Below are 72,089 nucleotides of genomic sequence, written 5' to 3'. Positions count from 1 at the left end.
ACCGCATCAGTTTCCGCAAGCTCATTGCATACTCTCGTACGGGTTTCGAGTCCCGCTGCCGCAGCTGTGTGATCTGCATTTCCACCTGTTCCTCATATCTCGGTGGTAGGAAGTACTCCATGAGTTTCATCGTCAGCTCTCTCCAGCTGTTTATCCTGGTCGGTGTGGTATTCCACCAATCGCTTGCGGCTCCTTCCAATATAAAGGGCATCGTCTGGACGAGCTGGTCCGTGTGAATTCCATACCCGGTCGCCCACTGCTCCATCTTACTGATAAATTCCAACGGGTTGCTTGATCCTTGGAACCTGATACCCCAGCTTCGTACTCGATCCACAATTTCTGTTTCTACCCTCCGCTCCACCTTCTTGTCGTTTTCCTCCTCCATTTCCTCCGTTACTACTAGTAGTGTTGCACTGCGCGCCGGACTCCTGTCCTTCGTGTATCTCCGTTTTAATTTGCGAGTCTCTCTTTCACTGCTCCGCCTCAATTCCTCGCTCTTTCCTGACGTTTCCAATCCGAACTCGGCTGCGTATCTCGTTAGAACCCCTACACCTGCGGGCGCCATGTGACGATTGTCAGTGCTCGGATGGCTCAAGGATGGCCAGGAGTCGTCTCAGATATTTATTTGATTCAGGTGGGTTGGAGAGTCCGACCCGGGTCCAGAGAGGAAGACGAGAGAAGATCAATAATGGGTCTTTATTTGTAAATAAAACAGAGTGTTCCAGTCCTTCAGAAAGGCGCAGTCCTCGTGGCGAGATCGGCGGATGTTGGCTCGGGCGCGTCTGTCTCGTCCGGAAGGGGTTGTACCGCTCTGCGATGGATACGGGTGGTGCGACTCAAATGGCCGCTACTCGGTGTCGAGCACTCGCCGTTGTTTCCCCACTGCTGTGAACGAGAGATAGTTGGAAGAGACCGCGCCGGTCTGCCAATAACAGTTTGAGGCCGATAGGTCTGCCACGGTGAGAACAGTTTTACGAACAGTTCAGAGGCCGATTAGTCTGCTATTTGAGAGAAGAGTTGTAGAGGCCGATGAGTCTGCTATGTATGAGAAGATATAGAGGCCTTGAGGTCTGCTATTATGAGAAGAGTTTGAGGCCGTTAAGGTCTGCTATGTATGAGAAGAGTTCAGAGCCGTGAGTCTGTATGTATGATAGGTTTAGAGGCCGTTGGGCTGCAGGCACACGCAGATCGGTGACCAAGCGGAGAATGAACGTAATATGCAAAGACTCTATGGTTAGTTGTTATCTTGGCTCTGTTCTGTCGATTCTTAGCTGATCCTCCTGTAGTCCTGAGTTTGTTGCCGATCGCGGGAACTGAATGCCTCTAGAGGCTGGTGCCCGATATCAACGATTTAATCTGATATCGTGACCGATCTATGTGGCCAGTGTACCCTTTGCACGTGATTGGCGCGGCGCACGTGTTTAATTGAATGCTTGTTTTTTACTTATTTATTTGTTTTTTATCGTTTCAACTAAACTTATTTACTCATGTTTTTTTACTTCATGTTTTTCTAACTAAATATTTACTTCATGTTTTGTCCTTATATTACTACGTGCGCGTCTCGGCGCGTCACAACGTATTGCACGTTTTTTCTGTTAGTCCGTTCTGTTGCGTTCTCCTGAGCTGTGTATGGCGCCGTGAATTGTTGTTGGATGCCCCATTTTCCCATGGCCGTTCTGGTTTTCCGCCCCGTGAACTGTACCCCGTTGTCCGAAATCAGAATCTTTGGTGCTCAATCCTCGATATTATCCGTTCCCGAAAGATGCGCAGGAATGATTCCGCTGTTGCTTGCCGAATTGCCGCCATCTCTACCCATTTCGAAAACTTTTCTACCATAACCAGTAGAATAGTGTTTCCGTGCTTGTGCGTGGTAGCGGACCCACAAGTCTACGCAAATGGTTTCAAACGGCGCTTCCGCAATCTTCGTCAGCATTTTCCCTGCTCCTTTCTGTTGCGAAACTTTGTATCTTTGGCAGCACAGGACCCTTTTATGAATTTCTTGACGTCTCTCGCGAGCCGTGGCCAGAAGTATCGGTCTCTCACCCTATTCAACGTCTTAAAGGTTCCCAGGTGTCCTGCTTCCGCCGTGTTATGATTCTCTGCGACACCTGTTGTACCTCTTCTCCTTCACGCACAGCTTCCAAGGCTGCTGGTCTCCTCGGTCCGCGTTTAGTTTATATAGCCTCCCCTCTTCTATCCGGAACTCCTCGTTGTCCTGGTAGTTGTCCACTTCCCTGAATTTTAGTTCCCACCAGCTCTTCGTCCCGATTGTCTTTAACTGGGGATTGGGGATCCTGGACAGCGCATCCGCTACTGCGTTTAACTTTCCTTTTCTATACTGCACCTCAAATTGGAATGGTTGCAGTCCGAGTGCCCATCGTGCCACTCTTCCTGAGGGACTTTCTATCGAGTTTAACCACTTTACAGCCATGTGGTCTGTCACTACTATGAAACGATAGCCTTCCAAATACATCTTGTACTTGTTTATCCCCCAATATATCGTCAGACACTCCTTTTCTGTTGCGCTGTAGTTTCGTTCCACCGCGCTCAGCTTTCTGCTTGCGTTCCCCGTCTGACCCGTCCTGTGTCAACACGGCTCCTATTCCCAGGTCGCTGGTATCTGTCTGGAGCTTAAACTGTCGTGAAGAGTCTGGACATGCCAGCACCGGTGCGCTCTGCTTTAGAATGGTGAAGGATGCTTGGTGTTCCGAATTCCATTCGAACTTTTGCCCTTTCCTAGTCAGGTTCTGGAGTGCCACGGCTTCTCCGTAAAGTTGGTATGACTCTATACACGACGCATCCCAGAAAGCTATGCACCTCCTTTGTCGTAGTCGGAATCGGTATATCCTGGATCGCTGTACCTTCTGGTCTGTTCAATTCCCCGGTCGCTCACCACGTGCCCAAGGTAATTAAGTTCCTTTTGGAAGAAGTGGCATTTATCCGGGTTGATCCGTAAGTTGGCTCGTTGCAACCTTCTGAACACTTCCCGCAGTTTTTCCAAGTGCTCCTTCTTACTCCGTCCGATCACAACGATATCGTCCAAGTATGCGAACGCGAACGGTTCCATTTCGGGTCCGATGATGGTATCCAGCGCCCTTTGGAATGTGACCGGTGCTGTGGCTAGCCCAAATGGCATCACCTTCCACTGAAAGAGACCCCGTCCGGGTACCGTGAAGGCTGTGTATTGCCGACTGTCTTCTTCCAAGGGGATCTGCCAATATCCTGACTTCAGGTCGATCGTGCTTATGAATTTCGCCTCTCTTAACTGGTCCAGGATATAGTTCATTCTGGGCACTGGATAGGCGTCCTTTTACGTTTTATCGTTCAACAATCGGTAGTCTATGCAAATTCTCCACTCGTTGTTCTTCTTCCTAACCAGCACCACCGGTGCACTATACGGACTTCGGGACGGTTCTATAAGCCCTAACGCTATTAGCTCATCAACCTGGTCGTTGATGATCGCCTGTTGCTTTGGGTTCCTTGGGTAATACCTTTGCTTTATCGGTTTCTCGTCTTTTAAGTATATCTTATGTTTCGTAATGTTACTCACACCCTTCATTTCTACGAATACTTGCCTGTGTGTCTCCAGAAACGTTTGTACTGCTCCATCCGTAGGTTCCTCCACTTCCTCGTCGGTCGGACTGCTCTCCGGGCTTCCCTCGCTTTCCTTGTCGCCCGGTGCCGTTATATCTAGGTCCAGTTCGCCACATCGTAACACACTACCGGCTCCGGCCAGAAAGTCCATCCCGAGAAATACCCCTCCTGATACGTGTGCCAGTACCATGATTGATATTTGGAAAGATCTCCCTCCGAAATTGATTCCGGCTGTAAACTTTCCCACCGTGTTCTGCTTTCCTCCATTGGCCAGCGTTATCTCAGACCGTTCCCCGCTCCACTTGGCTTGTTTCCTCAGGTCTCTGTACCTGCCCATACTTATCGCACTCCGTGACGCTCCCGTGTCCACGACTCCCTTCGTCATCTTGCTCCCTATCCTTATCTTGGCCACTATCTGGAATCCGTCGCAGCTTAACTGGTCTCTCGCTGCTGGCTCTTGTGTCGCCGCCTGTGCTGCCAGCTTCACCTGCTCAGGCATTCGGCGTTTCCCGGCCCGGTCTGCAGCACTCCGTCGTCCTGATCCCGTTTTTTCCGCAGACCCAGCCGCCTTCTTGCCGCGTGTCCAGTTCCGCCACACCGCATGCAGATTTCTGACTGTACTCGCTGCTGCCTAGGTGGCTCGGCCCATGTTTGGCCTTCGGAGGCTTCTATCTCCTCCACTTCTTCTGCCAACTGGAGGAACTGTGTTAGCGTCTCGAATCCTGTTCTGCGCGTGTATAGCTTTATCTTGCTTTTACAGTTCTGGTATCGAGATCGAGTTTCTATTCTTCCGATAGCCCTATGAACCGCATCAGTTTCCGCAAGCTCATTGCATACTCTCGTACGGGTTTCGACTCCCGCTGCCGCAGCTGTGTGATCTGCATTTCCACCTGTTCCTCATATCTCGGTGGTAGGAAGTACTCCAGGAGTTTCGTCGTCAGCTCTCTCCAGCTGTTTATCCTGGTCGGTGTGGTATTCCACCAATCGCTTGCGGCTCCTTCCAATATAAAGGGCATCGTCTGGACGAGCTGGTCCGTGTGAATTCCATACCCGGTCGCCCACTGCTCCATCTTACTGATAAATTCCCAACGGGTTGCTTGATCCTTGGAACCTGATACCCCAGCTTCGTACTCGATCCACAATTTCTGTTTCTACCCTCCGCTCCACCTTCTTGTCGTTTTCCTCCTCCATTTCCTCCGTTACTACTAGTAGTGTTGCACTGCGCGCCGGACTCCTGTCCTTCGTGTATCTCCGTTTTAATTTTGCGAGTCTCTCTTTCACTGCTCCGCCTCAATTCCTCGTTCTTTCCTGACGTTTCCAATCCGAACTCGGCTGCGTATCTCGTTAGTTCGACTTTCGTTGCCAGGTACACCCACCACGACATTCTTCTCTCGGTGTCAGATCTCTCTTGTAACCCCTACACCTGTTCGGTCGCCACTGTGACGATCTGTCAGTGCTCGGATGGCTCAAGGATGGCCAGGAGTCGTCTCAGATATTTATTTGATTCAGGTGGGGTTGCTGGAAGAGAGTCCGACCCGGGTCCCAGAGAGGAAGACGAGAGAATGATACAATAATTGGGTCTTTATTTGTAAATAAAACAGAGTGTTCCCAGTCGCTTCAGAAAGGCTGCAGTCCTCGTGGCGAGATCGGCGGATGGTTGGCTCGGGCGCGTCTGGTCTCGTCCCGGAAGGGGTTGTACCGCTCTGCGATGGATACGGGTGGGTGCCGGACTCCCAAGATGGCCGCCTACTCGGTCGTCGAGTCACGTCGCCGTTAGTTTCCCCACTGCCTGTGAACGAGAGATAGTTGGAAGAGACCGCGCCGGTCTGCCAATTAACAGTTTAGAGGCCGGATAGGTCTGCCAACGGTGAGAACAGTTTTAAGAACAGTTCAGAGGCCGATTAGCTCTGCTATTTGAGAGAAGAGTTGTAGAGGCCGATGAGGTCTGCTAGTATGAGAAGAGTTTAGAGGCCGTTGAGGTCTGCTATGTATGAGAAGAGTTTGAGGCCGTTAAGGTCTGCTATGTATGAGAAGAGTTCAGAGGCCGTTGAGGTCTGCTATGTATGAGAAGAGTTTAGAGGCCGTTGGGGTCTGCTATGGCACACGCAGATCGGTGAACCAAGCCGGAGAATGAGACGTAATATGCAAAGACTTCTATGGTTAGTTAGTTACCACCTCCTTGCCCGCCTCCTGTGGCTCTGTCGATTCCTTACCGCTGATCCTGCTCCTGGTAGCTCCTCCTGGAGGTCTTGTTGCCGATCGCCGGCCGAACTGAATGCCTTCTAGAGGGCTGGTGCCCGCATATCCAACTGATTTAATGCTGATTATCGTGGCCGATCTATGTTGGGCCAGTGTGACCCTTTGCAGTGATCTTGGCGCGCGCGCGCACTGTGTTTGAATTGAATGCGGGTTGTATGTTTTACTTCATTTATTTTGAATCCATTTTTATACGTTTCAACTAAATCTTTATTTACTTCATGTTTTTTCTAACTAAATATTTACTTCATGTTTTGTCCTTATATTACTACGTGCGCGTCTCGGCGCGTCACAACGTATTGCACGTTTTTTCTGTTAGTCCGTTCTGTTGCGTTCTCCTGAGCTGTGTATGGCGCCGTGAATTGTTGTTGGATGCCCCATTTTCCCATGGCCGTTCGGTTTTCCGCCCCGTGAACTGTACCCCGTTGTCCGAAATCAGAATCTTTGGTGCTCCAATCCTCGATATTATCCGTTCCCGAAAGATGCGCAGGAATGATTCCGCTGTTGCTTGCCGAATTGCCGCCATCTCTACCCATTTCGAAAACTTTTCTACCATAACCAGTAGAATAGTGTTTCCGTGCTTAGTGCGTGGTAGCGGACCCACGAAGTCTACGCAAATGGTTTCGAACGGCGCTTCCGCAATCTTCGTCAGCATTTTCCCTGCTCCTTTCTGTTGCGAAACTTTGTATCTTTGGCAGCACAGGTACCCTTTTATGAATTTCTTGACGTCTCTCGCGAGCCGTGGCCAGAAGTATCGGTCTCTCACCCTATTCAACGTCTTAAAGGTTCCCAGGTGTCCTGCTTCCGCCGTGTTATGATTCTCTGCGAGCACCTGTTGTACCTCATTCTCCTTCACGCACAGCTTCCAAGGCTGCTGGTCTCCTCGGTCCGCGTTTAGTTTATATAGCCTCCCCTCTTCTATCCGGAACTCCTCGTTGTCCTGGTTGTTGTCCACTTCCCTGAATTTTAGTTCCCACCAGCTCTTCGTCCCGATTGTCTTTAACTGGGGATTGGGGATCCTGGACAGCGCATCCGCTACTGCGTTTAACTTTCCTTTTCTATACTGCACCTCAAATTGGAATGGTTGCAGTCCGAGTGCCCATCGTGTCACTCTTCCTGAGGGACTTTCTATCGAGTTTAACCACTTTAGAGCCATGTGGTCTGTCACTACTATGAAACGATAGCCTTCCAAATACATCTTGTACTTGTTTATCCCCCAATATATCGTCAGACACTCCTTTTCTGTTGCGCTGTAGTTTCGTTCCACCGCGCTCAGCTTTCTGCTTGCGTTCCCCGTCTGACCCGTCCTGTGTCAACACGGCTCCTATTCCCAGGTCGCTGGTATCTGTCTGGAGCTTAAACTGTCGTGAAAGTCTGGACATGCCAGCACCGGTGCGCTCTGCTTTAGAATGGTGAAGGATGCTTGGTGTTCCGATTCCATTCGAACTTTTGCCCTTTCCTAGTCAGGTTCTGGAGTGCCACGGCATCCCCAGAAAGCTATGCACCTCCTTTGTCGTAGTCGGAATCGGTATATCCTGGATCGCTTCTGGACCTTCTGGTCTGTTCAATTCCCGGTCGCTCACCACGTGCCCAAGGTAATTAAGTTCCTTTGAAGAAGTGGCATTTATCCGGGTTGATCCGTAAGTTGGCTCGTTGCAACCTTCTGAACACTTCCGCAGTTTTTCCAAGTGCTCCTTCTTACTCCGTCCGATCACAACGATATCGTCCAGTATGCGAACGCGAACGGTTCCATTTCGGGTCCGATGATGGTATCCAGCGCCCTTTGGAATGTGACCGGTGCTGTGGCTAGCCCAAATGGCATCACCTTCCACTGAAAGAGACCCCGTCCGGGTACCGTGAAGGCTGTGTATTGCCGACTGTCTTCTTCCAAGGGGATCTGCCAATATCCTGACTTCAGGTCGATCGTGCTTATGAATTTCGCCTCTCTTAACTGGTCCAGGATATAGTTCATTCTGGGCACTGGATAGGCATCCTTTTCCGTTTTATCGTTCAACAATCGGTAGTCTATGCAAATTCTCCACTCGTTGTTCTTCTTCCTAACCAGCACCACCGGTGCACTATACGGACTTCGGGACGGTTCTATAAGCCCTAACGCTATTAGCTCATCAACCTGGTCGTTGATGATCGCCTGTTGCTTTGGGTTCCTCGGGTAATACCTTTGCTTTATCGGTTTCTCGTCTTTTAAGTATATCTTATGTTTCGTAATGTTACTCACACCCTTCATTTCTACGAATACTTGCCTGTGTGTCTCCAGAAACGTTTGTACTGCTCCATCCGTAGGTTCCTCCATTTCCTCGTCGGTCGGACTGCTCTCCGGGCTTCCCTCGCTTTCCTTGTCGCCCGGTGCCGTTATATCTAGGTCCAGTTCGCCACATCGTAACACACTACCGGCTCCGGCCAGAAAGTCCATCCCGAGAAATACCCCTCCTGATACGTGTGCCAGTACCATGATTGATATTTGGAAAGATCTCCCTCCGAAATTGATTCCGGCTGTAAACTTTCCCACCGTGTTCTGCTTTCCTCCATTGGCCAGTGTTATCTCAGACCGTTCCCCGCTCCACTTGGCTTGTTTCCTCAGGTCTCTGTACCTGCCCATACTTATCGCACTCCGTGACGCTCCCGTGTCCACGACTCCCTTCGTCATCTTGCTCCCTATCCTTATCTTGGCCACTATCTGGAATCCGTCTCAGCTTAACTGGTCTCTCGCTGCTGGCTCTTGTGTCGCCGCCTGTGCTGCCAGCTTCACCTGCTCAGGCATTCGGCGTTTCCCGGCCCGGTCTGCAGCACTCCGTCGTCCTTATCCCGTTTTTCCGCAGACCCAGCCGCGTTCTTGCCGCGTGTCCAGTTCCGCCACACCGCATGCAGATTTCTGACTGTACTCGCTGCTGCCTAGGTGGCTCGGCCCATGTTTGGCCTTCGGAGGCTTCTTTCTCCTCCACTTCTTCTGCCAACTGGAGGAACTGTGTTAGCGTCTCGAATCCTGTTCTGCGCGTGTATAGCTTTATCTTGCTTCTACAGTTCTGGTAGATCCGATCGAGTTTCTGTTCTTCCGATAGCCTTGTGAACCGCATCAGTTTCCGCAAGCTCATTGCATACTCTCGTACCGGTTTCGACTCCCGCTGCCGCAGCTGTGTGATCTGCATTTCCACCTGTTCCTCATATCTCGGTAGTAGGTAGTACTCCAGGAGTTCCGTCGTCAGCTCTGCCCAGCTGCTTATCCTGGTCGGTGTGGTATTCCACCAATCGCTTGCGGCTCCTTCCAATATAAAGGGCATCGTCTGGACGAGCTGGTCCGTGTGAATTCCATACCCGGTCGCCCACTGCTCCATCTTACTGATAAATTCAACGGGTTGCTTGATCCTTGGAACCTGATACCCCAGCTTCGTACTCGATCCACAATTTCTGTTTCTACCCTCCGCTCCACCTTCTTGTCGTTTTCCTCCTCCATTTCCTCCGTTACTACTAGTAGTGTTGCACTGCGCGCCGGACTCCTGTCCTTCGTGTATCTCCGTTTTAATTTTGCGAGTCTCTCTTTCACTGCTCCGCCTCAATTCCTCGTTCTTTCCTGACGTTTCCAATCCGAACTCGGCTGCGTATCTCGTTAGTTCGACTTTCGTTGCCAGGTACACCCACCCCGACATTCTTCTCTCGGTGTCAGTTCTCTCTCTGTCAGTGCTCGGATGGCTCAAGGATGGCCAGGAGTCGTCTCAGATATTTATTTGATTCAGGTGGGGTTGCTGGAAGAGAGTCCGACCCGGGTCCCAGAGAGGAAGACGAGAGAGTGATACAATAATTGGGTCTTTATTTGTAAATAAAACAGAGTGTTCCCAGTCGCTTCAGAAAGGCTGCAGTCCTCGTGGCGAGATCGGCGGATGGTTGGCTCGGGCGCGTCTGGTCTCGTCCCGGAAGGGGTTGTACCGCTCTGCGATGGATATGGGTGGGTGCCGGACTCCCAAGATGGCCGCCTACTCGGTCGTCGAGTCACGTCGCCGTTAGTTTCCCCACTGCCTGTGAACGAGAGATAGTTGGAAGAGACCGCGCCGGTCTGCCAATTAACAGTTTAGAGGCCGGATAGGTCTGCCAACGGTGAGAACAGTTTTAAGAACAGTTCAGAGGCCGATTAGGTCTGCTATTTGAGAGAAGAGTTGTAGAGGCCGATGAGGTCTGCTAGGTATGAGAAGAGTTTTAGAGGCCGTTGAGGTCTGCTATGTATGAGAAGAGTTTAGAGACCGTTAAGGTCTGCTATGTATGAGAAGAGTTCAGAGGCCGTTGAGGTCTGCTATGTATGAGAAGAGTTTAGAGGCCGTTGGGGTCTGCTATGGCACACGCGGATCGGTGAACCAAGCCGGAGAATGAGACGTAATATGCAAAGACTACTATGGTTAGTTAGTTACCACCTCCTTGCCCGCCTCCTGTGGCTCTGTCGATTCCTTACCGCTGATCTTGCTCCTGGTAGCTCCTCCTGGAGGTCTTGTTGCCGATCGCCGGCCGAACTGAATGCCTTCTAGAGGGCTGGTGCCCGTATATACCAACTGATTTAATGCTGAATTAGCATGGCCGATCTATGTTGGGCCAGTGTGACCCTTTGCAGGTGATCTTGGCGCGCGCGCGCACTGTGTTTGAATTTGAATGCGGGTTGTATGTTTTACTTCATTTATTTTGAATCCATTTTTATACGTTTCAACTAAATCTTTATTTACTTCATGTTTTTCTAACTAAATATTAACTTCATGTTTTGTCCTTATATTACTACGTGCGCGTCTCGGCGCGTCACAACGTATTGCACGTTTTTTCTGTTAGTCCGTTCTTTTGCGTTCTCCTGAGCTGTGTATGGCGCCGTGAATTGTTGTTGGATGCCCCACTTTCCCATGGCCGTTCAGGTTTTCCGCCCCGTGAACTGTACCCCGTTGTCCGAAATCAGAATCTTTGGTGCTCTAATCCTCGATATTATCCGTTCCCGAAAGATGCGCAGGAATGATTCCGCTGTTGCTTGCCGAATTACCGCCATCTCTACCCATTTCGAAAACTTCTCTACCATAACCAGTAGAATAGTGTTTCCGTGCTTTGTGCGTGGTAGCGGACCCACGAAGTCTACGCAAATGGTTTCGAACGGCGCTTCCGCAATCTTCGTCAGCATTTTCCCTGCTTCTTTCTGTTGTGAAACTTTGTATCTTTGGCAGCACAGGCACCCTTTTATGAATTTCTTGACGTCTCTCGCGAGCCGTGGCCAGAAGTATCGGTCTCTCACCCTATTCAACGTCTTAAAGGTTCCCAGGTGTCCTGCTTCCGCCGTGTTATGATTCTCTGCGAGCACCTGTTGTACCTCGTTCTCCTTCACGCACAGCTTCCAAGGCTGCTGGTCTCCTCGGTCCGCGTTTAGTTTATATAGCCTCCCCTCTTCTATCCGGAACTCCTCGTTGTCCTGGTGTTGTCCACTTCCCTGAATTTTGTTCCCACCAGCTCTTCGCCCGATTGTCTTTAACTGGGGATTGGGGATCCTGGACAGCGCATCCGCTACTGCGTTTAACTTTCCTTTTCTATACTGCACCTCAAATTGGAATGGTTGCAGTCCGAGTGCCCATCGTGCCACTCTTCCTGAGGGACTTTCTATCGAGTTTAACCACTTTACAGCCATGTGGTCTGTCACTACTATGAAACGATAGCCTTCCAAATACATCTTGTACTTGTTTATCCCCCAATATATCGTCAGACACTCCTTTTCTGTTGCGCTGTAGTTTCGTTCCACCGGGCTCAGCTTTCTGCTTGCGTTCCCCGTCTGACCCGTCCTGTGTCAACACGGCTCCTATTCCCAGGTCGCTGGCATCTGTCTGGAGCTTAAACTGTCGTGAAAAGTCTGGACATGCCAGCACCGGTGCGCTCGTCAGACTCTGCTTTAGAATGGTGAAGGATGCTTGGTGTTCCGGATTCCATTCGAACTTTTGCCCTTTCCTAGTCAGGTTCTGGAGTGCCACGGCTTTCTCCGTAAAGTTGGGTATGATCCGTCTATACCACGACGCCATCCCCAGAAAGCTATGCACCTCCTTTGTCGTAGCCGTAATCGGTATATCCTGGATAGCTGATACCTTCTCTGGGTCTGTTCTAATTCCCCGGTCGCTCACCACGTGCCCAAGGTAATTAAGTTCCTTTTGGAAGAAGTGGCATTTATCCGGGTTGATCCGTAAGTTGGCTCGTTGCAACCTTCTGAACACTTCCCGCAGTTTTTCCAAGTGCTCCTTCTTACTCCGTCCGATCACAACGATATCGTCCAAGTATGCGACCGCGAACGGTTCCATTTCGGGTCCGATGATGGTATCCAGCGCTCTTTGGAATGTGGCCGGTGCTGTGGCTAGCCCAAATGGCATCACCTTCCACTGAAAGAGACCCCGTCCGGGTACCGTGAAGGCTGTGTATTGCCGACTGTCTTCTTCCAAGGGGATCTGCCAATATCCTGACTTCAGGTCGATCGTGCTTATAAATTTCGCCTCTCTTAACTGGTCCAGGATATAGTTCATTCTGGGCACTGGATAGGCGTCCTTTTCCGTTTTATCGTTCAACAATCGGTAGTCTATGCAAATTCTCCACTCGTTGTTCTTCTTCCTAACCAGCACCACCGGTGTACTATACGGACTTCGGGACGGTTCTATAAGCCCTAACGCTATTAGCTCATCCACCTGGTCGTTGATGATCGCCTGTTGCTTTGGGTTCCTCGGGTAATACCTTTGCTTGATCGGTTTCTCGTCTTTTAAGTATATCTTATGTTTCGTAATGTTACTCACACCCTTCATTTTTTCGAATACTTGCCTGTGTGTCTCCAGAAACGTTTGTCCTGCTCCATCCGTAGGTTCCTCCATTTCCTCGTCGGTCGGACTGCTCTCCGGGCTTCCCTCGCTTTCCTTGTCGCCCAGTGCCGTTATATCTAGCTCCAGTTCGCCACATCGTAACACACTACCGGCTCCGGCCAGAAAGTCCATCCCGAGAAGTACCCCTCCTGATACGTGTGCCAGTACCATAAATGATATTTGGAAAGACCTCCCTCCGAAATTGATTCCGGCTGTAAACTTTCCCACCGTGTTCTACTTCACTCCATTGGCCAGCGTTATCTCGGACCGTTCCCCGCTCCACTTGCCTTGTTTCCTCAGGTCTCGGTACCTGCCCATACTTATCGCACTCCGTGACGCTCCCGTGTCCACGAGTCCCTTCGTCATCTTGCTCCCTATCCTTATCTTGGCCACTATCTGGAATCCGTCTCAGCTTAACTGGTCTCTCGCTGCTGGCTCTTGTGTCGCCGCCTGTGCTGCCAGCTTCACCTGCTCAGGCTTCCGGCGTTTCCCGGCCCCGCTCTGCAGCACTCCGTCGTCCTTATCCCGTTCCTTCCGCAGACCCAGCACAACAGCCTCAGAGGATTGTTGCAGGTTCTTGCCACGTGTCCAGTTCCGCCACACCGCATGCAGATTTCTGACTGTACTCGCTGCTGCCTAGGTGGCTCGGCCCATGTTTGGCCTTTGGAGGCTTTTATCTCCTCCACTTCTTCTGCCAACTGCAGGAACTGTGTTAGCGTCTCGAATCCTGTTCTGCGCGTGTATAGCTTTATCTTGCTTTTACAGTTCTGGTATCGAGATCGAGTTTCTATTCTTCCGGTAGCCCTATGAACCGCATCAGTTTCCGCAAGCTCATTGCATACTCTCGTACGGGTTTCGACTCCCGCTGCCGCAGCTGTGTGATCTGCATTTCCACCTGTTCCTCATATCTCGGTGGTAGGAAGTACTCCAGGAGTTTCGTCGTCAGCTCTCTCCAGCTGTTCATCCTGGTCAGTGTGGTATTCCACCAATCGCTTGCGGCTCTTCCAATATAAAGGGCATCGTCTGGACGAGCTGGTCCGTGTGAATTCTATACCCGGTCGCCCACTGCTTCATCTTACTGATAAATTCCAACGGGTTGCTTGATCCTTGGAACCTGATACCCCAGCTTCGTACTCGATCCGAGATTTCTATTTCTACCCTCCGCTCCACCTTCTTGTCGTTTTCCTCCTCCATTTCCTCCGTTACTACTAGTGGTGTTGCACTGCGCGCCGGACTCCTGTCCTTCTTGTATCTTCGTTTTAATTTTGCGAGTCTCTCTTTCACTGCTCCGCCTCAATTCCTCGCTCTTTCCTGACGTTTCCAATCCGAACTCGGCTGCGTATCTCGTTAGTTCGACTTTCGTTGCCAGGTACACCCACCCCGACATTCTTCTCTCGGTGTCAGTTCTCTCTTGTAACCCCTACACCTGTTCGGGCGCCACTGTGACGATCTGTCAGTGCTCGGATGGCTCAAGGATGGCCAGGAGTCGTCTCAGATATTTATTTGATTCAGGTGAGGTTGCTGGAAGAGAGTCCGACCCGGGTCCCAGAGAGGAACACGAGAGAATGATACAATACAATGTTTTTCTAACTAAATATTTACTTCATGTTTTGTCCTTATATTACTACGTGCGCGTCTCGGCGCGTCACAACGTATTGCACGTTTTTTTTGTTAGTCCGTTCTGTTGCGTTCTCCTGAGCTGTGTATGGCGCCGTGAATTGTTGTTGGATGCCCCATTTTCCCATGGCCGTTCAGGTTTTCCGCCCCGTGAACTGTACCCCGTTGTCCGAAATCAGAATCTTTGGTGCTCCAATCCTCGATATTATCCGTTCCAAAAAGATGCGCAGGAATGATTCCGCTGTTGCTTGCCGAATTACCGCCATCTCTACCCATTTCGAAAACTTCTCTACCATAACCAGTAGAATAGTGTTTCCGTGCTTTGTGCGTGGTAGCGGACCCACGAAGTCTACGCAAATGGTTTCGAACGGCGCTTCCGCAATCTTCGTCAGCATTTTCCCTGCTCCTTTCTGTTGTGAAACTTTGTATCTTTGGCAGCACAGGCACCCTTTTATGAATTTCTTGACGTCTCTCGCGAGCCGTGGCCAGAAGTATCGGTCTCTCACCCTATTCAACGTCTTAAAGGTTCCCAGGTGTCCTGCTTCCGCCGTGTTATGATTCTCTGCGAGCACCTGTTGTACCTCGTTCTCCTTCACGCACAGCTTCCAAGGCTGCTGGTCTCCTCGGTCCGCGTTTAGTTTATATAGCCTCCCCTCTTCTATCCGGAACTCCTCGTTGTCCTGGTTGTTGTCCACTTCCCTGAATTTTTGTTCCCACCAGCTCTTCGTCCCGATTGTCTTTAACTGGGGATTGGGGATCCTGGACAGCACATCCGCTACTGCGTTTAACTTTCCTTTTCTATACTGCACCTCAAATTGGAATGGTTGCAGTCCGAGTGCCCATCGTGCCACTCTTCCTGAGGGACTTTCTATCGAGTTTAACCACTTTAGAGCCATGTGGTCCGTCACTACTATGAAACGATAGCCTTCCAAATACATCTTGTACTTGTTTATCCCCCAATATATCGTCAGACACTCCTTTTCTGTTGCGCTGTACTTTCGTTCCACCGGGCTCAGCTGTCTGCTTGCGTTCCCCGTCTGACCCGTCCTGTGTCAACACGGCTCCTATTTCCAGGTCGCTGGCATCTGTCTGGAGCTTAAACTGTCGTGAAGAGTCTGGACATGCCAGCACCGGTGCGCTCGTCAGTCTCTGCTTTAGAATGGTGAAGGATGCTTGGTGTTCCGGATTCCATTCGAACTTTTGCCCTTTTCTAGTCAGGTTCTGGAGTGCCACGGCTTTCTCCGTAAAGTTGGGTATGATCCGTCTATACCACGACGCCATCCCCAGAAAGCTATGCACCTCCTTTGTCGTAGCCGGAATCGGTATATCCTGGATAGCTGATACCTTCTCTGGGTCTGTTCTAATTCCCCGGTCGCTCACCACGTGCCCAAGGTAATTAAGTTCCTTTTGGAAGAAGTGGCATTTATCCGGGTTGATCCGTAAGTTGGCTCGTTGCAACCTTCTGAACACTTCCCGCAGTTTTTCCAAGTGCTCCTTCTTACTCCGTCCGATCACAACGATATCGTCCAAGTATGCGACCGCGAACGGTTCCATTTCGGGTCCGATGATGGTATCCAGCGCTCTTTGGAATGTGGCCGGTGCTGTGGCTAGCCCAAATGGCATCACCTTCCACTGAAAGAGACCCCGTCCGGGTACCGTGAAGGCTGTGTATTGCCGACTGTCTTCTTCCAAGGGGATCTGCCAATATCCTGACTTCAGGTCGATCGTGCTTATAAATTTCGCCTCTCTTAACTGGTCCAGGATATAGTTCATTCTGGGCACTGGATAGGCGTCCTTTTCCGTTTTATCGTTCAACAATCGGTAGTCTATGCAAATTCTCCACTCGTTGTTCTTCTTCCTAACCAGCACCACCGGTGTACTATACGGACTTCGGGACGGTTCTATAAGCCCTAACGCTATTAGCTCATCCACCTGGTCGTTGATGATCGCCTGTTGCTTTGGGTTCCTCGGGTAATACCTTGCTTGATCGGTTTCTCGTCTTTTAAGTATATCTTATGTTTCTTAATATTACTCACACCCTTCATTTTTTCGAATACTTGCCTGTGTGTCTCCAGAAACGTTTGTCCTGCTCCATCCGTAGGTTCCTCCATTTCCTCGTCGGTCGGACTGCTCTCCGGGCTTCCCTCGCTTTCCTTGTCGCCCAGTGCCGTTATATCTAGCTCCAGTTCGCCACATCGTAACACACTACCGGCTCCGGCCAGAAAGTCCATCCCGAGAAGTACCCCTCCTGATACGTGTGCCAGTACCTAAATGATATTTGGAAAGATCTCCCTCCGAAATTGATTCCGGCTGTAAACTTTCCCACCGTGTTCTACTTTACTCCATTGGCCAGCGTTATCTCGGACCGTTCCCCGCTCCACTTGCCTTGTTTCCTCAGGTCTCTGTACCTGCCCATACTTATCGGACTCCGAGACGCTCCCGTGTCCACGACTCCCTTCGTCATCTTGCTCCCTATCCTTATCTTGGCCACTATCTGGAATCCGTCTCAGCTTAACTCGTCTCTCGCTGCTGGCTCTTGTGTCGCCGCCTGAGCTTTTAAGTATATCTTATGTTTCGTAATGTTACTCACACCATTCATTTCTTCGAATACTTGCCTGTGTGTCTCCAGAAACGTTTGTACTGCTCCATCCGTAGGTTCCTCCATTTCCTCGTCGGTCGGACTGCTCTCCGGGCTTCCCTCGCTTTCCTTGTCGCCCGGTGCCGTTATATCTAGCTCCAGTTCGCCACATCGTAACACACTACCGGCTCCGGCCAGAAAGTCCATCCCGAGAAGTACCCCTCCTGATACGTGTGCCAGTACCATGATTGATATTTGGAAAGATCTCCCTCCGAAATTGATTCCGGCTGTAAACTTTCCCACCGTGTTCTACTTTCCTCCATTGGCCAGCGTTATCTCGGACCGTTCCCCGCTCCACTTGCCTTGTTTCCTCAGGTCTCGGTACCTCGGTACTTATCGCACTCCGTGACGCTCCCGTGTCCACGAGTCCCTTCGTCATCTTGCTCCCTATCCTTATCTTGGCCACTATCTGGAATCCGTCTCAGCTTAACTGGTCTCTCGCTGCTGGCTCTTGTGTCGCCGCCTGAGCTGCCAGCTTCACCTGCTCAGGCTTCCGGCGTTTCCCGGCCCCGCTCTGCAGCACTCCGTCGTCCTTATCCCGTTCCTTCCGCAGACCCAGCACAACAGCCTCAGAGGATTGTTGCAGGTTCTTGCCACGTGTCCAGTTCCGCCACACCGCATGCAGATTTCTGACTGTACTCGCTGCTGCCTAGGTGGCTCGGCCCATGTTTGGCCTTTGGAGGCTTTTATCTCCTCCACTTCTTCTGCCAACTGCAGGAACTGTGTTAGCGTCTCGAATCCTGTTCTGCGCGTGTATAGCTTTATCTTGCTTTTACAGTTCTGGTATCGAGATCGAGTTTCTATTCTTCCGATAGCCCTATGAACCGCATCAGTTTCCGCAAGCTCATTGCATACTCTCGTACGGGTTTCGACTCCCGCTGCCGCAGCTGTGTGATCTGCATTTCCACCTGTTCCTCATATCTCGGTGGTAGGAAGTACTCCAGGAGTTTCGTCGTCAGCTCTCTCCAGCTGTTCATCCTGGTCAGTGTGGTATTCCACCAATCGCTTGCGGCTCCTTCCAATATAAAGGGCATCGTCTGGACGAGCTGGTCCGTGTGAATTCTATACCCGGTCGCCCACTGCTTCATCTTACTGATAAATTCCAACGGGTTGCTTGATCCTTGGAACCTGATACCCCAGCTTCGTACTCGATCCGAGATTTCTATTTCTACCCTCCGCTCCACCTTCTTGTCGTTTTCCTCCTCCATTTCCTCCGTTACTACTAGTGGTGTTGCACTGCGCGCCGGACTCCTGTCCTTCTTGTATCTTCGTTTTAATTTTGCGAGTCTCTCTTTCACTGCTCCGCCTCAATTCCTCGCTCTTTCCTGACGTTTCCAATCCGAACTCGGCTGCGTATCTCGTTAGTTCGACTTTCGTTGCCAGGTACACCCACCCCGACATTCTTCTCTCGGTGTCAGTTCTCTCTTGTAACCCCTACACCTGTTCGGGCGCCACTGTGACGATCTGTCAGTGCTCGGATGGCTCAAGGATAGCCAGGAGTCGTCTCAGATATTTATTTGATTCAGGTGAGGTTGCTGGAAGAGAGTCCGACCCGGGTCCCAGAGAGGAACACGAGAGAATGATACAATACAATGTTTTTCTAACTAAATATTTACTTCATGTTTTGTCCTTATATTACTACGTGCGCGTCTCGGCGCGTCACAACTTATTGCACGTTTTTTCTGTTAGTCCGTTCTGTTGCGTTCTCCTGAGCTGTGTATGGCGCCGTGAATTGTTGTTGGATGCCCCATTTTCCCATGGCCGTTCAGGTTTTCCGCCCCGTGAACTGTACCCCGTTGTCCGAAATCAGAATCTTTGGTGCTCCAATCCTCGATATTATCCGTTCCCGAAAGATGCGCAGGAATGATTCCGCTGTTGCTTGCCGAATTACCGCCATCTCTACCCATTTCGAAAACTTCTCTACCATAACCAGTAGAATAGTGTTTCCGTGCTTTGTGCGTGGTAGCGGACCCACGAAGTCTACGCAAATGGTTTCGAACGGCGCTTCCGCAATCTTCGTCAGCATTTTCCCTGCTCCTTTCTGTTGTGAAACTTTGTATCTTTGGCAGCACAGGCACCCTTTTATGAATTTCTTGACGTCTCTCGCGAGCCGTGGCCAGAAGTATCGGTCTCTCACCCTATTCAACGTCTTAAAGGTTCCCAGGCAGGACGCTTCCGCCGTGTTATGATTCTCTGCGAGCACCTGTTGTACCTCGTTCTCCTTCACGCACAGCTTCCAAGGCTGCTGGTCTCCTCGGTCCGCGTTTAGTTTATATAGCCTCCCCTCTTCTATCCGGAACTCCTCGTTGTCCTGGTTGTTGTCCACTTCCCTGAATTTTTGTTCCCACCAGCTCTTCGTCCCGATTGTCTTTAACTGGGGATTGGGGATCCTGGACAGCACATCCGCTACTGCGTTTAACTTTCCTTTTCTATACTGCACCTCAAATTGGAATGGTTGCAGTCCGAGTGCCCATCGTGCCACTCTTCCTGAGGGACTTTCTATCGAGTTTAACCACTTTAGAGCCATGTGGTCCGTCACTACTATGAACGATAGCCTTCCAAATACATCTTGTACTTGTTTATCCCCCAATATATCGTCAGACACTCCTTTTCTGTTGCGCTGTACTTTCGTTCCACCGGGCTCAGCTGTCTGCTTGCGTTCCCCGTCTGACCCGTCCTGTGTCAACACGGCTCCTATTTCCAGGTCGCTGGCATCTGTCTGGAGCTTAAACTGTCGTGAAGAGTCTGGACATGCCAGCACCGGTGCGCTCGTCAGTCTCTGCTTTAGAATGGTGAAGGATGCTTGGTGTTCCGGATTCCATTCGAACTTTTGCCCTTTCCTAGTCAGGTTCTGGAGTGCCACGGCTTTCTCCGTAAAGTTGGGTATGATCCGTCTATACCACGACGCCATCCCCAGAAAGCTATGCACCTCCTTTGTCGTAGCCGGAATCGGTATATCCTGGATAGCTGATACCTTCTCTGGGTCTGTTCTAATTCCACGGTCGCTCACCACGTGCCCAAGGTAATTAAGTTCCTTTTGGAAGAAGTGGCATTTATCCGGGTTGATCCGTAAGTTGGCTCGTTGCAACCTTCTGAACACTTCCCGCAGTTTTTCCAAGTGCTCCTTCTTACTCCGTCCGATCACAACGATATCGTCCAAGTATGCGAACGGGAACGTGAACGGTTCCATTTCGGGTCCGATGATGGTATCCAGCGCTCTTTGGAATGTGGCCGGTGCTGTGGCTAGCCCAAATGGCATCACCTTCCACTGAAAGAGACCCCGTCCGGGTACCGTGAAGGCTGTGTATTGCCGACTGTCTTCTTCCAAGGGGATCTGCCAATATCCTGATTTCAGGTCGATCGTGCTTATAAATTTCGCCTCTCTTAACTGGTCCAGGATATAGTTCATTCTGGGCACTGGATAGGCGTCCTTTTCCGTTTTATCGTTCAACAATCGGTAGTCTATGCAAATTCTCCACTCGTTGTTCTTCTTCCTAACCAGCACCACCGGTGTACTATACGGACTTCGGGACGGTTCTATAAGCCCTAACGCTATTAGCTCATCCACCTGGTCGTTGATGATCGCCTGTTGCTTTGGGTTCCTCGGGTAATACCTTTGCTTGATCGGTTTCTCGTCTTTTAAGTATATCTTATGTTTCGTAATGTTACTCACACCCTTCATTTTTTCGAATACTTGCCTGTGTGTCTCCAGAAACGTTTGTCCTGCTCCATCCGTAGGTTCCTCCATTTCCTCGTCGGTCGGACTGCTCTCCGGGCTTCCCTCGCTTTCCTTGTCGCCCAGTGCCGTTATATCTAGCTCCAGTTCGCCACATCGTAACACACTACCGGCTCCGGCCAGAAAGTCCATCCCGAGAAGTACCCCTCCTGATACGTGTGCCAGTACCATAAATGATATTTGGAAAGACCTCCCTCCGAAATTGATTCCATTGGCCAGCGTTATCTCGGACCGTTCCCCGCTCCACTTGCCTTGTTTCCTCAGGTCTCTGTACCTGCCCATACTTATCGGACTCCGTGACGCTCCCGTGTCCACGACTCCCTTCGTCATCTTGCTCCCTATCCTTATCTTGGCCACTATCTGGAATCCGTCTCAGCTTAACTCGTCTCTCGGTGCTGGCTCTTGTGTCGCCGCCTGAGCTGCCAGCTTCACCTGCTCAGGCATCCGGCGTTTCCCGGCCCGTTCTGCAGCACTCCGTCGTCCTGATCCCGTTCCTTCCGCAGACCCAGCAGAACAGCCTCGGAGGATTGTTGCAGGTACTTGCCGCGTGTCCAGTTCCGCCACACCGCATGCAGATTTCTGACTGTACTCGCTGCTGCCTAGGTGGCTCGGCCTATGTTTGGCCTTCGGAGGCTTCTTTCTCCTCCACTTCTTCTGCCAACTGGAGGAACTGTGTTAGCGTCTCGAATCCTGTTCTCCGCGTGTATAGCTTTATCTTGCTTCTACAGTTCTGGTAGATCCGATCGAGTTTCAGTTCTTCCGATAGCCTTGTGAACCGCATCAGTTTCCGCAAGCTCTCGTAGCGGTTTCGACTCCCGCTGGCGCAGCTGTGTGATCTGCATTTCCACCTGTTCCTCATATCTCGGTGGTAGGAAGTACTCCAGGAGTTCTGTCGTCAGCTCTGCCCAGCTGTTTATCCTGGTCGGTGTGGTATTCCACCAATCGCTTGCGGCTCCTTCCAATATAAAGGGCATCGTCTGGACGAGCTGGTCCGTGTGAGTTCCATACCCGGTCGCCCACTGCTCCATCTTACTGATAAATTCCAACGGGTTGCTTGATCCTTGGAACCTGATACCCCAGCTTCGTACTCGATCCACGATTTCTGTTTCTACCCTCCGCTCCACCTTCTTCTCGTTTTCCTCCTCCATTTCCTCCGTTACTACTAGTGGTGTTGCACTGCGCGCCGGACTCCTGTCCTTCGTGTATCTCCGTTTTAATTCTGCGAGTCTCTCTTTCACTGCTCCGCTGTGATCCGTTCCTTTCGCGAATGTGGCTAATGTCCGCCTCAATTCCTCGCTCTTTCCTGACGTTTCCAATCCGAACTCGGCTGCGTATCTCGTTAGTTCGACTTTCGTTGCCAGGTACACCCACCCCGACATTCTTTTCTCGGTGTCAGTTCTCTCTTGTAACCCCTACACCTGTTCGGGCGCCACTGTGACGATCTGTCAGTGCTCGGATGGCTCAAGGATGGCCAGGAGTCGTCTCAGATATTTATTTGATTCAGGTGGGGTTGCTGGAAGAGAGTCCGACCCGGGTCCCAGAGAGGAAGACGAGAGAATGATACAATAATTGGGTCTTTATTTGTAAATAAAACAGAGTGTTCCCAGTCGCTTCAGAAAGGCTGCAGTCCTCGTGGCGAGATCGGCGGATGGTTGGCTCGGGCGCGTCTGGTCTCGTCCCGGAAGGGGTTGTACCGCTCTGCGATGGATATGGGTGGGTGCCGGACTCCCAAGATGGCCGCCTACTCGGTCGTCGAGTCACGTCGCCGTTAGTTTCCCCACTGCCTGTGAACGAGAGATAGTTGGAAGAGACCGCGCCGGTCTGCCAATTAACAGTTTAGAGGCCGGTTAGGTCTGCCAACGGTGAGAACAGTTTTAAGAACAGTTCAGAGGCCGATTAGGTCTGCTATGTATGATAAGAGTTTAGAGGCCGTTGAGGTCTGCTATGTATGAGAAGAGTTTGGAGGCCGTTGAGGTGCTGGGGGAGGGGCGTGAGGTCTGCATGTATGAGAAGAGTTTAGAGGCCGTTGAGGTCTGCTATGTATGAGAAGAGTTTAGAGGCCGTTGAGGTCTGCTAAGGATGAGAAGAGTTTAGAGGCCGTTAAGGTCTGCTATGTATGAGAAGAGTTTAGGGTGAGGTCTGCCATGTATGAGAAGAGTTAGAGGCGTGAGGTCTGCTATGTATGAGAAGAGTTTAGAGGCCGTTGAGGTCTGCTATGTATGAGAAGAGTTTAGAGGCCGTTGAGGTCTGCATGTATGGAGAGAGGCGGAGGTGTGGAGAGAGGAGGCGTTAGGTCTGCTATGGCACACGCGGATCGGTGAACCGAGCCGGAGAATGAGACGTAATATGCAAAGACTACTATGGTTAGTTAGTTACCACCTCCTTGCCCGCCTCCTGTGGCTCTGTCGATTCCTTACCGCTGATCTTGCTCCTGGTAGCTCCTCCTGGAGGTCTTGTTGCCGATCGCCGGCCGAACTGAATGCCTTCTAGAGGGGTGGTGCCCGCATATCCCAACTGATTTAATGCTGAATTATCGTGGCCGATCTATGTTGGTCCAGTGTGACCCGTTGCGCGTGATCTTGGCGCGCGCGCGCACTGTGTTTGAATTTGAATGCGGGTTGTATGTTTTGCTTCATTTATTTTGAATCCATTTTTATACGTTTCAACTAAATCTTTATTTACTTCATGTTTTTTAAACTTCATGTTTTTCTAACTATATATTTACTTCATGTTTTGCCTTTATATTACTACGTGCGCGTCTCGGCGCGTCACAACGTATTGCACGTTTTTTTTGTGCTAGCTCTAAATCTCGCTTCAGGCTTTCTCTAATTTTTGTTCACTCCGTTATTGAGTTAATAATTTAGTTCAGAATTAGTGGTCAAATATCCCATAGTGCAACATATAAACGCACACGTGTGCTCATGTATTGTAAATTTATGGACTTTGAATCTATATTATTTTCGTTAAATTGGCAACATATAAAAACTCTAATTTTGCATTGCCTTAACATGATAATTGTGCCAATACAGCATAGATAGTATTAGCTGAATATTACATAATAAAACATAACAAATTTCATACATTACATTATACTAGAATTATTATCGTTAGAGTGGTTTGTGACGTGGAAAAATAGTCGTAGGCAGCGATTCTTAGGTGCAAGTGTCCGCAAACTTCCCTCAAGAAACAGGTTTTTTATATTATAATTATTAATTTTTATCTATAAATTATTTCTATAAAAGAAATCCTATTTTGTTGAAAAATTTATGTATTAAATTATCATTATTATAATAATTTGTTTTGTATAAGAAGGTTTTTAATTATTTAGTATATTTATTAGAACAAATTATTAGTTTTCAAGTAAAATCAAGTGAGAACGCTATAGTCGAGTTTCCCGACTATCTGATACCCGTTACTAAGCTAGTGGAAGTGCGAAGAAGAAATTTTAACACTGACAGTCTTTGGCGGTTTGTGGGCGTTAGAGTGGACGTGCCAAATGTTTTTTAGCAATTCGAGAGCAATTTAGAAGACTAACAAAAATGTGAAAAAATATGAAAACATTTTTCAAAAGTGTAGGCTTGGCAGTATTCAACGATTTTAGTGCGTTAGGGTGGGAGTGACAAAAAGTTTTTTGGTAAATCGATTAAAATTTACAAGACTAATCAAAAATTACAAAATATGAACGCACTTTTCAAAAGTGTAGGCGTTTGGGCGGTTTGTGGACGTTAGAGTGGGCGTGGCAACATGGGTCATGCTGTATCTCAACATTCTACCTTTTAGAGTTCCTGAGATCTAGACGTTCATACGGACGGACAGACAGACGGACGGACCGACGAACAGACGGACGGACAGTCGGACGGACATGGCCAGATCGACTCGGCTGATCAAGAATATATATACTTTATGTGGTCGGAACCGCTTGCTTCTGCATATTACATAACAAGAGAGAACGAGTTCCCCGACTATCAGATACCCGTTACTAAGCTAGTGGAAGTGGAAGGAGAAATTTTAACACTGACAGTCTTTGGAGGTTTGTGGACGTTAGAGTGGGCGTGGAACTTTTGGGCGGCTTGTGGGCCAACAAACTTGCCGTGCCGAATCTAGAATCTATTATTTTAATCTCAATTTTCAGCTTTTATAGTTCCTGAGATCTCGGCGTTCACACGGACGAACAGGGCCAGATCGGCTCCGCTATTGATCCTGATCAAGAATATATATTTTGTCTGAATAGAGAGCTTTTCATGCATAATAGAGGTCTGCATAAATACAGTCAAAGCAGCATTTGGTACCTCTACTCAAAGTTGTGACTGACTGAGTGAGACATTGAGTAAAACGGATTTGTCAAATGTTGGCGGCCTTCACCACATTAAAAAATTTACCATCCCAACGGCGAAACAGTGCACGAATGAGTACTCGCGACCGAGTGCTCGGAATAACCGAGTCGGTTAATTGTGCGCCGCATTGGCGACCTCAAATTTTTGCTTTTTAATACAAGACATAGAAAATAGAATATTTTATTTTTTAATTACTGAATGCAGAAACATCATTTTGTTTATAATAATAATATTCGCCCCTCGATCGGTTGAGCACGAAGTAAGCAAACTGATATAATCTTACTTAGGTACCTACCACATTGAGAAGCATGCAGCTCAGGCTCAAATGATTGCGTCAGGCGTTGTTTGGCCTTCTAAAAGAAGAACATTCGCGGAAAGGACGAAGAAAGCTTTCGGGGCTTTTCATATTTGCAAAAGATTCTTGCAAATGGTTGCTTGCAAGAAGTGTATTCTGATTATCGAAGGGATTAAAACGAAGAGTTTTATATAAGTCATATGAATACCATGTACTAGATCCCGAAAATGATGACTTTTAGGTAATTAGTCTGAAGTCTCACAAAAAGCCCGACCATCTGCTTTAACTTTTGCGCCGATAACCAAGAAGATTTGTATCTAGACCCAGCATAACAAATTTGTGACATTTATTTAAAGCCATAAAAACAGAAATAAAACAACCACAATAGTTTAATATACTGCTAATACAAGCTGAAAGTAAATGCGTTTTTATTATATTGTGATTACCCGTAGAAGACAACTTTTCTTACCAATGGGAGTGCACCTACCGCCACAATTTTTTCTTTTAAGAAATACATATGACGCCGTTTGTAGAACTTAAGTTAATAACAAACCATAAGTAAATATGTGCATTACACAAGGGAAAAGTCAATCTGGACTGATTAGGGTGAGCCTGAAAAGCTACAAAGGAAAGCCGCCAGATTGTTCTCATTAGCAAGAGAAGAAACGGTTCAGAATCTTATCACTGAGCCGCTAAGCTCATAGGCAATATACAAATACAAGCGCCCATTAGGGAAAATAGCTTTATAAAACTAGGTGGGCTTATGCATAGCTTTATTGCAACATTTACATATACACTTCTATAACAAACATATACATTTCTATACTCTTTCCAAACAGCAGCTAATTCCGTTTTATAGTGTGATGTATTATAATGCGCATCACATTACCGCCCTGCAAAGCGACGTAAAATGGTAAAATATATTTTAGCATTAGGAAAAGTAACACTGAAGTAACAGGATTTTAGTAAAACCTTGGATCTCACGTGACCAGACGGGAGCATGTCATAAAGGCTCGTATTATTGAATGGGCGAACGGTCAAATTCCACGACTATAACCATAATTCGAAAAGACAAAGGACGTCTGTTCGCGAATCTAAAGAAGCTTTTAAAAGTTTAAGAACTTATTAATAGGGGATTAAAGTTTAACAATCTACACACATCACAATTACCTTAGATCTCAGTTTATAGATATCAATATCAATGCTAAGGTCAGTTTTTTTATATTACATTACATTTCTAATTTCTTTTTTTATTGGTAATTCGAAGCAAACATAAGTACAACTTATTCGTAAAATCCTGGTGAGGATCCGAAGGGAAATTGTTTGTCCAATTCTTGACTTTTAGACAGTTCGAAATTCTTTTGGCGTTTGTCCGCTATTAGGAATTCGTCTTCTTCTAGCATTTCCGAGTCACCACGTTTTCTAGAATGGTCGTATTTAATAGACCCATATACCCACTCATCCGTGTCATTACTCTGGTAAACCATATAATTGGCCTCAATATACTTTTTTGATCTTGAAATGCATAAAGCGTATTATTTATATCCAGAGAATTGTATAGGGTATACTCACAACTTAAGTACATAAGGATCAAAGGGGAAGAACGATTCCAACGTCTCATCGGGCATGCATTTTTCATGCCCGTAAACTGTAGCAAGCTTACGGCGAGCGTTGCGCTCCAAAACAGTATGACAATAGGCCAATTGGTAAGTTCTTGTAACACCAGCGAAAGCTGTGGCCACTGGGGCTAAACAATAACGCAGGGGATTTAAATGGCACATGGCAAGGCGCGATAGTTGAAGGGATTGGAGGAAGAGCAAATCTGTAACAGAAATAAACAATAGTTACATTTATTGTATTAGAGAATTCATATCACTATGTAACTAAAAAACACTATATTGAATTGGTTTATTGCGATGCACAGTTTCCGAATTTTATTTCAAAATTGTACTCAGGAACAAGGATTATGAAAAAACGGAACTGAAAGTTGGTAAAACTTGGTTTTGGTTTTCATTCTTAAAGGCCAATAATAAAGCAATAAAAAGGCAAAAGTTTTTTAAGCCAGTGCGAACTGTGACCATGAGTAAAATTTAATATTTAAATGTGAATTTCCAATTCATTTAATGAATTTTTTTAATGAATATATATTAGAATATGTATGTAACCCCAGGGTTTTTTAACTTTTATGAGTTTACAAAAGTGTGTGGTTAAATGTGTTACGCTTGAGATTTCGGAACCTACTGCCCTTGTTAATTACATTGATCTCTATCTCTCTATTTTCTTTATGCTTTCTATGCGTCTCTCGTCCCACTGGCTCTTCTGACTTTATTTTTAATTCCTACATGTATATGACTTGGGTTGTTGGCCAATACGATTTTCAAAACCGTTCAATTGATTGAACCATATCCAGTTGGTTGAAGGATTTTACTACTGAGTTGAATTCCTAACTGCACTAACAGTTGGGAGTACAGCTACTGATCGCCAAACTATTATTTCGTTGAGTGATCCTTGAAGCTGGACAAGGAGTGTCGGCCTCTAGTTGTTGTAGATTTTCAGAAAACGGCCACAAGTAATCCCCTGATGGATGCTCCGAGGATTCGGAGAGCGGGATGATTCCAGAGACTCGCAGCGGGTGCCCAACTTTAAGGATCTAATTCGTTCCTGATCACCGGTATTCGGCGTCCCCTCCATAACCTTTAGCATTAAGCCCAGAAAATCCAGGCTCCTTGCAATTCTTTGGTGGACACAACGATTTCAGTGTGTTTAGTGGTAACCACTTTGAAATTGATTTTTCATTTGCCTTCCCATATATATATAATTAGTATATCTTAACTAAACTACAAAATCTTGCCATTGGCAATGGACTTAATACGTATTAAAAGGAAGTTCGTTAAATGGATAAACAATATTTTAATATTAAAATGAAAATTTAAGATGTCCTTGTTGACCACCCTCAACTCAATAAGAATCGTGGTTGTGAGCTTATTGCCGCGCCTTCCAATGGATTTTCCTAAAACTCACCAACCACGCTCACCCCAAGGATTTTGTTTACCGAGATGTATTCTATCATGCATTGTCGTCATCATGTGCGATGATGGCTAATTGTAGCAGTAAATCACCTTGACCTTTCGAAAGAAATTCATGACCTGTAGGTCAGAACCCAGGAATACTGATAATATTCGTTTGATAAATAAATCCTGTCTTTATGCACTATTTAAAAACAAGAGAGAACGCTATAGTCGAGTTCCCCGACTATCTGATACCCGTTACTCAGCTAGTGGAAGTGTTCAAGACTAACAAAAATGTGAATAAATATAAAAAGATTTTTCAAAAGTGTGGGCGTGGGAGTTTAGGGCGGTTTGTGGGCGTTGGGGCAGGTGTGGCTAAAAGTTTTTTTTGCAGATCGATAGAAATTTACAATACCAATAAAAAAAAATTTCAAAACATTTTTTAAAAGTGTGGGCGTGTCAGTTTAGGTCTTTTTGTGGGCGTTAGAGTGGGCGTGGCAACATGAATCGACAAACTTGCGCTGCATCTATATCTCTGGAAACTGTACGCTTAGTCTCAACATTCTAGCTTTTGTAGTTCTTGAGATCTCGACGTTCATACGAACGAACAGACGGACGGACAGACGGACATGCCCAAATCGACTCGGCTATTGATCCTTATAATGAATATATACAGTTGCGAAAAAAATAATAGCACCACCATAACGTATTTTGTTCTCGATCAAATAAATTAAGGTTGAGGTACCGATAGTACCAAATACTGATTATTTGCATAATGCTAGATATTTTTCCCATCCAAAAAGTAAAAAAAAAAAGTTTGAATTGTCCATTTATTTATTTTCTATAATTTTTTTTGGGTGGCAAGGTCTAAAATGAGGCGAAAACAATAATAGCACCACTATCGATATTCAATACTAGTCGGAGGTTTGTTTTGGTGAAAAGCACATGGTTATAAAACTTGACATTTGTATTTCTATTTCCAACATTATTTTTTAAACATACCCTAAAAAAAATAATTAAAATGGGACGAGGAAAGCATTGCACTTCAGACAAACGTGACCTGATCAAAAAACCAATTTCTGAAGGAAAATCACAAAGAAATATTGGTCTAATCCTTCAATGCTAAAACAAAATGATAGAAAATACAATCACCTACAACGAGAATCCCGAAAAACGTGGGAGAAAACCATCATTGGGCACCCATCTCTTCAAAAGGCTAGTGCCAGAGAGCAAGAAGGATCCATTTAAAGCTGCTACCGAACTGAAAAAGGATCTCAACATATCCGCAACAGTGCAAACAGTTCACACATATCTAAGGGAACATGGTTTAAAAGGCTGTAGTCAAAGGAAAGTCCCTCTTTTAAATGGGAGACATATACCCAAGCGCCTTAAGTTCGTCAAGGAACATTTAAATTGGCCATGCGAAAAATGGACGAACTTTTTATGGTCAGATGAGAGCAAGGTGGTTTTTTTGGTGGCAATGGACCTTAATCGTATGTAAGGCTACCTAAGAACCCCGAATATAATCCCAATTACACATTAAAAACAATTAAACAGGGAGGATCCAGTGTAATGGTATGGGCATGTTTTTTGTACTATGGAGTTGGACCAATACATAGTATAAAAACCATAATGGATCAACAAGTGTATGTGAATATTTTGGAGACGGTGATGCTACCCTTTTCTGAATACGATATGCCGCTAAAATGGGTATTCCAACAAATCAATGACCCCAAGCATACCAGCAGGAAAGCCAAGGAATGGATCCAAAATAAATCAGTTCATGTTCTGGAGTGGCCTGCGCAGTCGCCAGACCTAAATCCCATCGAAAGCCTTTGGTTGGATATTAAAAAGGCAGTATCAGCTTTTAAGCCAACTAATAACGAAATTCTATGGACCGTGATTGAGTAGTCCTGGAGCAATATAATCCCAAAACGCTGCCAGGACCTGGTTGACTCCATGCCAAAACGTTGCGCAGCTGTTATTGCTAGTAAAGAATACACTACCAAATATTAAATAAATGGGATGGGCGTAGTTATACCCGTTACTCGTAGAGTAAAAGGGTATACTAGATTCGTTGAAAAGTATGTAACAGGCAGAAGGAAGCATTTCCGACCATATAAAGTATATATATTCTTGATCAGGATCAGTAGCCGAGTCGATCTGGCCATGTCCGTCTGTCCGTCCGTCTGTCCGTCCGTATGAACGTCGAGATCTCAGGAACTACAAAAGCTAGAGATGAGAAGTTGAGATTAAGCATACAGACTCCAGGGGCATAGACGCAGCGCAAGTTTGTCGATTCATGTTGCCACGCCCATTCTAACGCCCACAAACCGGCAAAAACTGCCACGCCCACACTTTTGAAAAGGGTTTTGATATTTTTTCATTTTTGTATTAGTCTTGTAAATTTCTATCGATTTGTCAAAAAACTTTTTGCCACGCCCACTCTAACGCCCACAAACCGCCCAAAACTGCCACCCCCACACTTTTGAAAAATGTTTTGATATTTTTTCATTTTTGTATTAGTCTTGTAAATTTCTATCGATTTGCCAAAGAACTTTTTGCCACGCCCACTTTAACGCCTACAAGCCTCCAAAAACTGTCAGTGTTAAAGACTCTCCTTCGCACTTCCACTAGCTGAGTAACGGGTATCAGATAGTCGGGGAACTCGACTATAGCGTTCTCTCTTGTTTTAATATACAATCACTTGTTATTAATGAATTTGCTACTGTTAAGTTTATATTTTAATCTTAAAGCATTGTTTATAAAGTGGTGCTATTATTTTTGTATTTTGTCATTTTTAATAAAGTTCCTTAAATAAGTTAAGAATTTATAGAACAATTGTGATTATTTTTATTTCCTAAAATGTGAATTGTTTAACCTTTCTAATAAGGTATTTCAGCTCCTTTTAAACCCTAAATTGTAGGTAGGAGACTTATTCAAAGTTTTACTGGGCAAGTGGTTACTTTGTGGTTACCTTTTCTGTTACTTTGTACTTGCTTATTTCGTTTTGCATATTCCTTAAATACGCATTCTCTACCTCTTGAAAGCGTGGCAAATCACTGTAAAAAGTTTATTTCGAACGTAGTCTGGTCGCGGTCGGGAGCGAGAGAGAGATAGTTATATTCCCGTTAAAAATGGGACTAACCAGGATTTGGGAAAAATGTCATTTTGTGTGTTGGTATTGATGTGTGCGGAGTGAAATAAGTCACCAAAGTGCGTTGGTATTGCGGGTAGACTTAGGTTCTACGCATTATTGCAACTCTGGAACTGGGCACTGAGTTTTTAATCGCAAAGGAAGATATACATGCCTCGCTCCGATTCCGACATCAGAAGTGGGATCGCCTACTCCTACTTTCAATAATGAAAATAATTTGCTGACAATTTTGGAGTCGCAAAATCACCATTTTTCTGAACTGCTAAAACAAGTGCCAACTCACAAAGAGATCCAAGAAACCCAAATGCTGTCGTATTGCCAAAGTTTAATCCTGAACGCACAGGTTCAGACGTTCAATCCTGGTGCTCAACGATGGATTACATATTGTCCGAAAACCAACTGGACGGCAGCGCTCTTGTGATGACCCTCAGCAAGTCACTGGAAGGGAGCGCGTCTCATTGGCTGTCTCAGACGTGCTTTCCTGGCATAACATGGACTCAGTTCCGAGAATTGTTTCTGCCACATTTTGCTGGAACAGAGACATTAGCTGCAGCAGTTCTGAATCTGCTGAATGGATACCCTGCAGAAGGAGAGAGCTTGTCATAATATGGAAGCCGAATGGTTACTTCGCTTATGGCCAGGTGGAAGTCGCTAACTGTAGAACAAATTGCAGTCTCTGTTGCGCTGGCGCATGCAGCTCGAATTGACAGGCGTTTGAGGCGTTTAGTTTTTACCACAAATATCAACACTCGGAACGAGTTGCACCAAGAACTAAAAGCTTATTCGTTTGACGCTAGACCGGACCAGCATCCCAATGACAATACATCAGCGCCGCCAGGAAAACGAGTTAAGCTCTATTCTCATTTCAAGTGTCATAATTGCGGAAAAACTGGATACTATAAGGCGGAATGTCGCTCAAAAACAGTGACAGCTCATACCCAGCAACCCGGAAAACAACACTCTGGTTACATGGAAGGAAAAGACCGGGTTACTGTGACCTACAACAAGTGCGGAAAAGATTGACATGTTTCTACAGTATGTCCTGAGCGTTCGTCATCTACCAAACCAACATTATTGCAATCTGGTGAACAGCAAAGAGACGAAAAAACTGTTCTATTGTTTCTAAATTACGTAATGACGAATAGCCCGGAGATTTGGCTCAAAGCTTCGAACTTCTGTCTGTATAGGAAAATCCAAAGAAACGGAAAGTCTCGTTGTCTGCCTATAATACCAAAGCCATTTAGGTGGTCCGCTGTCAACAATGTCCACGAGTCAATCATGCACCTTGCATGGGAGAAAACTCTTGAGAAGATGTACGAGCTTTGTTGGTTTGATAAAATGACCAAATATGTTCGCAAATTCGTGGACAATTGCATTACTTTCAGGTTGTCAAAGCCTCTGTCTGGCAAAATACAAGCCGAACCCCATTCCTAAGATTGACATCCCGTGGCTTACAGTTCATGCCGACATAACGGGAAAGCTTAGCGGCAAAAATGATCAGAAGGAATCCGGTTTGATAAACTGAGCGCAAGTGGAAAAAATGAATGTATTGGATTAAGAATGTAAACGCTTCCATAAAAAGCAATATGATTATGGTATGTCCTGAATAAAACTTGGTGGTAATCCGGATCTCATGGCTTAAAAATTCAATGATAAACTAAGAAACGAAACTTTAAAGAAATGTGTCAATTTGCTTTTATAATAAATGGATAAAATAATACTAATAATAATGTTAATGAATTGAGAAAAGAAAACGTGTTATAAATTGTAAACACACGAGGACGTGCGCAAGATTGTGACGCGGGCCGCGTACAAGGAATAGTTAATAAACAATAAAATAATAAAAGGAATATATAATAATCAATAAAATAATAAAAGGAATAAATAATAAACAATAAACAAGAGAGAACGCTATAGTCAAGTATCCTGACTATCTGATACCCGTTACTCAGATATTCGAAGTGCGAAGGAGAGTCTTCAGCACATACAGTTTTTGGCGGTTTTGTGGGCGTTAGAGTGGGCGTGGCAAAAAGTTTTTTGGCAAATCGATAGAAATTTACAAGACTAATACAAAAATGAAAAAATATCAAAACATTTTTCAAAAGTGTGGGCGTGGCAGCTTTGGGCGGTTTGTGTGCGTTAGAGAGGTTTTCATTCTTAAAGGCCAATAATAAAGCAATAAAAAGGCAAAAGTTTTTTAAGCCAGTGCGAACTGTGACCATGAGTAAAATTTAATATTTAAATGTGAATTTCCAATTCATTTAATGAATTTTTTTAATGAATATATATTAGAATATGTATGTAACCCCAGGGTTTTTTAACTTTTATGAGTTTACAAAAGTGTGTGGTTAAATGTGTTACGCTTGAGATTTCGGAACCTACTGCCCTTGTTAATTACATTGATCTCTATCTCTCTATTTTCTTTATGCTTTCTATGCGTCTCTCGTCCCACTGGCTCTTCTGACTTTATTTTTAATTCCTACATGTATATGACTTGGGTTGTTGGCCAATACGATTTTCAAAACCGTTCAATTGATTGAACCATATCCAGTTGGTTGAAGGATTTTACTACTGAGTTGAATTCCTAACTGCACTAACAGTTGGGAGTACAGCTACTGATCGCCAAACTATTATTTCGTTGAGTGATCCTTGAAGCTGGACAAGGAGTGTCGGCCTCTAGTTGTTGTAGATTTTCAGAAAACGGCCACAAGTAATCCCCTGATGGATGCTCCGAGGATTCGGAGAGCGGGATGATTCCAGAGACTCGCAGCGGGTGCCCAACTTTAAGGATCTAATTCGTTCCTGATCACCGGTATTCGGCGTCCCCTCCATAACCTTTAGCATTAAGCCCAGAAAATCCAGGCTCCTTGCAATTCTTTGGTGGACACAACGATTTCAGTGTGTTTAGTGGTAACCACTTTGAAATTGATTTTTCATTTGCCTTCCCATATATATATAATTAGTATATCTTAACTAAACTACAAAATCTTGCCATTGGCAATGGACTTAATACGTATTAAAAGGAAGTTCGTTAAATGGATAAACAATATTTTAATATTAAAATGAAAATTTAAGATGTCCTTGTTGACCACCCTCAACTCAATAAGAATCGTGGTTGTGAGCTTATTGCCGCGCCTTCCAATGGATTTTCCTAAAACTCACCAACCACGCTCACCCCAAGGATTTTGTTTGCCGAGATGTATTCTATCATGCATTGTCGTCATCATGTGCGATGATGGCTAATTGTAGCAGTAAATCACCTTGACCTTTCGAAAGAAATTCATGACCTGTAGGTCAGAACCCAGGAATACTGATAATATTCGTTTGATAAATAAATCCTGTCTTTATGCACTATTTAAAAACAAGAGAGAACGCTATAGTCGAGTTCCCCGACTATCTGATACCCGTTATTCAGCTAGTGGAAGTGTTCAAGACTAACAAAAATGTGAATAAATATAAAAAGATTTTTCAAAAGTGTGGGCGTGGGAGTTTAGGGCGGTTTGTGGGCGTTGGGGCAGGTGTGGCTAAAAGTTTTTTTTGCAGATCGATAGAAATTTACAATACCAATAAAAAAAATTTCAAAACATTTTTTAAAAGTGTGGGCGTGTCAGTTTAGGTCTTTTTGTGGGCGTTAGAGTGGGCGTGGCAACATGAATCGACAAACTTGCGCTGCATCTATATCTCTGGAAACTGTACGCTTAGTCTCAACATTCTAGCTTTTGTAGTTCTTGAGATCTCGACGTTCATACGAACGAACAGACGGACGGACAGACGGACATGCCCAGATCGACTCGGCTATTGATCCTTATAATGAATATATACAGTTGCGAAAAAAATAATAGCACCACCATAACGTATTTTGTTCTCGATCAAATAAATTAAGGTTGAGGTACCGATAGTACCAAATACTGATTATTTGCATAATGCTAGATATTTTTCCCATCCAAAAAGTAAAAAAAAAAAGTTTGAATTGTCCATTTATTTATTTTCTATAATTTTTTTTGGGTGGCAAGGTCTAAAATGAGGCGAAAACAATAATAGCACCACTATCGATATTCAATACTAGTCGGAGGTTTGTTTTGGTGAAAAGCACATGGTTATAAAACTTGACATTTGTATTTCTATTTCCAACATTATTTTTTAAACATACCCTAAAAAAAAGAATTAAAATGGGACGAGGAAAGCATTGCACTTCAGATAAACGTGACCTGATCAAAAAACCAATTTCTGAAGGAAAATCACAGAGAAATATTGGTCTAATCCTTCAATGCTAAAACAAAATGATAGAAAATACAATCACCTACAACGAGAATCCCGAAAAACGTGGGAGAAAACCATCATTGGGCACCCATCTCTTCAAAAGGCTAGTGCCAGAGAGCAAGAAGGATCCATTTAAAGCTGCTACCGAACTGAAAAAGGATCTCAACATATCCGCAACAGTGCAAACAGTTCACACATATCTAAGGGAACATGGTTTAAAAGGCTGTAGTCAAAGGAAAGTCCCTCTTTTAAATGGGAGACATATACCCAAGCGCCTTAAGTTCGTCAAGGAACATTTAAATTGGCCATGCGAAAAATGGACGAACTTTTTATGGTCAGATGAGAGCAAGGTGGTTTTTTTGGTGGCAATGGACCTTAATCGTATGTAAGGCTACCTAAGAACCCCGAATATAATCCCAATTACACATTAAAAACAATTAAACAGGGAGGATCCAGTGTAATGGTATGGGCATGTTTTTTGTACTATGGAGTTGGACCAATACATAGTATAAAAACCATAATGGATCAACAAGTGTATGTGAATATTTTGGAGACGGTGATGCTACCCTTTTCTGAATACGATATGCCGCTAAAATGGGTATTCCAACAAATCAATGACCCCAAGCATACCAGCAGGAAAGCCAAGGAATGGATCCAAAATAAATCAGTTCATGTTCTGGAGTGGCCTGCGCAGTCGCCAGACCTAAATCCCATCGAAAGCCTTTGGTTGGATATTAAAAAGGCAGTATCAGCTTTTAAGCCAACTAATAACGAAATTCTATGGACCGTGATTGAGTAGTCCTGGAGCAATATAATCCCAAAACGCTGCCAGGACCTGGTTGACTCCATGCCAAAACGTTGCGCAGCTGTTATTGCTAGTAAAGAATACACTACCAAATATTAAATAAATGGGATGGGCGTAGTTATACCCGTTACTCGTAGAGTAAAAGGGTATACTAGATTCGTTGAAAAGTATGTAACAGGCAGAAGGAAGCATTTCCGACCATATAAAGTATATATATTCTTGATCAGGATCAGTAGCCGAGTCGATCTGGCCATGTCCGTCTGTCCGTCCGTCTGTCCGTCCGTATGAACGTCGAGATCTCAGGAACTACAAAAGCTAGAGATGAGAAGTTGAGATTAAGCATACAGACTCCAGGGGCATAGACGCAGCGCAAGTTTGTCGATTCATGTTGCCACGCCCATTCTAACGCCCACAAACCGGCAAAAACTGCCACGCCCACACTTTTGAAAAGGGTTTTGATATTTTTTCATTTTTGTATTAGTCTTGTAAATTTCTATCGATTTGTCAAAAAACTTTTTGCCACGCCCACTCTAACGCCCACAAACCGCCCAAAACTGCCACCCCCACACTTTTGAAAAATGTTTTGATATTTTTTCATTTTTGTATTAGTCTTGTAAATTTCTATCGATTTGCCAAAGAACTTTTTGCCACGCCCACTTTAACGCCTACAAGCCTCCAAAAACTGTCAGTGTTAAAGACTCTCCTTCGCACTTCCACTAGCTGAGTAACGGGTATCAGATAGTCGGGGAACTCGACTATAGCGTTCTCTCTTGTTTTAATATACAATCACTTGTTATTAATGAATTTGCTACTGTTAAGTTTATATTTTAATCTTAAAGCATTGTTTATAAAGTGGTGCTATTATTTTTGTATTTTGTCATTTTTAATAAAGTTCCTTAAATAAGTTAAGAATTTATAGAGCAATTGTGATTATTTTTATTTCCTAAAATGTGAATTGTTTAACCTTTCTAATAAGGTATTTCAGCTCCTTTTAAACCCTAAATTGTAGGTAGGAGACTTATTCAAAGTTTTACTGGGCAAGTGGTTACTTTGTGGTTACCTTTTCTGTTACTTTGTACTTGCTTATTTCGTTTTGCATATTCCTTAAATACGCATTATCTACCTCTTGAAAGCGTGGCAAATCACTGTAAAAAGTTTATTTCGAACGTAGTCTGGTCGCGGTCGGGAGCGAGAGAGAGATAGTTATATTCCCGTTAAAAATGGGACTAACCAGGATTTGGGAAAAATGCCATTTTGTGTGTTGGTATTGATGTGTGCGGAGTGAAATAAGTCACCAAAGTGCGTTGGTATTGCGGGTAGACTTAGGTTCTACGCATTATTGCAACTCTGGAACTGGGCACTGAGTTTTTAATCGCAAAGGAAGATATACATGCCTCGCTCCGATTCCGACATCAGAAGTGGGATCGCCTACTCCTACTTTCAATAATGAAAATAATTTGCTGACAATTTTGGAGTCGCAAAATCGCCATTTTTCTGAACTGCTAAAACAAGTGCCACACTCACAAAGAGATCCAAGAAACCCAAATGCTGTCGTATTGCCAAAGTTTAATCCTGAACGCACAGGTTCAGACGTTCAATCCTGGTGCTCAACGATGGATTACATATTGTCCAAAAACCAACTGGACGGCAGCGCTCTTGTGATGACCCTCAGCAAGTCACTGGAAGGGAGCGCGTCTCATTGGCTGTCTCAGACGTGCTTTCCTGGCATAACATGGACTCAGTTCCGAGAATTGTTTCTGCCACATTTTGCTGGAACAGAGACATTAGCTGCAGCAGTTCTGAATCTGCTGAATGGATACCCTGCAGAAGGAGAGAGCTTGTCATAATATGGAAGCCGAATGGTTACTTCGCTTATGGCCAGGTGGAAGTCGCTAACTGTAGAACAAATTGCAGTCTCTGTTGCGCTGGCGCATGCAGCTCGAATTGACAGGCGTTTGAGGCGTTTAGTTTTTACCACAAATATCAACACTCGGAACGAGTTGCACCAAGAACTAAAAGCTTATTCGTTTGACGCTAGACCGGGCCAGCATCCCAATGACAATACATCAGCGCCGCCAGGAAAACGAGTTAAGCTCCATTCTCATTTCAAGTGTCATAATTGCGGAAAAACTGGATACTATAAGGCGGAATGTCGCTCAAAAACAGTGACAGCTCATACCCAGCAACCCGGAAAACAACACTCTGGTTACATGGAAGGAAAAGACCGGGTTACTGTGACCTACAACAAGTGCGGAAAAGATTGACATGTTTCTACAGTATGTCCTGAGCGTTCGTCATCTACCAAACCAACATTATTGCAATCTGGTGAACAGCAAAGAGACGAAAAAACTGTTCTATTGTTTCTAAATTCTAAATGACGAATAGCCCGGAGATTTGGCTCAAAGCTTCGAACTTCTGTCTGTATAGGAAAATCCAAAGAAACGGAAAGTCTCGTTGTCTGCCTATAATACCAAAGCCATTTAGGTGGTCCGCTGTCAACAATGTCCACGAGTCAATCATGCACCTTGCATGGGAGAAAACTCTTGAGAAGATGTACGAGCTTTGTTGGTTTGATAAAATGACCAAATATGTTCGCAAATTCGTGGACAATTGCATTACTTTCAGGTTGTCAAAGCCTCTGTCTGGCAAAATACAAGCCGAACCCCATTCCTAAGATTGACATCCCGTGGCTTACAGTTCATGCCGACATAACGGGAAAGCTTAGCGGCAAAAATGATCAGAAGGAATCCGGTTTGATAAACTGAGCGCAAGTGGAAAAAATGAATGTATTGGATTAAGAATGTAAACGCTTCCATAAAAAGCAATATGATTATGGTATGTCCTGAATAAAACTTGGTGGTAATCCGGATCTCATGGCTTAAAAATTCAATGATAAACTAAGAAACGAAACTTTAAAGAAATGTGTCAATTTGCTTTTATAATAAATGGATAAAATAATACTAATAATAATGTTAATGAATTGAGAAAAGAAAACGTGTTATAAATTGTAAACACACGAGGACGTGCGCAAGATTGTGACGCGGGCCGCGTACAAGGAATAGTTAATAAACAATAAAATAATAAAAGGAATATATAATAATCAATAAAATAATAAAAGGAATAAATAATAAACAATAAACAAGAGAGAACGCTATAGTCAAGTATCCTGACTATCTGATACCCGTTACTCAGATATTCGAAGTGCGAAGGAGAGTCTTCAGCACATACAGTTTTTGGCGGTTTTGTGGGCGTTAGAGTGGGCGTGGCAAAAAGTTTTTTGGCAAATCGATAGAAATTTACAAGACTAATACAAAAATGAAAAAATATCAAAACATTTTTCAAAAGTGTGGGCGTGGCAGCTTTGGGCGGTTTGTGTGCGTTAGAGAGGGCGTTGCAAAAAGTTGTTTGGCAAATCGTTAGAAATTTACAAGACTAATACAAAAATGAAAAACTATCGAAACATTGGCAACATGAATCGACAAACTTGCGCTGCGTCTATGTCCCTGGAGTCTGTATGCTTAATCTCAACTTTCTAGCTTTTGTAGTTCCTGAGATCTCGACGTTCATACGGACGGACAGACGGACATGGCCAAATCGACTCGGCTACTGATCCTGATCAAGAATATATATACTTTATATGGTCGGAAACGCTTCCTCCTGCTTGTTACATACTTTTCAACGAATCTAGTATACCCTTTTACTCTACGAGTAACGGGTATAAATATTAAAGGCGCGCGCCCAAACGAGCCACGGGCCACACTATGCCAGAAACCCGGCCACACTAAATCGGGTAAATCGATAGCACAAGCAAAATCGATAGACCCAGCCAATCCCTATATAAAGCGGGCGGCTGTCCTTTGGGAACGCAGTCAGTGGTCGGCAGCGATCGGATGGAAGTCATCAACCAACAGCGACCAGCCAGCTCTGCAGCAGGATCTCCCAGTGGTAAATATAATAAACCAGGATAGTAAGTGTTCATTCCTATTGCCTTTGCTGACTTAAGGGTCCAACAACAATTCTCTCTGCTGACTTTAGGGTCCAACAACAATTCACTCTGCTGACTTCAGGGTCCCACAACAATTCACTCTGCTGACTTCAGGGTCCCACAACAACTCTCTCTGCTGACTTCAGGGTCCAACACTAACAACAATTCTCCCGGTGACTTTCGGGTCCGATAACAACAACAACCGTACCTTCCCCATTGCTAACTTAAGGGTCCGTTACCTATCTATCCTGCCCCCCCGTAATCGCTGACTTCAGGGTCCCCCCAGCGTTTCTACATATTCCCAGGCATTGCACGACATCCAGGCACCGAACACGAGGGACCCGTTCACAGCCGGAGGATCCAGACGCGAGAAGCTCCACCCACGGGTACCGGGCCTCAGACGCGAGAAGCCCCACGCTGACCGCACCGAGCAAGCCAGCAGCCATACCATTCCCTACCATATCATTCCGTGTAAAAATTAGAATAATTCATGTCTGTATAAGCCTAATTAAGGTTGAATTATTGAGCGTTCAGTGGGACTCGGGTCGGGAATCCCTCAATAGCACCACTGTCCTAAAACAAATAAATTTCCTGGACGACCCTGGCCGTCCCTGACTACCCGAGGCACGACAGAACGTCACAGGTGGCGCCCGAACAGGCGTACAGTCATAAGACTAACACCACATTTGTTAGCCACTTTCCGAACCGATTCGCCATCTATAAGCAATTTAATTATTTTCTCTTTGATCTCGCTCTTCATAATTGCTGCATTGACAATTTGACTTAAAATGATCAAAGCTCATCAAGTTAAACTAAAACAAATTAACTTTAACGGTAAAAAAAGTTTCAGAACTAAAATGAAAAGCTTGGACATACAGAGTGCAAAACTGTAACATTTGACTTCTTTTACATTTTGCTTCGGCATATTTATTCCAGATTATCAAATCGCTTCATATTTTCACAAGCGATAGTCAAATATATATTATCGTACATAAAATAGGAGAGAAGATACTGACCGTTGAAGTTAGAATATGCAACTCGTGTTACAGTTTTGCTCGTCAGTGTATATATAAGACAAAGACATTTTTCAGCATTCAACTCACTTTTTATTCATCATTGCTAACGAACGGACGTGTATTGTCCAGACATATTTTATATACTTAAAGTAAAAAATATCACAAACGAAATAAAGTGCTGTATAATTGAAGAAAACAATTGGAAATTGACTAGAGAAGCGATACATAACTGGATATTGCAACTATCTACGTCACCTGGGCCACGATTGACAGAACCAAGAGGACTCCCGCTCTGATGGTGACTGGCGCAGCCGGAAAACGGAATGAACTTACACAAGATTATATTTAAGATTATGCAGTGAGTAGAGTGCAGTGGAAAATAAATTGAAAGAAACATGTAGCAAATATACACAGCTTAAAACTATAAACCAGTGATCGGATATATATAATATAACGAAAACATACAAACAAAAGCACATATCACAAAAATACACACACACAAAACACATAAGCAAAATTAAACTATACACATATAAATGACCAACAGTATATGCCGCAAATATAAACAGTGACGTGGTGGCGAAGTCAAACGCTGATGACGAAACTACATTGTTTGTATTTAGTGGCAACAAAAAAAGTGCTGACAAAGAAAAATTCAGATTATAAAAGATTTCCATGCCCACATAACAGAAAGACGATAAAATCATTTTTAGGAGTACTAGGATATTTCAGAAAGTTTATTCGCCCGAATAACGAAGCCAATGACTAAACCATTGAAAGGGAAAAAACCAGTACAAATCAATGCAGAATTTCTAGAAGCATTTGAAGTATGTAAAACATTACTGACTAACGACCCAATTTTAAAATATCCGCAATTCGACAAGCCTTCTATTTTAACAACCGACGCTAGTAATTTTGCTATCGGAGCAGTATTATCCCAGGGCACTTTAAACAATGACAAACCTACTTGCTACGCGAGTAGAACACTCTCGGACGCAGAAGTAAATTATTCAACAATAGAAAAAGAAATGTTAGCCATCATATGGGCGGTTAAATATTTTCGACCGTATCTTTATGGGAACAAATTCACAATTGTCACAGATCATAAGCTGTTAACGTGGTTAATGAATTTTAAGGAGCCAAGTTCAAAAATATTAAGATGGAGAATACCATCCCCCCCCCCCCCCCCTCATTACATGGGAGAAAAACGGGGGCACCCACATAGTACCAAGCGCACCCTGTGTTTTTCTGCGAACAGCAACAACACCCAGCAGGGCGATCGCGTTACCGGACTGTTCACTTTTCTACGAATAACAACACAACACCGTAGGCGCCACTCCCCGATGGCGACAGGTGGCAGCCCCACCACTGGGATAAGCCGCATCTGGCCAATCACCAGATCGGTCGAAAAACTTACAACGATTACTGAAACTAATACGAGAAATTTAAACATAAACGGATCCCCAAATTTGATGACGACCATAGGCATTTCAAAACGGACACGAATTGGACAATGGAACGTTAGAACTCTAAGAGAACCATCTAGGTTAGCACAGTTCGAGGCGGAGATGGAGAAACTCCACATTGCAATAGCTGGAATCAGCGAGATGAGGTGGACTGGCAGTGGGGAAACAACAACATCAGATAGCAATCTAGTCCTACACAGTGGCAACAGTGACGGCAGCAGATATGGAGTGGGAATTTTCGTGTCCAAGCGCATAAAGAAGGCACTGGTTTCCTGGGAACCCATTTCTGATAGAATCATGACCGCCAGGTTCAGATGTAGAGCTAGATATATAAACATCACTCAATGCTATGCCCCGACGGAAGACGCAAACGACGACACCAAGGACGACTTCTATACTGCCCTTACAGCAACCCTCAACAAGTTACGGCAAGGTGACATTAACATCCTAATGGGTGACTTCAATGCAAAAATTGGCCCCAACAACACCGGACTAAGATCTGTCATGGGCCAGCATGGAACTGGGACTCGCAACGATAACGGAGAGAGATTAGTGGAACTCTGCCAGCTATTCCAACTGGTCATCGGTGGCACATTATTCCCACACAAAGATGTCCACAAATACTCCTGGACATCTCCAAGTGGTAATACGCGCAACCAGATCGACCACATATGCATTAGCAGGAAATGGAGACACTCGCTACTGGACGTACGGAACAAAAGGGGAGCAGCCATAGACAGTGATCATGAGTTGGTCATTGGAGAACTTTCAATAAAGCTCAACCGCAACCACTCAAGAAACACTGGCAACAGTCAACACCGTCGTGCGCCCCCCCTGAACCTGCACCTCCTTAGCGACTCTACTCTGAAGACGAGAATGACGTCCACGCTGCGAGAACAGCTGATCCCCCTAGAAGACCACCCATGGGAGTACACCTGCAGGCAACTAAGGACCACGGCGGAGGAAATACTTGGCCTGCAACAACGCGGAAGAACGGACTGGATATCTGAAGGGACCTGGGACCTAATCAGAAGGAGGAACCACCTGAAGCCTCTGGCGGACCAGCTCACGCAGTACCGTGAGGAGTATCGCGGACTATGCAGAGCGGTGAAAAAGTCGGCCAGAAAGGACAAAAGAGCACAGCTGGATAGACTTGCGGCAGACGCAGAACGAGCAGCCGGCGAGAACAACATGCGCTCGCTGTACCAGCAGATCTCACGGATCACAGGAACCCATCACAGACAGAACAAACCAGTCAGAGATCTAGAAGGTAACCTCTTATCCAATGATGACGCACAAATCCGAAGATGGCGCCAACACTTCATGGGAATTAGCCACACCACATCACCAAACGTGGCCATAGACTACAGGAGTGTTGTGCCGCCAAGTGGGAGTAACAGGATACCCTCTGCACCCCCGAATGTAAGAGAAATCGTGAATGCAATAAAGAAGCTGAAGCACAACAGGGCAGCTGGCGAAGACAACATACCAGCCGAATTGCTTTAAGTTGACACCCAACTAATGGCTGAAACATTGCATCCACACTTCTCACGCATATGGGAAGGCGAGACGGTGCCAGACTCCTGGAAAAACGGAATCATTGTGAAGCTTCCCAAAAAAGGCGACCTTAGTGACTGCAACAACTGGAGAGGGATAACACTGCTCAACACCAGCACCAGCTACAAGATCTTAGCTACACTTCTGAACGAACGCCTCCAGGAAAAAATTGAGCCAACAATACGAGACGAACAGGCAGGCTTCAGACCACACAGGAGTTGCGTAGACCAGGCAAATACACTACGCATAATAACCGAGCAAGCTGTGGAATGGAGAGCCCCGCTTTACCTCCTGTTTATCGATTTCAAGAAGGCATTCGACTCAGTTGAAAGAGCAGCAATATGGCGAGCACTTGCAAGAAAAGGAGTACCTGCAAACCTCATCGCCATCATCAAATCGATGTATGACGATGCCAACCTGGCGGTACTGCACAATGGAAAAACTAGTGCACCTTTCCAGACGAACACCGGAATTCGGCAAGGATGCCCGCTGTCACCACTCCTCTTCAACATCGTAGTCGACGAGTTAATGAGCGAAGTATGCTCTTCCAAGCGCGGAATTCCGTGGAACCTCACCAGACACCTTGAGGACTTGGACTACGCAGACGACATATGTCTCATATCGCACAGACTCGGCGACATACAGAGGAAAAGTGACGACCTCGTCAGGATAGCCAGCAGCGTAGGGCTCGAGATAAACATAGCGAAAACAAAAGCTATGCGCTTCAACCACTCCAACCAAGGAAACATCAACATAAATGGGAACCCAATCGAGTTCATTACGAGTTTCCCATACCTTGGCACCATCATATCCAACAGTGGTGGAGTGGATGATGATGTCTCCAGTCGTCTTGGCAAAGCCCGCTCAGCATTTGGGAGACTATACCGCATATGGAGAGACCGAAAAATCAGCCGACGAACAAAGCTCAGGATCTACAATGCGTGTGTGAAATCCATACTGCTATACGGAAGTGAGACATGGCTCGCCACGAAGAAAATGACGCAGAAGCTACAGGCTTTCAGCAACAAATGCCTGAGAGTCATATGTGGGGTATTCTGGCCAAAGAGAATAACCAACACAGAACTGTGGCGCGTTACAGACGAGTCCCCGATTCATATACAAATAAGGAAGAAAAAATGGATGTGGATTGGGCACGCTCTCAGAAGAAACCCGAGTGGCATTGTGAGGATGGCACTAGATTGGAACCCCCAAGGAAGCAGGCGAGTAGGAAGGCCAAGAGCAACCTGGAGAAGAACCGCTCACCAAGAACTAGCCCAAATAAACACTACATGGGAAAGTGCAAAACAGACAGCTCAAAATAGAGTTAGATGGAAAGCTCTCGTAGAAGCCCTAAGTTCCCGAGTGGAATAGAAGGAATTAAATTAAAAAAAAAAAAAATTTGAAAAGCATAATAGGCAACGTTATTAAGAACTGCGAAATATGCCTTAGGCTAAAATACGATAGACAGCCGCCAAAAATACCCTATCAAACTCCGGAAACTCCAAGAGCTTCACTTGAAATAGTACATATGGATATACATATGTACAATCAGTGGGAAGTATAACTTAACGCTAATAGATAAATTTTCAAAATTAGCTTGGACTTATGTAGTAACTAATAGAAATTCGATATGCATTATAAAAGCTTTTAAAAATTTTGTGGAATTATTTGCAATTCCTAAAAAACTGGTATATGACCAAGGTTCCGGAATTTGCGGGGAAGTATTCAAAATACTTTTAAAATTTGTGGAATTATTTGCAATTCCTAAAAAACTGGTATATGACCAAGGTTCCGGAATTTGCGGGGGAAGTATTCAAAAAGTTTTGTTGCCAATACAATATTCAATTACATGTCACCTCGTTTCAACAGTCTTCTAGTAACTCACCTGTAGAGAGATTACATTCAACTCTCACGGAAATCTATAGAATAACCACTGATAGCCGAAAAGAAGAACAACTACCATGTGAACATGAAGAAGTACTATCACAAACCATGATAACATATAATAACGCTATACACTCTAGTACCAAGTTGACACCCTATGAACTTTTCCATGATAAAACCAAAGACATTATAATAACAAGATGCGTAACGGCCATACATTGGTTTTGCACTATGCAGCCACTTTTTTGGTGACGACCAAAATTGCTCTCTTTTCGCTCGCCTAAAATTGAGAACGTAAAAATCTAAAATAGAATTGTCTTACTTGTGTGAGTCAAAACATAAAAGGAGATAGTGTGTATGTGTGCGTGCTTCTGCTAGAAGACGATTTTCGGGCCGAAATCAATTTTGATCTAAGAAACGAATTTGATTAATGTTTTGGTGAACTTCGATTCAAAACTATTATGGTTTGAAAGAAGTTTTTATACCCGTTACTCGTAGAGTAAAAGGGTATACTAGATTCGTTGAAAAGTATGTAACAGGCAGAAGGAAGCGTTTCCGACCATATAAAGTATATATATTCTTGATCAGGATCAGTAGCCGAGTCGATCTGGCCATGTCCGTCTGTCCGTCCGTCTGTCCGTCTGGCCGTCTGTCCGTATGAACGTCGAGATCTCAGGAACTACAAAAGCTAGAAAGTTGAGATTAAGCATACAGACTCCAGGGACATAGAAGCAGCGCAAGTTTGTCGATTCATGTTGCCACGCCCACTCTAACGCCCACAAAACCGCCAAAAACTGTATGTGCTGAAGACTCTCCTTCGCACTTCGAATAGCTGAGTAAAGGGTATCAGATAGTCGGGGAACTCGACTATAGCGTTCTCTCTTGTTTTAATATTCGTTTGATAAAATCGCCGCTCGAATTAGCTACTGGTTACATATTTATATTTATATTGATAATTATTAATATGTAATATATGTAATATATTTCCGTACTTTACCAATGCAACAAAACGACTTTAATTGATTATAAATACAATTATATAGCGAAATTTAAAAAATCGAATATATATACTTTATATGGTCGGAAACGCTTCCTTCTGCCTGTTACATACTTTTCAACGAATCTAGTATACCCTTTTACTCTACGAGTAACGGGTATAATTAATATATATAAAATAAATAGAAATATGGAATATGTTTATTGCAAAATTGATTTCTTGAAGCGCGAAGTGCGGACATAAGCACCGAAGAATCATTGTCTTCTTATATTTTTCACACGTCGCACGCTGAATACTCTAATGACAATTATTCTAATATAAAGTCATCTTTTAAAATTATTATGCATTTTTTTGTACATAGATTGTCCTATTATTATTTCGGTGTTGAATTTGAATAATTGTTATGTTAAGGCAATGCAAGACTAGAGTTTTTAAGTGGTGTCAATTTATAAAAAATAATATAGATTTAAAGTCTAAGAACTTCTAAGATGAAGGGCATATTTTGTCATTTTTAAAATGCATGTGCATACGTGTGCACCAATACAGTGGTCAGAAAAGCCACGACGAAAAAATCGTGTGCAAAATATTCGGATGGCGTTACGCATCTTGTTATTCTAATGTCTTTGATAAAACCCACACTTTTAATAACTCTGTGAAATTTAATGGAGACAATGATTATTTAAATCAGTTAAATATATTTCGAGAAAAGTTATACCCAAAAGTAAAACGTAAGTTAGAAGAGACAGTATACAAGAGAACTATGAAATTAAATGAGAATAGAACGGATGAAATAGAAATAGAGGAAGGAGACAAGATCTTTAGAAAAGAAAACAGAAGAAATAAGATTACACCTCGTTTCACAATCCATAAAGTGTCAAGGGTACATGGACCTACATTTAAAAGAAGCAGAGGTCAAAAGATACACAAGTCTAAAATCAGAAAGACTACAAAGATAACTAAAGGTCTCGGCCTTCTCTCTTTCTTTTTTTTAGATTCGTGCTAGTTTCGGCACAATTCATATCGATCCAAGATATTAACAAGAGAGAACGCTATAGTCGAGTTCCCCGACTATCTGATACCCGTTACTCAGCTAGTGGAAGTGCGAAGGAGAGTCTTCAACACTGACAGTTTTTGGCGGTTTGTGGGCTTTAGAGTGGGCGTGGCAAAAAGCTTTTGGCAAATCGATAGAAATTTACAAGTCTAATACAAAAAGGAAAAAATATCACATTTTTCAAAAGTGTGGGCGTGGCAGCTTTGGGCGGTTTGTGGGCTTTAGAGTGGGCGTGGCAAAAAGTTTTTTTGCAAATCGATAGAAATTTACAAGACTAATACAAAAATAAAAAAATATTAAAACATTTTTTAAAAGTGTGGGCATGGCAGTTTTATGCGGTTTGTAGGCGTTAGAGGGGGCATGGCAACATGAATCAACAAACTTGCGCTGCGTCTATGTCTCTGGAGACTGTATGTTTAATCTCATTTTTCTAGCTTTTGTAGTTCCTGAGATCTCGACGTTCATACGGACAGACGGACGGACATGGCCAGATCGACTCAGCTACTGATGCTGATCAAGAATATATATACTTTATATGGTCGGAAACGCTTCCTTCTGCCTGTTACATACTTTTCAACAAATCTAATATACCCTTTTACTCTACGAGTAACGGGTATAATGAGTCCACTAATCCCATTGCCAAAATAAAATTAGGTGAATTTTAATACATACTTATAAAAATATTAAACATATAATAGACCTACAGGAATATGAAAGCTGTGTAGAAACATTTAGTAGTACACTAAATTTTATACAGCAAGATGAAACGCTCATTGACGCAGCTTATATCCTAGAGGGTAAGATATTAGAACATCCAGAGATAATTATGCCACCTACAAGAGGAGTTTCAAGAAACAACACGATGGAAACACTGACATTGCAGGGAGAAAAAACAGGTTTTTACAGATTTTTTTTTTTGGGCGTACGGTGAAAGTAAATTTATTTCTGATTATTGTACATTAAAGAGTAGTAATTGAACTATATTCTGTGAAATATTGGTTGAAAAATATTGAAAATTGACCGAATGGCAGCAATTCTTCGTAGGCGCCTCAGAAAAAATACATTTTGCGGTGCACGTCATACCTCAGCACTGGATAATCTGATATGAAATACCCAAAGTTTTTCCATCAATTTTTATGTCCCTCTAGGTATACCTGTCGAGTTTTTCAATTTTTTTATAATTTTTGAACTTTTTACAAAACTTGAAAGTGAAAATACCGATTTTTGGCCAAAGTTCATAACTATTGTTGTTAATAATAAAAAAATTAAAATCAGAAACGAAAAAATTTCGACAGGGTTATCTCATAAATTATGTAAGGAAATACTGTAAATTTGAGAACGATCGGTTGAATAGATTTTGAGATACAGAGTGCACCGACTCAAAAAACATCGATTTGAGAAAAACGTGTTTAAAGTTGTTGTTGCTGTCTTCCCCGCTGAGGGATTACAGCTCAGGTAGTCGTTCGAGACCCGCCTACTTCCAAAGCTATATCTTTGTGAGTTTTGCTCCGATTGACTTCCTATTTACAGACAACAATCTTGAGTTACTATACTTTCTAATATGCAATAAAAAAAAATCACTTTTTTTGAACCTTCAAAACCCTACCCCCCCCTTAAGCAATGCCTGGGCTAAACGACGTTGGAATTATTGTTATAAATTAAAACGATGTATTTCGACCGCACATCGACAATCGTCTGTTGTGCAAATTTTGAAAGACAGAAAATCCAAGAAGCCAACTGCCATATAATGAGAAAGGCAAATTATCTCGCAGAAGTCGTTCTGCAGACATCGTGAAATCGGAAAATTAGAAGTTAGGTTATGCATGCAACAAGTTTGGCTGCGCGAAAGTAAAATATGTACTCAAGACGCTTTCGATATTCCCAATAATAGCGATATTCGTTGACTTGTTTAAAATTAAACTTACCTTTTGAACTGGCAGTCAAATCTTTTGCGCGAAATGCAATTAAATAGAACACAGCTTGGCAAACAGAATAGAAAACCAAATTGGCCTTTAGAGAGCAGTTATGCTTATATGCATCCGAGTCATCTATGTATGTATGAGCCCACTTTGTCAATTCTTTTAGGTAGAAAATAACAGTGCTAAAAAAGTTATGTTTTAGTTTTTATATCCTGTAGAGCAATTACATTTTCTTACCTATGTGACAAAAATATGGCACGGGATAAAAAGCTAGCCATGTATCCCACCGCAGCATGACGAATTACGGCCGATGCATTCGGATTTTGAACTTTCAACCATAACGAGTCAAGAAAAGCTTCAGAATATACAGACCGCAGACTAGTTACATAAAATATGATGAATTGCACATGATGTGTATTGTGGCTGGGTAATAACACTTCGTCGAATAAATAAAGTAACATCTTAAATAATCGATTAGCAGTCCTTCGCTGTTGATCGCCACTATTTTCATTAATTCGACATTTGCCATCAAAAAACTCATAAAGCAAGAGTAGGCATACATCCAATGTTTTGCCAACAGGATGACTCACAGATTTTCCAGATTTGGTTAAATTTTCGACGAATACATCGTCTATTTTAAACAAGGTATCCGATTCCACTTTGTCCTCCTGATCATTTATTTCTAATTCAATTTCATCTTTTGGAGCGTTAACATCTAACAATAAAAGCCTGAAATACGTAAAGAAAAATCGCACATATTCTATCAAACGAAATTGTTCAGCAAAATAATCGAGAAAAGCAAGACTTCCTTTTCCATTTCTATTCAAACTTTTCTGGTTACATATTTTTCCGTGTTAAGATATGCATACATTGAAGGTATTTACAGCAGTAGTGTGGAAACTTTGCGAATAGGATAAGATTTTCCGGAATAATACTAGCCCAAACCACTATTAATTCGAACAGCATGATTTTTTTGCAGTGCGGAATCTTCAACACACAACATTATTTGAATAGTATATAGTATAGTATATTGGTATTCCTTGTCTGTAATAAGAAAATAAATATCGTGTGTTGAACTGCAAACAAATCATGCTGTTTGAATTAATAGTGGTTAGGGCACGTCTATAAAAAATGTACATCTGCGAAAAAAAAAAGCACCACCTGCCCAGTAAAACTTTGAATGAGTCTCCTACCTACAATTTAGGGCTTAAAAGGAGCTGAAATACCTTTTTAGAAAGGTTAAACAATTCACTTTTTAGGAAATAAAAAAAATCACTATTGTTCTATGAATTCTTAACTTATTTAAGAAACTTTATTAAAAATGACAAAATAAGGTGAAAAAAATAATAGCACAACTTCATAAAAAATGCTTTAAACATAAAATTTAAACTTAACTGTAACAAATTCATAAATAACAAGTGATTGTATATTAAAACTACGCCCATCCCATTAATTTAATATTTGGTAGTGTATCCTTTATTAGCAATAACAGCTGCGCAACGTTTTGGCATGGAGTCAACCAGGTCCTGGCACCGTTTTGAGATATTTTGCTCCAGGACTCCTTTATTATACCCAAAGTTATTCGTTGTTAGTTGGCTTTGAAGCTACAACAGCTTTTCTCATATCTGACCAAGAATTTTTGATGAGATTACGGCCTGGGGACTGTGCAGGCCAATCCAAAACAGGAACAGATTTATTTTAGAACGAATCCTTGGCTATCCTGCTGGTGTACTTGGGGTCATAGTCTTGTTAATTGTATTCGGCAAAGGGTAGCATCCTCGTCACCAAAATATCCACAAACACATGTTGATCCATGATGGTTTTTAACTATGGTATATTATGATATAGCCCCAAATACATAGTACGAGAAACAAGCCCATACCATTACACTGGATCCTCTGTGTTTAATTGCTTCTACTGTGTAATTTGGCTTATTTGGTTCTTAGGTTGCCTTACATACGATTAAGGTCCATTGCCACCAAAAAAAACCACCTTGCTCTCATCTGACAATAAAAAGTTCGTCCACTTTTCACATGGCCAATTTAATTGTTCCTTGACGAACTTAATGCGCTTGGGTATGTGTCTCCCATTTAAAAGAGAGACTACAACCTTTTAAACCATGTTCCCTTAGACATGTGTGAACTGTTTGCACTGTTGCGGATATGTTGAGATCCTTTTTCAGTTCGGTAGCAGCTTTAAATGGATCCTTCTTGCTCTCTGGCACTAGCCTTTTGAAGAGATGGGTGCCCAATGATGGTTTTCTCCCACGTTTTTCGGGATTCTCGTTGTAGGTGATTGTATTTTCTATCATTTTGTTTTAGCATTGAAGGATTAGACCAATATTTCTCTGTGATTTTCCTTCAGAAATTGGTTTTTTGATCAGGTCACGTTTATCTGAAGTGCAATGCTTTCCTCGTCCCATTTTAATTCTTTTTTTTAGGGTATGTTTAAAAAAAAATGTTGGAAATAGAAATACAAATGTCAAGTTTTATAACCATGTGCTTTTCACCAAAACAAACCTCCGACAAGTATTGAATATTTGAAAAAATCGATAATTGTGCTATTTTTGTTTTCGCCTCATTTTAGACCTTGCCGCCCAAAAAAAATTCTAAAAAATAAAAGTATGGACAATTCTTTTTTTTTTTTTCATTTTTGGATGGGAAAAATATCTAGCATTATGCGAAAAATCAGTATTTGTTACTATCGGTACCTCAACCTTAATTTATTTGATCGAGAACAAAATACGTTATGGTGGTGCTATTATTTTATTCGCAACTGTATGCTTTTTTAAAATTTGTAATTTCACCGTCTTTTTTAGTGAAACGTGCCCATATTTGGGCACATCAATTAATATCAGAACTTTTGTACATTGGAGGTGGGATCGTCACTTGTTTAATAACTCGTCAAGAGCGTTTGCGTAAAGATTATTTATATACCACTGTTTGCTTAAGTATACCTCAATACTATGACCAGAAGTTGGTCGCATAGCATCTCTTTCTATATCTTGATAAGTAATTATATATTTCGGAAAGTTTTATAAACCAAGACTTAAAATTTCAAGTGCTATACAGTTTTAAATTAAAAATGAAATCATTGCATAATTTTGCAGATGTTCATTCGTTTATGGTTTAACTAGCGAAGTTTTCCAAAAGTGGTAAAGCTAATTTTCAGGACTTTTTTTTATCAAACTTACAGACAATCAATTTGGTTATAATTTATTTTTTTTTATAGTACACACACTATCTTAATGTGCTACATAACACCGTGCCCTGCAGTCCATAGTGATTACGCAATAATGAATATTAAACATTAAAGTAATAGGAAAGTATTTTTAATCAATAAATTCTTGGGTTTGTGGATTCTAATGTACTGAAAGTTTTTTTGGATGCTAACAGACATATAGCAGAAAGAATTTCGATTCAGTCAAGTTTTCTTCGCAATTACATTTTGGGAAGTTAAAATGGGAAAAATTCCAATAATTGTGATGTATAATTTCACTTAAAAACAAGAAGTACCGAAATTTAAAAAAAAAAAATTGGTAAAGTACTTACTTTTGCAAAACCAGTTGAAAGACAAGTTCCTCGAATATAGGCTTGTACTCTAATAACCAAAGCACGTTATACAGATACCCTGCCGTCACATGGCATGGCTTTTTAAAATAGGGGAATTTTGCGGATATCGCATCAATTATAATATCAAATGCCATTGGCACGGCAGTTAAAATGCGATCCAGTACTTTATGGATGGGTTTCAATCCATTTCGCGTATTTTCCGAAGGGCCTCCGTTGACCCACTCGGATTCATCCAAATCTCCTGGAATCCAATGGACAATAAGTTTGGACACTCCAATAGGTAAATATCTATTGTGAGCCACCATTAATTCTATACAAAATTCAGTATAAGCTTCGATTATCTCTGAACTTCTTTTCCTCCAGTTAAGGGACAGTAAAGCCTCGACAACGGTAACAAACTCAGGAGTCAAATTGTGAACAATTCGTTTAGCATCTTTCATGATTAGCACAACCTCGACATCCTTTAAATTTTAATAAAACGTTAAGACTAATTAATACATTTGCAGGTACAAGCTTAACTTACGCTAAGTTCTGCTTCCCGGATGAAGTATGTGAACTCCTTGACCAGATGGAAATTTCGATCTTCTAGGGCCACGCGCACTGATTCTGCGAGGCCTTTCTCTTTGGGTGTGGAAAATCGAACTTTGTTGATGGATACGACATTTGTTTGATGTCGTTTTACACCAGAAAACGTCTTTAAAATAGATGTCACATCCGTCTTATTCGTGAAAAAGGACATAATTTTAGGTCAATAATATGTTTATTTGTTATTGAATTGAGTATTCGAAAGGATAATCCAAATAGAAGTTGAATGAATAAAAGATTTCTTCACAATACATTTTTTTTCGAAAGATAATTTCAATATTATTTTAAGAACAAAAATTCCTAAGCATTTTAATTAGAAATAACACGTTGTTATGCGTTCCCAAGAACAGTGTGGCCATGAAATTTCCGAAGAATTATACCGCTTGGCTAGGAAAATACACTTTCTTCACTTTTGGTATTTTTATGTAAATATTAAGAAAATCTTTAATTTTTTAACAGAGGAAAGTAAAATCATTTCAGATATCAGTTCCTTCAATTAATAATTTATTAAATTCAAACAAAAAACACCAATAATCAGTGTGCCCTTGTAATATTCGATATATTCTCATGCCCGTTCAGGGTAAAAACACTTCCTTTACTTTGGTTTTTTTATGTTGATATTAAGAAATTTTTAATTATAATCTTAAAAAAATACACGTTTTATTTAAAAATCAAATCAAACTTTATATTAAAAAAAACATTTTGTAGATCATTGCCTTAAATATTTATATAGTAAATTCAAACACTGAACACGTTTAACTAAGTAAAAACTATTACCGATCGTGCATGGTACTGTTCAGCGGTGACACAGTGGATAAGCGGCTGAAATTCAATAATATAAGAATCAGCAATTCAAAGCATGTAAACGATAAATTTATATTTTACCCACCACCTAAACATTTATATCAATATATTTTTTTTTTCAAACTTATTGCGTTTTTTATTGGATCTTCTCTTATTGTGAGACAAACAATAATTATTCAAATCTTATTATATAACTTAGATTAATTACAATTTGAAATAATTGCATTAGATAGAGACGGCCCTAGGATTTCTTAGCAGCTATAGAATTGCGTAAGCGACTTCGGGAGAGGATGTTCGTGTGCGGCGAGCTTTGCTTGATGTTTACTCTTTCTCATCTGGATTTCCTCGTTGACGAGATTTATGTGGAGGTCTCTATGGATGCTTTTGCTGCGTAGGTACCGTGGTGCCCCAGTTGTAGTTCGCAGAATCGCTGACTGAGCTCGCTGTACAATTTCAATGTTTGTTTTTGACGCGTTTCCCCATATTCACAACCGTGTGTCCAGGTGGGTTTTAGCACGGTATTGTAGAGAAGTACTTTGTATTCCAGACTAAGTGGAGAGTTGCAATAAATAAAGCAGTGTTGATTGTCTGCTTTTAGCTTTATATGTGTCCTTTTAGATTCTATATTGCCCCGCCAGGTCAGGCGTCTATCTACTTCTGATTATGGGATGAATGTTTTCTACCATGTACCCGGTGGAAAGGTTTGTCTATTCAGTGTGAATGTTACATGTCTGCTTTTGCGCCAGTCCGCAAACCATCTTTCCACTGTTTAAATGCCTTTTCAAACAGTTTCGAGACACACAATAGGAGACTGATTGGTCTGTAGGATGATAGTTGCGTTTTGTCTTTGCTTGGCTTGGGAATCATCACTATGCCCGCCTTTTTCCACCTTTGGGGATAGTATCCAAGTTTCGTAATAGCGTTAAAGAGTTTGCATAATGTCAGAACCGCAAACGTTGGGAGTTCAATGATCATTTTTGGTGTTATTAAGTCGTGTCCAGGTGATTTTTTGGGCTTACGATTTTTATGATAGATGCTATCTCACTTTGGCTAAATGTTATTGGATTTATCGGTGGCAAGATTTTAATTACTGCAGGTAGGACAAATGAGTTGCTAGCAGAATTTGGCTGGAATATGTAACATATAACGAAGATTAGTTATAATGCGAGCAGATGTAATTGCCGTAGTGGTAGCAGTGGCACGCGCTGGTTCCGGCTCTATGTTGTCGGCAATGGGCTGGGTTATAAGTTAAATACTGCAATACTACGTGCTCTTGAAAGTTAAAACAAATAAACTAAAATCGCGTGCGAATATCCAACAAATAATCTTGAAGGAAAAGATAGATCGGAAAGAAAAAAAAATATAATTAAAAAGAAAGGAAATCTCAAACAAAATATTCTAGTGGATCTTAAGGCGCACCCCAGGATCTGGAGTGGCCGCTGCCCCACCCTTCCATTATCGCCACGAGCAAAACCATGTTTATTGGCGATCCCATCGGTCCACAAAGAATTCAGGTCACTGCATCAAATCCGCTGTTCATAATCCCAGATAAATAACTTCTATTCGGACTTTATTATAAATTTATTCATTAAAATTAATTAAACCAAAACCTTCCATTTGTTGTTCCTGCTTAACTAAATATTTTAACCTAAATCCTAATTAGAGACATGTAAAATAGGAATATATTAATAGAAAGAAAAAGTAAAAAAAATTAAACTCCAAGGAATTATTTGTACTTCCTAACATTATTTTTGTTCTTTTAATTCTTATTATGGGCGATTATTATTCTATCATTATTATATGGATATATAGTTTAATCATATCTTATTTATTAATGCATAAAAAAATTATTCCAAAATTATTTATTCATTGCAATAGTCGTTGTATATATATAAGTATGAGTGAAAATACAGTGGCTGAAAAGAAAATATGTTTCAAAACAACCTATACCATTCGCATGAGTATTAATATAATATAAATGTAATATAGTTCGATAAGAAGAAAAAAATTAAAATATTTTTCAATTTACTACCGGTATACACAATATTTCGCTCCTCGACTGTACCTATACCCGAGAGAGGCTCGGTGTACACAATATTTCGATCCTCGACTGTGCCATGCAATAACATGTCGTAGGTCAGGCCTGGGTTTTGGTTTTCGCAACGAATTGGACGATCAAAAGAGAGAATAGATTCAATATATATAACTGCAAAATTTAAAGACTTAAAGAGCCATCCACCAAAACAAAAAAAATGCAATGCCTTGTTTACATAATATATCGTTGCAAGTAAGAGAGACAAATTTTGAGATATCACTTACATGTTTTTTTTCTCCCACGGCGAAAGTACTTTCTCCGGCGAATTTCTTCTTATTGTTTCATGTTTTGGTCTTGATAAATGTTTGCGGAAAAATTTGTGTATGGATATATATATATTATTGAGGTATTGCGTTGGATGAATGGCTGGAGTATGATTAATCCATTATGGTTTTAATTTTGATTATTTTTATATTACTATTTAAATTTTTGTATTTTTTTTTTCTAACTGGCACGGCCAATTCTTTCCACCACTTACTTTCACTCGGTTTACCTTTTTTATTTATTTAATTTAATTTATTTATAATTTAATTTATTCTATATTTAGTTTACTATCTGGATGATTTATACCATAGAACAAGTATCCTGGTATATGAAAATTGTATTTATTTGTGAGGTGCGTTTCTGATTATAGCATTGCGTGGATGTTTTTTTCATTAATGAAGTTCTTTTGTAACGCCATTTGCGTTCCACAGAGATATCCGTAGGGAAGCCATTATCGGGTTTTGAAGATACAAGTAGATGTATTAAGATATTTACACCCGTTACTCGTAGAGTAAAAGGGTATACTAGATTCGTTGAAAAGTATGTAACAGGCAGAAGGAAGCGTTTCCGACCATATAAAGTATATATATTCTTGATCAGGATCAGTAGCCGAGTCGATCTGGCCATGTCCGTCTGTCCGTCCGTCTGTCTGTCCGTCTGTCCGTCCGTCTGTCCGTATGAACGTCGAGATCTCAGGAACTACGAAAGCAAGAAAGTTGAGATTAAACATACGGACTCCAGGGACATAGACGCAGCGCAAGTTTGTCGATTCATGTTGCCACGCCCACTCTAACGCCCACAAACCGCCCAAAACTGCCACGTCCACACTTTTGAAAATTGTTTTGATATTTTTTCATTTTAGTATTTTTTTTTGTTTTAATTCCTTCTATTCCACTCGGGAACTTAGGGCTTCTACGAGAGCTTTCCATCTAACTCTATTTTGAGCTGTCTGTTTTGCACTTTCCCATGTAGTGTTTATTTGGGCTAGTTCTTGGTGAGCGGTTCTTCTCCAGGTTGCTCTTGGCCTTCCTACTCGCCTGCTTCCTTGGGGGTTCCAATCTAGTGCCATCCTCACAATGCTACTCGGGTTTCTTCTGAGAGCGTGCCCAATCCACATCCATTTTTTCTTCCTTATTTTTATATGAATCGGGGACTCGTCTGTAACGCGCCACAGTTCTGTGTTGGTTATTCTGTTTGGCCAGAATACCCCACATATGACTCTCAGGCATTTGTTGCTGAAAGCCTGTAGCTTCTGCGTCATTTTCTTCGTGGCGAGCCATGTCTCACTTCCGTATAGCAGTATGGATTTCACACACGCATTGTAGATCCTGAGCTTTGTTCGTCGGCTGATTTTTCGGTCTCTCCATATGCGGTATAGTCTCCCAAATGCTGAGCGGGCTTTGCCAAGACGACTGGAGACATCATCATCCACTCCACCACTGTTGGATATGATGGTGCCAAGGTATGGGAAACTCGTAATGAACTCGATTGGGTTCCCATTTATGTTGATGTTTCCTTGGTTGGAGTGGTTGAAGCGCATAGCTTTTGTTTTCGCTATGTTTATCTCGAGCCCTACGCTGCTGGCTATCCTGACGAGGTCGTCACTTTTCCTCTGTATGTCGCCGAGTCTGTGCGATATGAGACATATGTCGTCTGCGTAGTCCAAGTCCTCAAGGTGTCTGGTGAGGTTCCACGGAATTCCGCGCTTGGAAGAGCATACTTCGCTCATTAACTCGTCGACTACGATGTTGAAGAGGAGTGGTGACAGCGGGCATCCTTGCCGAATTCCGGTGTTCGTCTGGAAAGGTGCACTAGTTTTTCCATTGTGCAGTACCGCCAGGTTGGCATCGTCATACATCGATTTGATGATGGCGATGAGGTTTGCAGGTACTCCTTTTCTTGCAAGTGCTCGCCATATTGCTGCTCTTTCAACTGAGTCGAATGCCTTCTTGAAATCGATAAACAGGAGGTAAAGCGGGGCTCTCCATTCCACAGCTTGCTCGGTTATTATGCGTAGTGTATTTGCCTGGTCTACGCAACTCCTGTGTGGTCTGAAGCCTGCCTGTTCGTCTCGTATTGTTGGCTCAATTTTTCCTGGAGGCGTTCGTTCAGAAGTGTAGCTAAGATCTTGTAGCTGGTGTTGAGCAGTGTTATCCCTCTCCAGTTGTTGCAGTCACTAAGGTCGCCTTTTTTGGGAAGCTTCACAATGATTCCGTTTTTCCAGGAGTCTGGCACCGTCTCGCCTTCCCATATGCGTGAGAAGTGTGGTTGCAATGTTTCAGCCATTAGTTGGGTGTCAACTTGAAGCAATTCGGCTGGAATGTTGTCTTCGCCAGCTGCCCTGTTGTGCTTCACTTCCACTTGCCACACCATCCCACCCCCCCCCCCCCCCCCCCTCATTACATGGGAGAAAAACGGGGGCACCCACATAGTACCAAGCGCACCCTGTGTTTTTCTGCGAACAGCAACAACACCCAGCAGGGCGATCGCGTTACCAGACTGTTCGCTTTTCTACGAATAACAACACAACATCGTAGGCGCCACTCTCCGATGGCGACAGGTGGCAGCCCCACCACTGGGATAAGCCGCATCTGGCCAATCACCAGATCGGTCGAAAAACTTACAACGATTACTGAAACTAATACGAGAAATTTAAACATAAACGGATCCCCAAATTTGATGACGACCATAGGCATTTCAAAACGGACACGAATTGGACAATGGAACGTTAGAACTCTAAGAGAACCATCTAGGTTAGCACAGTTCGAGGCGGAGATGGAGAAACTCTACATTGCAATAGCTGGAATCAGCGAGATGAGGTGGACTGGCAGTGGGGAAACAACAACATCAGATAGCAATCTAGTCCTACACAGTGGCAACAGTGACGGCAGCAGATACGGAGTGGGAATTTTCGTGTCCAAGCGCATAAAGAAGGCGCTGGTTTCCTGGGAACCCATTTCTGATAGAATCATGACCGCCAGGTTCAGATGTAGAGCTAGATATATAAACATCACTCAATGCTATGCCCCGACGGAAGACGCAAACGACGACACCAAGGACGACTTCTATACTGCCCTTACAGCAACCCTCAACAAGTTACGGCAAGGTGACATTAACATCCTAATGGGTGACTTCAATGCAAAAATTGGCCCCAACAATACCGGACTAAGATCTGTCATGGGCCAGCATGGAACTGGGACTCGCAACGATAACGGAGAGAGATTAGTGGAACTCTGCCAGCTATTCCAACTGGTCATCGGTGGCACATTATTCCCACACAAAGATGTCCACAAATACTCCTGGACATCTCCAAGTGGTAATACGCGCAACCAGATCGACATATGCATTAGCAGGAAATGGAGACACTCGCTACTGGACGTACGGAACAAAAGGGGAGCAGCCATAGACAGTGATCATGAGTTGGTCATTGGAGAACTTTCAATAAAGCTCAACCGCAACCACTCAAGAAACACTGGCAACAGTCAACACCGGCGTGCGCCCCCCTGAACCTGCACCTCCTTAGCGACTCTACTCTGAAGACGAGAATGACGTCCACGCTGCGAGAACAGCTGATCCCCCTAGAAGACCACCCATGGGAGTACACCTGCAGGCAACTAAGGACCACGGCGGAGGAAATACTTGGCCTGCAACAACGCGGAAGAACGGACTGGATATCTGAAGGGACCTGGACCTAATCAGAAGGAGGAACCACCTGAAGCCTCTGGCGGACCAGCTCACGCAGTACCGTGAGGAGTATCGCGGACTATGCAGAGCGGTGAAAAAGTCGGCCAGAAAGGACAAAAGAGCACAGCTGGATAGACTTGCGGCAGACGCAGAACGAGCAGCCGGCGAGAACAACATGCGCTCGCTATACCAGCAGATCTCACGGATCACAGGAACCCATCACAGACAGGACAAACCAGTCAGAGATCTAGAAGGTAACCTCTTATCCAATGATGACGCACAAATCCGAAGATGGCGCCAACACTTCATTTTTGTATTAGTGTTGGAAATTTCTAACGATTTGCCAAAAAACTTTTTGCCACGCCCACTCTAACGCCCACAAACCGCCCAAAGCTGCCACGCCCACACTTTGAAAATGTTTCGATATTTTTTCATTTTGTATTAGTCTTGTAAATTTCTTACGATTTGCCAAAAAACTTTTTGCCACGCCCACTCTAACGCCCTCAAACCGACAAAAACTGTCAGTGTTGAAGATTCTCCTTCGCACTTCCACTAGCTGAGTAACGGGTATCAGATAGTCGGGGAACTCGACTATAGCGTTCTCTCTTGTTTTTTTTCTAGGGTATAGCAAACTCGTAGTAACGTTTTAATTGAATTCATTCTTATGTTTTGACGATCGTTGGTGATTAGTTTTTTAGTAGTGTATTAGCACATGTTTTGTGATGCGTGCGGTAAACCCATAAGTTTGTCACAGGTAGCCACCTCGTGTATAACCAAAAAAAAAAATTGAACTGCTTAATGTGAATGGTTTTTGTTTTTCTTTTTTTTTCACTACAGGTTTTATTTTTCACTGAACTTTTGCGGGGGTAGATTAATTCACACTAATAACACTTGAATATAGGTCATCCGATGGCTTCGGCCGAAAGAGATGTTTGATGATCGATGTGCATCGGCTACTCTGCTGGCCGTGCTGCTCTGGTTACGGCTTGAGCCGGCGTTGCTTGTGTGTAGCACAAGGTGCCAGAACCTTGTGAAATTATTAAATTTCAGTTAGATTCTGAAGTAAAAAAAAACTCGAACGGATAGTTACCTTTAATCTGGCACCGAAATAACCCCAAATTTTAATACAGTTGGTGGGATACTAAGCTGGCTTGTGTACTAAAGACGAAAATAATTAACTAAAGCGAATTTCACTTTAGAAAACTAACTCACCGTAGAATATCGATATACAAAAAAAAATAGGAAGAAAACGTCTGATCACCTCCAATGTTAAAACGGAAAGAGAACGACCGACATGCGTTCACTAGTATGCCCAGTTGCGTTTTTTTATTTATACAGTGTAAGCTTGCAATTTGATATAACCCAGACTGCATTGGTAGATATAGGTTAATGGGTAGTGGCCCCACTTAAAGCAAGTTCCTAACCCCGATTATTCTATTTTCGAACTATCCCAAAACCGTTACAAGCGCCACTTCAAATACGTTCTGAAGGTGATAGGCGAAGGTGATCCAGCTTCCAGAGGGGCCTCGCAGTGGATCGACTGTTTCTGATGGTGGCTGTGTGCTTTCCACAAGGGACTCTTCTTGCTGCTGGGCGTTTGGATCCTCAAGCTTAAGTGGCCTGGTTAGTCTACGTGTTGCTATTTTTAGCTGTTTCTTAGCCTTTGGGGATCTGTGATTCTGTCATTCTCTTCTTAGTCTTCGTTTTTCAAGTACTAGCTATACGATTTCGCGAGTTGTCTTGATATGATTTGACATTTTGTGTGTGTCTAGAGGGTTGGGCCTTGGTTGCAGTAACAAGTGTTTGCTCCATAGATTCGGTCAGGCGGTCAACACTGACCTTATCGGTAAACACTGTTGAGTTGGTTCCATGTGAGTTCAAACATATTTCGTATACCTTGCCCAGTTGGTCCTGTTGCCTGTCAGCCTGTAGGCTGCTCAGTTATATGTGGTCGATGCCTGAGAGTAAGTAAAACTGGAGAGTGATCAGATGATAGTTCTGCAAGTGACTCGTCCGTAATATTGTATCTTGGGATCTTCTTATTATTGCGAGGTCTATGAGATCCGGGAGCTTATTTGAATTGCTGGCCAGTATGTAGGCCTACCCGGAGTCATATAATCGAGCTTATTCGTGGCTTAATGAGCGCGTTGTAAAGTAGTTTGCCCTTTGGATACAAACGGCATGATCCCCAGTGCGTGTGCTTGGCATTGTAGTCACCGGCCGCTATAAATCGCTCACCGAGTGAGTTGAAAAATTCCAATTGGTGCTCAGACACTACAAAACGAGGTGGGCAGTAGACTGCGGCCAGAGTGACGGGGCCGTTGCTAGATTGCATGCTTATGGAAGTGGATTGCAGGTAGTTTCAATTCCATTATGAAGGTGGTGTTTGATGCCATTTCGTTTTTAGGTTTTCTGGTTTTTGAAAAATTATTTGCTATCGAAATGTTTCGTAAACAGTAAACAGCTGTTTTCCAGACAATAGAGTTGCCACCTATTTCACAGATTAATTTCCGATTTACGCAATCCTTTTTTTACTGCACTTTGACCATTTAAGTAATTAAATTAAGTAGCATTATTAATAAACAACACTTTTGGCCCCCTATAAACTAATTAATAAATTCTTTTATATTTTATAAATATTTTTCCCTGCCTGTTTCGTTTCACCAACAGTATGGCAACCTTCGCGATAGCTTTTGGCGACGTACTTATCGACCCCTTGTCAAATCGAAAATTGCTGTTGCCGTCGGCCACACTTTTTTTGTCAAATCTGAGGTGCGGTCAGAAATAAATGTTTTATAAAATAACTAAGTGGCTGAATGCTTCTGTGGTGATGAGGAATAAACATCAATAGACCACTGAGCAAACTATTTTATACCCGTTACTCGTAGAGTAAAAGGTATACTAGATTCGTTGAAAAGTATGTAACAGGCAGAAGGAAGCGTTTCCGACCATATAAAGTATATATATTCTTGATCAGGACCAATAGCCGAGTCGATCTGGCCATGTCCGTCTGTCCGTCCGTATTAACGTCGAGATCTCTATAAAAGCTAGAAAGCTGATATTCAGCATGCAAACTTCAGAGACATAGAAGCAGCGCAAGTTTGTCGATTCAGGTTGCCACGCTCACTCTAACGCCCACAAACCGGCCAAAACTGCCACGCCTACACTTTGTTTCGATATTTTTTCATTTTTGTATTAGTCTTGTAAATTTCTATCGATTTGCCAAACAACTTTTTGCCACACCCACTTTAACGCCCACAAACCGCCTAAAGCTGCCACGCCCACACTTTTGAAAAAAGTTGTGATATTTTTTCATTTTTGCATTAGTCTTGTAAATTTCTATCGATTTGCCAAATAACTTTTTGCACCTCCACTTTAACGCCCACAAACCGCCAAAAACTGTCAGTGTTAAAGACTCTCCTTCGCCCTTCAAATAGCTGAGTAACGGGTATGAGATAGTCGGGGAACTCGACTATAGCGTTCTCTCTTGTAATCCCTTAGTCAATAAAATCTGATTTTATATAAAAAAAGGCATTTATTTTTTATTTCGGCCCGTTTTACAAATCGAAAAATTCGAACGAATTCGAAAACCGGAGCACCAATTTTTCGATTTCAAATCGAAATCGTAAAAATCTTACGAATTCCATTACCGGAGCATGCCTGATTATTTCGAGATTAGTGAAGTTGTTTCCCGACCCGTATGTAGATAACTTTCCCTGAGCAGATGTTAATATGTAGCTGGGCGATCGAACACGCGCTAGTTTCGGCTACCATTCGTCGGTAAAATAAAGGAGGGGATAATTAGCATCGCGGCTACTCGCCCGGCACGATCAATACTTATTTTAATTCCCTTGCTACGGAATTCCACAGTAATAAACGGACTGACGTCAGGACCACTGACAAGAAAACCATAGCAACTTTTTACGACATCAGCTGTTATGCTGTCGACGCCCACCCTACTGTGGCCACTTCGTCTGAAAGGTCGTCTTTTCCTAACCTTCCTTAGATATCTTGGCTATCACCGGCCTGGACTTTGACTTAAAATAAAATTTTTGAATGCCACGTGGCCTTATAAAATTGCCTTACTTTCTAGGGTTGGCACTAATAGAAATAAAATGTACTGCTGCTGAGCAGCGGATCATGCAACGCTCGATGGGTATTATGATTTCTCACATAATTTTCCACACAGGAATAACAAACCTTTCAGTTGAACTTTTACGCAACAATATACCACGGGGAAATGCCTTTAGAACATTTAAGAAAACACCTCGTGTCCGATAACAAACAGAGTAGTTGGAGTGCGTTGCGTTGCGTTTGGCGTGTTTTATTCTTGAAGAATATACACGGGTTGAACTTAATCTGAAATACAATTTCTATCTTACATACGGCAGTTTCTCATCCCTCTCAATGTGATCGCAAAAACGGAGTGACTTAGCCCGCCAAAATTAAGTTTCGCTTTACCCGATTTAGTGTGCCCGAATACATAACATCGAAATCCTGACACAAATATCTCTAAGTTTTGGCGGCTCTAAATTTAAACTTCACTAACTATCGATAGCCCCAAAACCATTCCGCGACATCCCCACCCCGGTGAAGCACTCGCATTCACCACGTCCAGGACAGCTAGCTTCGAAGCGGGACGCATTGTTGTCTTGGCTCGATCGTTAGTCCACACCGCCGCTAGACGAGGGGTTCCATCTCTTCCGGTGAACACCTCTTCCACGACGCCTCGTTTCCACTCTCTTCGTTGTATGGATCACATATGAACAACAGATCTCCTCGACGAATGGGCTCCACGCGCTTGCACCATTTCTCTCTGCGCACAAGTGTTGGCAGATACTCATGCACTCATCTCTTCTAGAATCGATCCCGCATCATTCTTGCTATGCGCCACTTCTTCCTTGTAGCGCATCTGTCGGACTGCTGTCCATCATCCTGGGGAAGATCCGGAACATCGGGTACCCCCTTCAGCAGATCGTTGGGTGTCAGTGGAGCCTCCTGGTCCACCGTCACTGGTAGATGGGTGAGCGGACGAGAGTTCACTATGCTCTCCGCCTCAATTAACAGGTTCTTCAGTACGTGCTCCTTGGGCGTAATCTCCTTCATTGTGTGCGCTAGCACCTTCTTCACGCACTACATTATTCTTTCCTAGGCGCCACCCTCAGCTGGGTTCGCCGGGCAATCAAAGATCCATTTGATTCCTTGTGACGACAGCTCGCCTTGGATCTTTGCAGGCACAAAAACTTCGCTGAACTTCCTGGCCTCTCCAAAATTCTTCCAACAAATTTCTTTCCGTTGTCGCTCCTTATCCTAACCACCGGTCCACGGCGGTTCATAAAGTTTCTCATGGCGATTATGCAGGAATCATAGGCGCTGAATTCAGGGACACTCCGTTCACCTTGGGAGCCGCGTCGAAGACCAGCCGGATTTTCCAAGCTTGTTCGGGTTCTCTACCCCGAAGTGCGGCAGGTACCATACCTTGCCTTCCTGGGACCTTTGGACTTCCTGGGGCTCCAGTCGTCGTGCGTAACCCTTCTTGACGTAATCGTCCATAACTCCATTGTAGACCCGCGCAAAGGCCACATCGCGCCTCATTTTCCGTTTAATGTTGACGAGTCTTTTGAGTGCCATATTGTAGCTCTCTGGCAGTGTCACCTCGTCGTAATTCGGTATCATATCGTCGGCCTACTCGCTTAGTCGTCTCCTTCAGGATACTCAGGGCTCGCGCGTTGTCGTCATCTGCGGCTGACTCCGCCAGCTGCGACTGGCTGTGCCGGCTTCACTCCGAAATTCTCGATCTCGAAATAATCACTGACTATCTTGTCCAGAAGATTATCCTGTGGCACGGCTAGGAGGCACGATCTCTGAAGATGTGAATTTGCCTTTCCTTTCACCGGTCTATATAATGGACCCTCCAGATCCATAGCTTCGCCCATATTGCCTTTACAGCAGGTGACCTCCATCCGAATCGACACAGCTCAAGACCCGATGCGATAATTTCTGGCGATTGCATGTCGATCGCCTCTCATCCTCCTCACGTCCCGCGTCTATTACTGCAGCTGACGTAGGCAGGCTCTTCTCGTTGGAAACCACTGACTGTGGCATTCGTGCTGCTGTCTCTGTACAGCTGCCGGTCTTGGCTGCTCCGCTGATCCCACCTGCGGCCTCCCGACTGGCGGCCGTCTGGATGTCCAGCTGGGTCATGGCCCCAGCGCGGCCCTTCGCGCAGAACCGAGCCATATGTCCATACTCCAGACACGAAAAACATACCCTCAACTTCTTCGCGGACTTGATCCGCGATGCCATAGAAGCGTGGTTGAATTCCTTGCAGTCCTCGATCTCGTGTTGTCCCTTACACAAGGGTCTACATCTGGGGCGGTCTGCATACCGCTCCTCCTTTCGAGCACTATTGGCGTGCAATAACCTTCGCTTCAGGTGCTCCTTGATTCCGACGTCCGTGACAGTGCTCACCAATTTAGCGAATTCATGAAGCCACTCGCTTAGTTGCACCACTGTCGGAAACGGCTGTATCGTAGCCGCTTGCTTCGCCCAGTCCAACCTGGTTGGGTTCCCTAAGTGCTGGCTACCGGCCGCGGTTGACTGCAGGAACGCTGCCAGGTTTCTCACCGTTGTGGCGAACGGCACGATCCTTGCGATGTTGGCCTCCTGAATTGGCTGCACATCGCTCACGCTCTCCAATTGGCTACGGATCAGTAGCTTCGGACGTCCATACCGGAATCGTTGCTGGGGTGGATGAGCAGCGACTTCACAGCTGCTCGGGCTTTACCCTTCACTAGCCTCTGATTATTCTCCAATTCTGACAGCTTACCAGCTGTCGTTGTCTCCGTGAACGCGCACAGGAATATTGGACATTCCTCTGGCTGACCCTCAAACTCGGGAAGATCAGGCAGTCTGCGTGGCGTGCTCGTCGTCGTCACTCCATATGATTGGTTTGATGGCGTTGATACCTCCAAATTGTGTGTTGGCTCCCGTGGCAGACGTACATAACCTCGTTCAGGCTGCGCCGTGGCGGTGACACAAAATGGAGGAGAAAACTCCGTGTGACAGGTTGCCTATTTGCCCAATGTCCACTGAGCGTCGGCTCCAAAATTCCACTCAACTGTGACAGCAAACTTGCTCTCAATTGTGCCGGCAACTGCGCATCCAAAGATGGCGTCACTCCAATCTCCAGTTGCAGTTTATGCGGGAAATGAACCCATCCTTAGAGGCTTGCACTAATTTAACTGTCTTCCTGCAATCATGCCCTTCAGTTAAGGAGTTGATAGGCTTAAGTTTAAAAAAGATCTTGTTAATATTTTTTATGTAGGGTAGGATATATAATTAATATTTGTATGTAGCCAGATAAGGATCTATGTTTCCATTGGCTTACAAAAAAAAGAAATAGTTCAAAAGACTCTGTTAGGCTGGGTTGTTTCCGAAGGCTGTAGTCGCTCTTATGGACAGGCTTTAATATTGCCTCACGCTCTATTTCCACCTAATAAGGAAACCCAACTGGATCATCTTGAGGTTGCAACTGAGGAAGAGGTCGACTGTGAAGCTCATTTCGTTAAATATTTTACTCGCTTGCTTATATTTTTATCTCTTAAAAAAACTGCAGCATCGTCCAGCTGTCAAGACCCAATACAATGCTTTCATTAAGGAGTACTTGCATATGGACATATGTTAACAGTTCCGACAGAAGATTCTAGTTCCTGTTGGTATTTTTGCCCCATCATTGCGTCATGAAAGAGGACAGTACCACCACTAAGCTTCGCGTCGTCTTTGATGAATCAGCGTCAACTTCTTCAGGATACTGGCTAAGCGATGTTGTTATGGTTGGTCCAGTAATTCAACCAAAATATTATGCTTCTTTTCGATCCCATCGAGTTGCAATCACAGGAGACATCTGTAAAATGTTCCGGTGTGTCCGGGATTCGCCTGAGGATAGCTACTTCCAATGCATTTTGTGGAGAGATGATGTTACGTATGGCACGAAGCCTGCTTCCTACCTAGCTTTGAGGCCCCTACATCAGTTATCTATGGATGAGGCGACATTTTCAATAGATGCTAAGATTCTTCGCCGTGACTTCTTGATCAACCCTTCAATCAACAGCAAGGCCTTGGCGACGCCCAGTTAAATCCGCCATTGCTCGATTTTATGATCCTCTTGGTTTGGTTGGCCGAGTAGTCACAGAGTCCAACATTTTTCTTCAGTAGCTTTGCAAGATGAATGTTGTAATGGTATTAAAGACATTCTTTTGCGTAAGATCCAGAATGGCATTACATAGTAGTTTTGAACAAAATCGACATGCCTCATTCTGACTATTGGCTCTTTCTCCAAGCATTGAATTAAAAATTCATGGTTTTTGCAATGCCAGCATCGAAGCTCATTAAGTCTTATGGAGTTTCGTAAGAACAATCGCACTGCAGCGACTTACTTCGTTTAAAGTCTTGAATAGCTCCTTTACGGAGTTGAAATATAGCGGAAATATTTAAATTGAAAGTATTTGAAAGGAATTTTTACTGCTGGTTCGACTGAACTGTGGTGCTTTCTTGGATTCGGGAGAAGCCATAAGTTTCGACGTTTTAATAGCAAACCGAGTAGCTGTAATTCGGAAACTGACCGGTACAATTAATTGGCGCTACATTCCAACTGCTTATGTCCGGCAAATCATCTTTCCCGACGAGCTCTTCTCACCGAGCTTTACGAGGCCCCTCTCTGGGCCCGTGGACCGCCAACAGTATTAACAGCCAATACTTCGCCAAAAAGTCTTGCTTGTAAACTTTCCGTACACTGGTATTGTTGCATGTTCCAAATACGCGAATTAATTTCCTACTTTGCAACTTACGTTTTGATACATCCACTAACATTCAAAGTGGGACTTGTCTGTTGTTTAGTTTAATTGCCTCGCTTTCAACATTCATGGACCAAGCTGGAATTCTTCTTTGACCTTTAATGGCCGCTGCCCAATCATTTTACCAAAAAATCACACAGTTTCTATAACCATTATAATCACGCTCATGAACGCAACCAGTACGCTGGTTCTCGTTCTGTTTTTTGCATAATCCGACCCATTTATTAGCCTTTTGGCCGAAAACAATTCTGTAAGCGACGACCACAATAAAGCAATGTTGGATGGAAATGGCGATCTTGATCACCTATCTTTGGTTGTGTTTGGCAGGCTGCCAAATTCTGACCTTGGATGAGCCGAAAACCCTTTGACACAAATCTGCGGTAGTTCATTCTCGACCTTTATTATCAATTTCAGAAAGCCCTGCCAATCTTGTTGCTTTAACTCCAGCGCATTTTTTGAATGTTGTTTTTAACCTTCATGGTTTATTGAGCCAGATGTGACAAACTTAAACTTCAATAACATGGATAGCTGGCAGCGCATCGTCTACCTGCAGCAGATCTTGTGGTCCCGATGAAAGGAAGAGTATTTACCCTTAGTGCAGCATCTTTTGAAGCAGCGCACTCCAAAGTCCGGTTGTTGTTGATGACATAGTCATTGTTAAGGATGAGTACTTGCCAACCATGAAGTAGCCTTTAGCGAGAGTCGTTGACCTGCTACCTGAAAGAGATGGAGTCGCTCGAGTTGCTTTCTCAGTACAAGACAGCAACAGGATTGAAGAAGCGAGCAGTGGATATGCTGTGTCTGCTACCGCTTAAGGATGCTATTGAAGGCCACGCATCCTACGGAGGAGTATATCTAGTCTCGCAGCCGACAGTAGTTCCCAAATTTATATTTTTATTTATTGTTTACATTGGAGACACACTTAAACTGTACGGCACCGCAACTCTGCAATAAGCTTTCGTTATCTATGCAAAAAAGCTGCGTGAGCATAAAAGCTCGCACCTCGCGCTCTCTCTTTCTAGCACTTACGCGCCACCACTTTTGGCTTAGCTTTGTGCTATGTATTATATGTATATTCTCAGCGGCAATGGAATTATCTATTATGTTTTGGCAAGGAGTGTGCCCATTATCGCATATAGATCAACTAGAAAATGTTTCCCAAATATCGAAATCACCCTAAAAACAAGAGAGAATTCTATAGTCGAGTTCCCCGACTATCTGATACCCGTTACTCAGCTAGTGGAAGTGCGAAGGAGTCTTCAGCACTGACAGTTTTTGGCGGTTTGTGGGCGCTAGAGTGGGCGTGTCAAAAAGTTTTTTGGCAAATCGTTAGATATTTACAAGACTAATACAAAAACAAGAGAGAACGCTATAGTCGAGTTCCCCGACTATCTGATACCCGTTACTCAGCTAGTGGAATAGCGAAGGAGAGTCTTCAGCACTGACAGTTTTTGGCGGTTTGTGGGCGTTAGAGTGGGCGTGGCAAAAAGTTTAGAAATTTACAAAACTAATACAAAAATTAAAAAATATCAAAACATTTTTTAAAAGTGTGGGCGTGGCAGTTTTGGGCGGTTTGTGGGCGTTAGAGTGGGCGTGGCAACATGAATCGACAAACTTGCGCTGCGTCTATGTCTCTGGAGTCTGTATGCTTAGTCTCAACTTTCTACCTTTTGTAGTTCCTGAGATCTCGACGTTCATACGGACGGACAGACAGACGGACAGACGGACGGACAGACGGACATGGCCAGATCGACTCGGCTATTGATCCTGATCAAGAATATATATACTTTATATG

At 43.6% G+C, this 72,089-nt stretch overlaps 1 protein-coding gene across 1 annotated transcript; it reads right to left on the bottom strand.

Moving 5' to 3' along the window:
• Positions 1-26,496: 26,496 nt before the first annotated feature.
• LOC122612161 (RNA polymerase I-specific transcription initiation factor RRN3-like) lies at positions 26,497-54,930 on the bottom strand. The gene is made up of 6 exons (XM_043785592.1): positions 54,531-54,930; positions 53,987-54,468; positions 50,673-51,164; positions 50,442-50,617; positions 26,903-27,152; positions 26,497-26,845 (listed from the first exon to the last, which is right to left on the bottom strand). The coding sequence occupies exons 1-6, from the start codon at positions 54,744-54,746 to the stop codon at positions 26,614-26,616; spliced, it is 1,848 nt and encodes a 615-aa protein (XP_043641527.1). The 5' UTR covers positions 54,747-54,930; the 3' UTR covers positions 26,497-26,613.
• Positions 54,931-72,089: the final 17,159 nt, after the last annotated feature.

This window comes from Drosophila teissieri, chromosome 2R, assembly GCF_016746235.2.
Source record: "Drosophila teissieri strain GT53w chromosome 2R, Prin_Dtei_1.1, whole genome shotgun sequence".
NCBI classification, from domain to species: domain Eukaryota; kingdom Metazoa; phylum Arthropoda; class Insecta; order Diptera; family Drosophilidae; genus Drosophila; species Drosophila teissieri.
The sequence above is the reverse complement of the archived record's forward strand: the minus strand, read 5'-3'. Positions and strand labels throughout refer to the sequence as shown.

What these genes read in the sequence shown, in the direction of transcription:
- LOC122612161 (XM_043785592.1), bottom strand. Translation starts at nt 54,746, where the DNA reads ATGTCCTTTTTCACGAATAAGACGGATGTGACATCTATTTTAAAGACG. An exon ending in TCCGGGAAGCAGAACTTAGC is followed by an intron (nt 54,469 to 54,530) that starts GTAAGTTAAGCT and finishes TAAAATTTAAAG; the next exon opens with GATGTCGAGGTTGTGCTAAT. An exon ending in TTTGACTGCCAGTTCAAAAG is followed by an intron (nt 27,153 to 50,441) that starts GTAAGTTTAATT and finishes TTTCTGTTACAG; the next exon opens with ATTTGCTCTTCCTCCAATCC.